The sequence below is a fragment of the Triticum urartu genome, chromosome 2 (assembly GCF_003073215.2).
Source record: "Triticum urartu cultivar G1812 chromosome 2, Tu2.1, whole genome shotgun sequence".
Lineage (NCBI taxonomy): Eukaryota > Viridiplantae > Streptophyta > Magnoliopsida > Poales > Poaceae > Triticum > Triticum urartu.
In genome coordinates this window covers 750,788,070-750,860,158 of record NC_053023.1, presented here as the reverse complement: position 1 = coordinate 750,860,158, position 72,089 = coordinate 750,788,070, and the positions used below count along the sequence as shown (strand labels likewise).

The window sequence follows — 72,089 nt, the reverse complement described above, 5'->3', positions numbered from 1 at the left end:
GGGTACAAAAGTACATATAGATTGTGTTACCACTTATTACCACAAGGTTTGGTTACACTATTTTTATCGGCCGTGGCATATCTATCAGTTACTAAATCATAATCTTGACATAGTGATACATCTGATTATCTGAGCAACACCATTCTTCCTAGGAGTTGTTTTCCATTTGCCGCACAACACTGCAATACCAACAATGAGTATAGACGTGCCAACCCAAACAGCCCTTTGTTTGATGCGCTTACATGCTTCTTTCTCATTTTGAAGTGCCTCGTTCGACTTCTGAAGCTGACCATTTAGCATACAGTTTTCAGCTACAACACCATCCAGTTCCCGTTTCCACTCCCTAGCTTTTCCCTCAGCATTCTTCTCCTCCTCTATCATCCTTGATAGGGCTTCACAGATCTCATTATCCGTATAAAAATTGCCAACATTCATATAAATACATTAGGTCTAGGGTTTGTTTTTGGTACTTTAGTTTAGGTACCAGAGTGCTGGACGGCACTGTTTTTACCTGAGCCTCCAATATAGGTTGGGCCGTCCAGGGCATTTTCTCTACAATATCTTGTTTTCCGGCGTTGCGTGGGTGGTCTCGCTTCCATACCCACGGCTTCTTAGGATTATACGACAACCAAAGGCCTTGGCACGCAGCTCTCGCTTCCTCCCTCCACTGCACATGCAATTAGTCATATTTTAAGTAGAATTAAAATACAAACTATATAGTTACAATTTAATTGGCCACCCGTGGCATTAGATAGCCTGTAAGTTTGGCAATGGAGGTGCTATATAACACTTGTCTTAATTAAATACAAGTTCGAGTTTTGAGGGGGCAAATTTCGTACTTGCCCAAGTTCAAATAAATTGTCATAAATTTGGAATACCATGCGAAACCCCTCTTCAGCATTTGCTCCTCCCGAATATAGACACCAACCATTATCAATCTTACCATAACCATGCAAAATGCAATCAGAAGAAGCACAATGTTAGAATTTTCTATTTCACTTGCAAAATACCATAAACCTGCCGTCACAGTAGATATCACCAATGTATCGCTCGTACTGGTCCTTCTCATAAACATGAATTATGGCACATTTTCCCTTGATGAGATTCACCAGCTCATTCTAGACTCCATCCCATACTCCATTTTCCGCTCAGGTGCATCAATTCCCCTGTTGACTCATAGAATCTTATATACACGCAATCTTCTCACAATCCACAATACGATAAAAATGGTTGATATAAGGGGCCCCAAACATATTGAAAGCAAGAAAAATGTACCGTGGATTATCCACATAAAATGTTTAGTCATCCATTTGGTGGACACAAAATTATATTTTTAATTTAAATGGGGCACTAAATAGGATTGAACTACAACTATTATATATTATCTACATTGAAAGTATAACAAGGATGAACAAGGCATCACTAAAATATACTCCCAAGTTAGTGAAATCTAGGAGCCGTTCGGAAGCTCTCCAGCTCCGCTAGCTCCACGCGAGGAGCTGGGCCGAACGCCTTGGCTCCGCGAAGCTAGCTTCTTGGAGCGGAGCTTCACGTAGTGCAAATCGGTGGAGCGAGCGAAGTCCTAATATATGCAATAGTACTTTTCAAATTCAAAATTGTTTTGAAAATAAAGAACTTAAGATTATGAATTCCAGTATGATATTTTGAATTTCTAGAACAAAACTAAAATTGGATAACATGACAAGTAGTTACAAAAGTATATGTCACACTTTCAAAAATGAATTTTACATGTGTAGACCCCAGACACTAGTGAACATGGACAACACACCGCTACCCACAGGGTGCCCGTATGTGTGCGGCCAACGGCCCACCTAGATCCAGGCGTAGTGGCCAGATATGTCGGTGGGAGGAGAGGGGCCTATAGTGGGTTCCGGCAAGCAGCGACAACAGGCACAACCACAACACCTCACCGCACCCAGAGCACGGCGGAAGGGAGGAGGCGGAGAACGGGAAAACCGGTGAATTGCGCTAGGTTCCCCTTGCCTTGCTCAAGAAGAGTGACGGAACTTATAGTTGGACTTATGACAAAAGCTAAATATCCACTAATTAAGATTGGTATGGGATAGAGCGAGTAGGGCAAATAGCCCAAATGAGATAGTGGATTTTTGGAGCTGGGGTGCATTTGAGGTCCCAAACTTGTAGTTAACTTATGGCAAAAGCTAAATATCCACTTATTATATTAATATTATTATCACGGGATAGAGCGAGTAGGGCAAATAGCCCAAATGAGAAGCATTGACCTCCCAGAATAACAAACCACAAGTAATAACCAAACCACAAGAACAGATTGATCGAATCTAGTCCTGTGTAGCATCATTGCATCGAGGAGTTGACGAAATTAAATGACGTGAGTGGACGAAGCTATAAAAAATACTGGTTTGCCCCATCATGAATGCATGCACGCTGGCTTATTAGGGGGACAGTGAAATTAAAGGGGCAAAATCAAAGCGCGGTTTTGAAGCCTGGTTTCACTTGTTGTCCTCGAAGTGGGCATTCTGGCCCTCTTGCTTTCCCTTTCCTTTCCCTGCCTTTTCTTTCTGCCCTTACTTCTTTTTCTGCACTTCTTTGTTTTTCTGGTCCTCTTGCTTTTCCTTTCCTTTCCCTGCCTTTTCTTTCTGCCCTTCTTTCTTTTTCTGGCCCTCAGTTGGGGCGTCAGCCTTCGGTATCACTTCCTTGTCTTCAGATAGGACATCGGCAGCTGGGGTATTTAGATCGGTCCGGTCCTGAAAAGGGACTGTGTGTATCAAGCACATAAAACTGTGACCCCCAGTGGTTAAGGTGAGAAAGAGATAGAAGTACCTTTGAATGCTCCTCACTATTTCGGGCTGGGCGCAATTTCACTGTTGGTTTCATACGGTCTTCCCACCTACAGATCATTTCCAGTTTCTGGTTTTCAACAACCTGCACACATCAAGCAAACCACGACCTCCGTTACGTCCCACTCATTGTCTCATTATAACTAGCAGATGACGATGCATGAGGACCATGGCTCACCTTGCCAGACTTTGGGGGCTCATAAGCAATGGTAGCAACACACGACAGTACCTTGAATTCTCCCAAGCGAACGGTCTCACCTTCAGAGGCATTTTCACTACGCAGGCGTGCCATACTTGTTATGGCTAATATGAGCTGACTTGCCTCTGCGGAAATACGATCTGCAGGAACGGCCGATACTATAAGATTGCTTATTGGATTTTTTTCCCCATAGACTAAATAGATTACATACCTAAATAGATTTTATTTTATTTTTAAAATGGGCTACCTCCTCCATTACTTTGATATAACAGAAATACATAGTACATATTACAGAGTGAGGATAGGAAAAGAGAAATAGAGAGTTCAAGCACCACAAGGAAACAGATTAATTACGCCCCAATAGACACAAACGTTATCCGATGAAAACCTGGTAGCTAGCACAGAAACTAGTGCTGACTAAAAAGTTTAATAGTGGGCTATGACATTTATCGGCAGCTCGACCGGAAGCTATGAAAAGCTATAGCAGAGCTAGCTAAGCCCCATTCAATTTTTTTATTAAATCTTGAAAGTTTTGAAAAGGAATAAGCATACACTCAGGCATCATATATGATATATATAGCTTAAACATGACATACACATGTTCAAACATAAAAAACAAGCACTAATAAGGCATCCTAATTCAATAACCGAGCTTTGCCTCAATGCATCATATATATCAAAAACATGAAGGAAGAATAGGGAAAATGGATGACTGTGTGAAATTCATTTACATCCCTCCTGTGGTTGTAGCATCAAGGCGGCGCTAAATGGCTCCGAATTTAGCGCTATAATGTGGGATAGTGAGTTATTAGCGTCATTTTAAGGTTAGCGTTCAAAATCCATCTCTTTAGCGAGAGGCCTCTCCAAAATCTATAGCGAGCTATTTAAAACTTTGGTCCTGACAGAATTCATACAACAACCAACACATACAGTTTAGTTTATATTTTCAGATATAAGTATAGTACACAAATACTTTCTAGAAGAGCATGATGTGCACTTGCAGAAGAGTCGGCCCTGTTCTTTCATCTGTAGTATACTAGGGCGGATCTGCTGTGTGATACAACGAGAATGGAATTTTGCTAGTGTTAACTGGTTCAACTTAATATGGCAGTATACAGTAAATCTACTTGGTATATAGAGTATTCCAGATACATATTTGTTCTAACTAGCATGTATGTTCAAATAGTATTGAATCCTTGATACTGGAGGCATACCTTCAACTTGTATAGTTTTACTGTTACCATTAGGAGCTGGCGGATTTGCTCTTTTAGCAACTAATACTGGCTGCTTCTTGATCTCAAATGGATTTGGATTCATACTGCCGGCTTGTAGAGAAGAAAAGGTACGAATTACTACATTTGCAAGTACAGTTATAATCATGCCAATCCGTATTATGCAATTATGTATGAGAATTGAGAAGACATTACGGAGAACTTGAGATCTTACCGCTGGTGTGTAGCTTCGCTGACTGTCTGCCCAGGAAGAAGCCAGAGTTTGTATCTAGGTAGGTATGATCTATATAGGCATCCAAAACTTAATATTAGGAATTAAAAACTGGAAGATTCCTTTGACTTGCCGTAAGTAATGTTACAGCTTCTAACAGACAGATAAAGGGACTGATATGTGGACCCAGGTGAATCTATATGTAGCATATAAGGTTCTAGGGTAACATCTCAGATGAAAGTTTTCATATGACGAATATTTCAAAAAAATTGACTAATTGAACATCTATCAGATATTTAAATTTAAATTAATTGTCTGTGTTGAACGAAAACAGATCACTTCCGATGGATCAGAATCCACCCTTTATTCACAGCAAACTTATTTTTTATTTCGGTAAGAGCAAGCTGAATTTAAACCGGGTTTGTTTTGAGATGTATGTTGACTATTTAAACTACAATTAAAATTTAGAAAATTTGCATGCCTTTATTACCAAATAATAGGATGTTTTCACCTTGTACGTTAACTATCACAAACGTCTATAGATCAATGCTGTTGCTACTTTGTGTTTCTTATATTTTGCAAAAAAAAAGGAACTCGTTTATTCTCTGCCATAAAACTCTTCCTTTTTTTTGCGGGATATAAAACTCTTCCTTTTAACACTTCTATATGTTTTTTCGGGGGAACACTTCTATATGTTGGGTTGACGGCATCTCATCAATCTAGCTGGGTGTGTAATTTTAGTTCTGAAGTAAACGGACCCAGTGGGTAAACAAGTGGACATACAGTAGGCTTATCCTTGCCAAAATGGACAAATAGAGTGTTTTCCAAATTTTTCTGAAGCTCCAACAGTCGGGCTGTTGGTAATGAAAATGTCAAACCTTCCTCCAAATAGGCAGCAACTCACGTGCATACTGACACTACTTGTGTCATACTGGCATTCTAAGATGACGATCACATACCTTTTAGACTAAAAATTATAACGACAGTTTGACAATTCTAGAGCAGAGCAAAGACCAGACCTCATTCGGTGTTTCACTCTTCCCTATTCTTCTGAATTATAGTTGTCATTACAAGGATCATGACGCAAGCAAGCACTTCGACAAAATTTAACATGATGGGTGGTTTCTTCCGGAGAAACAAAAATACATTATTCCTATAAAGGATGGTGGAGTACGCGCCTTTGTCGGCTGCTCGACAGCGATTAGAGCCTCCCAGCCGTCCATTGTCGGGTGGCATGCTGCAGGAGCTTCTTGGTCGTACATTGTCGGTTGGCTTGCGGCTGGAGGCTCTCGGGGATGAGGCGAGCCGTTGCATCTGCCCGAACGGCAGGTGTTCGGCCGACCAGTCTAGAGTGTCCATGACGGGTGGACCGCTCAGCTTGCTCGAGGTCAATGTCATTGGGCAGCGTCGGGCCTACCAGCACCCAGGCGCGAAGCTTTGGTTGGGCCTGCCTAGCAGCGTACTCGCCCCTAGGCGAGTTGGTACAGTCACGGCAGGCACGAGAACCGGGTCCCGGTCACAGCGCCGGATCATGTGTTGGTACCTATTTCATCCAGTTAGAGCCGACTGTTAGCGTCTCTTGGCCAGAGTCGGCACACCGCGTTGTCCGGTGCTACTTGTGATATGCGTTGGGATTTTCCCCGAAGAAGCGGGATGAAGTAACATAGTAGCAGATAGTATTTCCCTCGATGGAGAACCAAGGTTATCAAACCAATAAAAGATTCAAAGAGAAAGGTCGACAATACCTACGCACACACACAAACAAAACACTTGCACCCAACGCTGACAAGAGGGTTGACAATCCCCTTGTACTTGGTAATTGCGAGGATTAATTCTGATAGTTGTAGATATATAAATTGCAAAATAAAATAAAAAAATTGAAGTGAGCTTTTTAGGGCTTTAGTAATAATGGTGAATGGACCCACAGGCCATAGTTTTTACTAGAGGCATCTCTCTGAAGAACATAGCAAATGATTGGTACACAAATTTCGTTCGGCAATTCATAGAAAAGAGAATAATTATTATGTTATTCATGGCATGATGAGTACTATGCATTACGTCCATGACAAGTAGACCGTTAAACTTACTGACACCTCTACTATTACTCCACTTCGAGAGCACTTCTATGCTTAGCTCTCTATGTATTAAGTTGATAACAAACAGAGTAATGCTTGAAGCATGATGACATAATATAGACAAAATAATACCAACTAATATGATCGAACCCCGTCGTTTTATTCTTAGTAGCGACAATACAAATATATGCCTCGCTACCCCTTCTGTCACAAAGTGAGGATACTGCAAGATTGAACCTACCAATATGCACCACTTTCACTAAACATCTAATTATTAACATGGCAAAAGAAAACTCATAGATCGGAAAGCATTACATAGTTATAAAAATCACACAATAACGTTCAGAATATAAATCAATTACTTTCATTGAATAATCTGATCATATACCCACAATTCATCGCCTTCCAACAAACGCATCGCAAAAGAAGATTACTTTATCCGAGGATGACATAGTATCAAAGATCAGAGAGAGAGAGAGACACAGAGAGAGTGAGAGACAGAGAGACAAAAGTCATCTAGCTACTGCTATCGACCCGTAGGTCCTGTGGGGAATTACTCACACATGATCGGAGGTGTAACAAGGTTGATGTAGAGGCCCTCTGTGATCGATTCCCCCTCCAGCAGAGTCACGGAAGAACAGAGACTTGCGGCAGCGAAATAATTGTTTCGTGTCTCGCTTTGGGGGGTTTGATTGTTTTTTTTGAATTTATAGCGCTGGATTTAGGTCACACAGAGCCACAAGGGGCCTATAAGGGGGCACGGTGTGCCTACCCTCCTAGGCGTGTCTGAAAGTGCTAGTGATCGACTAGAGGGGGGTGAATAGGCGATTTTTATGAAATTCTTCTAAACAGGGAAGTTTTGAAGAAAAACGATAGAAGTAAACCTATTACCACGCAGCGGAAGGTAGACTACACTAGGCAAACCTTAGTCAGGTAATCAACGAAGTGAAAGCACAATGACTTAGAGTAGCTAGGCAGTAAGGATCAGGTAGGAAGATATTGTGAAGCCAATCAGAACAAGCAGTCACTCAGTGAACACAAAAGATAATGCAATCATGCAATGACTTCACAAGGACCAACAGTAAGTAAAGGGAAGGGAAGGATGAAACCAGTGACTCGTTGAAGACAATGATTTGTTGGACCAGTTCCAGTTGCTGTGACAACTGTACGTCTGGTTAGGGCGGCTAGGCATTTAAACCTGAGGACACACAGTCCCGGACACCCAGTCCTGAACACGCAGCTCAGAACCCTTAGTCCTCACCGTATTCCCCTTGAACTAAGGTCACGCAGACCTCGCCCAATCACTCTGGTAAGTCTTCAAGGTAGACTCCCAAACCTTCACAGACTTCGTTCACCGGCGATCCACAATGACTCTTGGATGCTCAGAACGCGACGCCTAACCGACTGGAGGATTCACAGTCCTCAAGTGTAATAAGTCTTCAGATCACACAGACATGACGACTTAAGTGATGCCTAACACTCTTTGGCTCTGGATGGTTAGGACTTTATCCTCGCAATGAATTCTCTCTCAAAGGCTTCGAGGTGGGTTGCTCTCAAACGACAACAGCCGTACTTTAACTCTGAGCAGCCAACCGTTTATTGTTGTAGGGGTGGGCTATTTATAGCCACTAGGCAACCCGACCTGATTTGTCCGAAATGACCCTGGGTCACTAAGGAACTGACACGTGTTCCAACGGTCAGATTTCAAACACACACGGCAACTTTACTTGGGCTACAAGCAAAGATGACTTGTCCAACTCTGGACAAGATTCGCTCTCATAGTCTTCACTCGAAGACATAGGATTTTGGTTAAGCATCACTTCAGTCATTCTGACTGGTTCTCTTGGACCCCACTTAACAGTACGGTGGTTCCTATGACTCAACAAAGAAGAAAAAGAACTACGAAAGATCTAAGTCTTCGAGCTCCATAGTCTTCATACGATGTCTTCTCTTGTCATAGTCTTCAATGTGAATATCTTCACATACCACCTTTGACTTCAATGTCTTCATACATTTTTAGGGGTCATCTCTGGTAGGAAAACCGAATCAATGAGGGACTTCTACCTGTGTTATCCTGCATTTCTCACAAACACATTAGTCCCTCAACTAGGTTTGTTGTCAATACTCCAAAACCAACTAGGGGTGGCACTAGATGCACTTACAATCTACCCCTTTTTGGTGATTGATGACAAACTAGTTGAAGTTTTCAACGGGGAATATAATATGTGAAATTGTAAAGGATAAGGAATTATCTTCATAAATTATAAGGGCTCCCCCTGAAGATGTGCATATAAGTAATTTGCTTTTGGAATGCAAATGCACATGGCAGGTTCTACTTGTGGAGATCCTCTTCAACTTATGATGACAATTCATCATGCATGAAAAGTATGTGAAGATAATGACATGCATAATGGAAAATGGACGTCTGCAAAATGATCTAAGTGCAGAATTTATCGTCGCACATGCGGAATTTATCATCGCATCACAAAGTAGCAAATGAGTAGCAGACGACCATCGAGTTTAAGTGTTACAACTCAAAGAACCAAATGTATCAAAACGAGAGTTGTAAACACTAGGCAAAACATAAAGTAACCGCCCATATGGACCCGCTTGAAGACTATCAAACTCATATGCTTCTCCCCCTTTTGTCAGTAAGGACCAAAAAGGTTTGAAGACATAGAGCATCTACTCGTTCCCATGAGGAGTAGGTGAAGTAGCAAGGTCGTCAGTGTTGTTAGGCGGTGCAGCCGAGCTCGGGGAAGTGTCGACGTGTGCTGAAGGAGGGGGCGGTGAAGTAGCATCGTCTTCGTCCTCGATCACTCTGGCATTCACAGTTGCCGCAGAGGAAGAGAACTCATAGTCTTCAAGTGAGGGAGTTCGTCGCAGCACAGCCCTTCGGGGAGGTGTGGAGTCAAACTTGAAACGTTCAGAGAAGCCATCCTCTTGAAGATCATCCTCGGAGCACATAAGCGTCAGCCCTTTCCATGTACGCCGACAAGTTTCAGGGCAACAAAGGCATTCTTGGTGGCAAGGTTGCGAATGCGGTTGACATCCACCAAGAGGCTGTGCATTTGGCGCTTCAGCCAGTCATGATGCCTATCCTGCTTCTGATGAAGAGCAACCAGAAGCTCTCGGTCATTGAGAACACGAGATCGCTTCTTGGGCCGTTGGGCAGTAGTGCTTTCAGTGGCTTCAGTGAGGGCACGATGAGGTGCGCGTGTAGTGCCAGCCAGAGGATAAACACGAGTGACTGCTTCAACTCCTTCAATGTTCTGAGAGAAACTTTGATGCTCCGCATTCTGAAGACTAAGAGGCTCCTTGGCAGGCTCTGGATAGAGGGCTTCAATGGACATATCCACGTCGGGCATAAAGATCCGATGATTGCGAGCAGAGGGCTGACATGAGATAGCTGAGTGGAGGTTGATAAGCCGCATTATCCATGGAGCGTAGAACTTCAAGCCAAAAAGATCAGATCCTGAAGCAGTAAGTTGGCGGATGAAGAAGTCTTGTGCGTTGAAGCATTTGCCGTGAAGAATATAGAAGACCAAAGTCTTCATTGCACCTTCCAGCTTTGCATACGGGGAATGTCCTTTGATGGGCCAGAGAGTTCGCCTTAAAATTTGATAGATGGTCCTTGGCAGATACTCCAGGTCTTCAACAAGGAACTCCTTAGGATATGCAGCGTCTTGTGGCAAAGGCTTCATCATACTGAGCATCTGACTCATGTTCGGTTCAGGCTTCTGAAAGATGCTCTCCATAGCTTCACTGTGAAGTTGACATCCAGGTTCATAGAGATCTCCAGGAGTGGGCAGACCAGTGAGCTCAATGATATCAAAGGCTTTGGCTTCGTGATGAACATTTCCTATCATCCACTCAAGGACCCAAGTCTTCGGATCTCTGTTGTAACCACGTATGTGAAGTGTGGCATAAAATTGAAGCAGCAACTCTTCGTTCCAGTGCTCTTGGTCGGTAACGAAAGGCAACAATCCAACCTCTTTGAAGCAGTCCAGAGCTTCTTCCAAGCAGGGCAGACCAGCTATTGCTTCGGTGTCAAGTCGCATATGTGGGAAGATGTGACCTTGATTGTACAGAATGCAGGAGTAATAGCTTCGCTGCGGATAGCTCCAGAACCGATCAGAAGATATTCGTTCCCTTGAGTAGGGGTTCTTGGAGCTATTGAAGAAGGTGTTGTCTGCTTTGAAGCTGTTGACATTGAAGGATCTAGGTGCTGATGCAGGACCTGGAAACCTGGGCAACCTTGGCATTGGCTTCTGTACCTGAGGCCTATGCTCAATATGATAGTCAAACTGAGGACCAGCAGCAGGCGCGGGAACAGAAGCAGTAGCATCATTGGCTTCGCTGACTTCTGGTTCTTGGGTTGGTGTAGGCTCCACATTTGCTTCAGCCATGACAGCGTCAGTGGCTTCATTGGTGTTGGTGGTGGCAGCCTCAAGATTTTCTACCTCCACTTGATGAGCTGGAGGGTCGGGCACAGACACGTTCTCCTCGAGAACAGCTTCGTCGGTAGTTGGGGGAGTGGGGACACGTTCTTCTTCTTGGGTGTCATCGGCTGATGCAGCCGGAATGTCTTCAGTAGCTTTAGCTTCAGATTCGGAGACTGGAGGCGTTGGTCCTTTGCGAAGCCTGCGTAACGCTGGTGATGCCTTTGGAGATGGAGTTGGCTGGGCCTCAAAGTCATCTTCTTCTTCTTGCCGGGTGGTGTGACTTGTTGTTGTGGGTGATCAGCCCATGATGCATCCTGAGCAATTGGCGTCAAAGGACGACCAATACTGATGAGTTCGCTGTGCGTAAGCACAGGCGATGATACCTGTTGGTGCTCGATCTGAGGAAGAACTGCATCATCTTCAACATGGTCATGGTGACCAATGTCTTCAGCAGCGGTGGGATCAGCTGCTGGAATGTCTTTAGCGTCATGAGCCTCTGTGAAAGCAGGCTCATGGACAGTCAGTTGGCGCTCTTGATGTTCAGCGGTAGGGCGAACCATGGAGATAGGTTCAACAATTAAGGGCTCTGTGGGAGCAGCCCGTTCCTTCTTGGTCTTCCGCTTCTTCTTGGAGGGAGCAGAAGCAGAGGCTTCAGGATGTTTCCTCTTTCTGGCTTCAGCCTCAGCAGTCCTCGTCTTCTTCAGTTCTGAAGCGGTAGACCTGGCGTTTGGCTTCGAGCCAGTCATGCTGGTTGGGAAGACAATGGGATGTGCTTCCTACCTTGGTGCGTCGGGTTCGGCCATAGCGGGCTTCTTCTTCTGCTATGCAGCCATCCTGGGGTCGATGCCAGAACGCCCAAGGGCCTTGCGCTTCTCAGCCTCATTGTAGACTTGCACACACTTGTCAGCCAGGCTCTTCATGCGCTCACGAGAACCTTGAGCTTCTTCACGCTTCTTGAGAAAGGCTTCTTTGAGCTCGTGCAGCATGATCTTGAAGTTCTTGACTTCTTGCATGCTGAGCTTGGCCATACGCTTCTTGAACTGAGCTTTCTCAAAGTCAATCTTATGCTTCAGTTCAACAATGCGCTGGGCTATAGCTAACTCTGAAGCAATGGCGCCATGGAAGGCAACACTGAGGCCAACGGGAAGTTGCAGATCTTCAAAGCTGAGGTTGGGCGTGTCAAACCACTCATCGATGAAGTCATGGATGATTGCCACGTCAAAGAGAGGCAAATTGTTGAAGATTTCTGCTTCTTCTTTGCTCTTGATCAGTTGCTCAAGAGCGTCATCTGCAAGATCTTCATCACTGGACAGATCAATGGCATCGTTGCGCAGAATAGCAGCAGCAGTCAGTTCTTGGCTGGTGTGTGGCAGAGGCATCTTGACTTTCTGGGGCTTGGAGATGCGTGACAGATCTTCAGACTGCACACTGTCTTCAGGAGGTGCAGTAGCCAGTGGCTTCGCCCGTGAGATTTTTGGAGCTGAGGCAGGCTTTGAAGCTTTAGGCTACTTCAGTTTCTTTGGCTTCGGCGCTGCAGGCGCTTCATCTGATTCAGCGTCATCTGCAGGCTCATCCACGGCTGTCCCTTGAACCACGATATGAGTGATGAGACCTTCCAGGTTGTAGAAGGGCCCAACAAGATTGGGTTCAGCTTCGCGGGTCCCATCGGCACGGGGAGCAGAGGGACCAGGGTTGAAGTCTAATCCCAAAGACTTCTTGTTCTGCTTCGCCGAATTCTGGGCAAACTGGAAGTTGCGCTTGAACATATTGTCGTCACGACACCATAGCAGTGACGATGGGTCAGCATCCGCAGGCTGTGGTCCACGGACCATGCAGGGATAGAAGCCTTGTTCAATGGCTTCATCTCTGGACCTGGGTTGAAGATTTTTGTATAGGATGTCTCCCCATGGTCGCTTGATGGCATTCTTTTCAGCATATTCCTTTGTCACAAATCTGTACTTGAACCACTGTTCTGCCCAGTATCGTTGAATCCATTGGATTCGTGTCTTGCACTAATTGTAATCCTCTTCTACATCTTTCTTGTACAGTTCTGAGAGGTCATCGGGCAGATCTCTTGATGTCTCACCTCGACGCTTTCTGCCACCCTTCCTTGCTGATTTCTCTGCAGCCATGAACTTTAAACTGAATAGCTTCAATACGTTCAAATGAATGCAGACTATGAGAACCAAGGGATTCTCCCACGGACATGTACCTGTGACAGCATTAAGGTGCGAGGGAAGGGGAAGAGGTCATATGCATTCTCAGAAGATTTTGAAGATAAATTAGTTTAGAAGACATTGACCTCATCGTGCGAAGACATTCACTCATAGATAAGGAGTTGGTTCCCGATTTGTACGAATCCACAAATCAGTACAAGTGAGGAATCTAATTACTTTGTGAAGCATAAGTGAACATACTAGGCATAATATGAGATGCAGTATGAAGTGGATCCAACTTGTGTGAATAGAAACTGCTTGTGGTAGAAAGTGACGAATCTATAGGATCAAAGAGGCCGTAAAAAGGGAGTTTTATTTACCACACAAGAAACTGCTAGACGGAGTGGAAGAGGAGGCTGAGCAGTTCGATCGTCCGTGCCCTAACTTGGCGACGAAGGACACCTACGGCGACGGCGGAGAAGACGATGTCCGCGGTCGGCATGAAGACGGCGTCGGAGAGGTTGCGGCAGCTAAGCGCTTTGTCGCCAGCGTCGTCGACGGCTAGCGGTGGCGCTAGGGTTCGTGCGAGAGTGGAAGAAAGGATAATGACTGAGGTGAGGCGTGTATTTATAGGGACAGGGACGGCTCAGTGTTATTACACAGGTGCCCCTGGCGATTCACATCTGAGGAACACGTGGCCATCATGCAGCATATCAGAGGTTGATCCACGTTCCCACGCACGCCTGGATTGTCGGGTGGTCGTTCCCACTTCTCCGGGTTTCAGGTGAAGGAATTAGCATTGAAAACGGACTTAATGTTTGTCTCTGTATCTTCCGCTGACAAGGACGCAGAGAAGACATTCGACAGTTTCAATAGAATGCATATGATTTGGAGAGATAGAGTTTGAGATAGAAAGCATAGAGAGGTTAGGGTCCGATCACATTCACTTAGTTCAAAAGATTCAACAAGAAGACATAGCTATAAGTGAATGCTGTAGAGGACAGAACACTAGTGTGTATATATATATATGATCAACATAATGAAGATAATCATGAAGACATGTTGAGATTGAAGTCAAACCAAATGTGAAGACATAGAAACTGTAACGCCATGAGTGAAATACTTCAAACAGAACATTTGGTGGTGGTGTTACCCACCGTATAGGAAGTATTAGACCCGGACACGGCGCACAATTATCGTGGCGCTCCAAAGTCAAATTCCTCATTAATGTATTCACACTTAGAATGTATGTCTTCATTGATTGAAGATATACTTTACTTCGTGTGTTGCACATCTAAGTCATCAATACGCATAAGTGTTAGGATGTGTGCCTGATCACAGGACATTTGAGGATTCCAAGATATTTAGCTCACACTGTAACTTGCAAAATCTCTTCTCATCCAAGGGCTTGGTGAAGATATCTGCCAATTGCTCTTCAGTGTTGACGTGTATGATATCAATATCTTCCTTCACAACATGATCTCTGAGAAAGTGATGACGAATTTCAATGTGCTTTGTCTTCGAGTGCTGAACTGGGTTGTTGGCAATCTTGATGGCGCTTTCGTTGTCGCAGTAGAGTGGTACTTGCTTCAGATGAATGTCATAGTCTTTGAGTGTTTGCTTCATCCACAGAAGCTGAGCGCAGCAAGATCCAGCAGCAATGTATTCAGATTCAGCAGTGAAGAGAGATACACAGTTCTGCTTCTTTGAAGACCAACATACAAGTGATCGTCCCAGAAAATGACATGTGCCTGATGTAGACTTGCGATCCAACTTGTCACCAGCATAATCAGCATCCGAGAATCCAACCAGATCAAACTCTGAGCCCTTTGGATACCATAATCCTAGAGTTGGGGTGTGAGCCAAATATCGAAGAATTCGCTTCACAGCTAAGTGATGCGACTCCTTTGGTGCCGCTTGGAATCAAGCACACATGCAAACACTAAGCATAATATCTGGCCTAGATGCACATAGATAAAGTAAAGAACCAATCATGGAGCGGTATACCTTTTGATCGAACTCTTTACCATTGTCGTCGGGACCCAGATGATGTTTGACTGGCATTGGCGTCGTGAAGCCTTTGGAGTCTTGCATACCGAACTTCTTCAGGCAATCTTTGAGATACTTCTCTTGAGATATAAAGATGTCGTTGCGTTGCTGTCGTATTTGAAGACCGAGGAAGAACTTCAGCTCTCCCATCATGGACATCTGATATTGCTCTTGCATCATATATCCAAACTCTTCACTGTACTTCTGATTGGTGTAGCCGAAGATAATGTCATCCACATATATTTGGCACACAAACAGTTCACCATCATATGTCTTCGTGAAGAGAGTGGGGTCGAGGGAACCAGGTGTGAAGCATTTTCTCTTCAGGAAGTATTTGAGTGTGTCATACCAAGCCCGAGGGGCTTGTTTGAGGCCATACAGTGCCTTGTTGAGCTTGTATACCATGTCAGGATGTTTTAGATCTTCAAAGCCAGGCGGTTGTGCAACATACACTTCTTCTTCAATCTTTCCATTGAGAAAAGCGCTCTTCACATCCATTTGATATAGAAGTATGTTATGATGATTTGCATAGGCCAGCAGTATGCGTATGGCTTCAAGTCGAGCCACAGGAGCAAATGTTTCATCGAAGTCAATCCCTTCAACTTGAGTATATCCTTGAGCAACGAGACGAGCTTTGTTTCTGACAACTTGACCATGCTCATCTTGCTTGTTGCGATATATCCATTTGGTGCCTATTATGTTGTGCTTCCGAGGATCAGGACGCTTAACCATTTCCCATACATTATTCAGCTCAAACTGTTGAAGCTCTTCTTGCATAGCTTGAATCCATTCAGGTTCCATGAAGGCTTCTTCAACTTTCTTGGGTTCTGTTATAGAGACGAATGCGAAGTGCCCAGAGAAATTTTCTAGCTGTGTTGCCCTTGAACGAGTGAGTGGACCGGGTGCATTGATGCTATCAATTATTCTCTCAATCTGCACTTCATTGGCAACACGAGGATGTACAGGGCGAAGATTTTGCTCTTGCTGATCATTGTCATTGTTAGAGGGATTGTCTTCAGGCTGAGCATTGTCTTCAGGTTGATTAGGTGCGGAGATGATAAGTTCCTCTTCAGGTTGAGCTTCAGAAGGTATGATTTCTCCAATTCCCATAAGTTTGATTGATTCACTGGATGGAACTTCATCTAGCACATTTGGCAGGTGCTCTCTTTGTGAGCCGTTAGTCTCATTGAACCGCACATCCACTGTTTCAACCACTTTATAATGAAAGAGATTGAAGACTCTATAGGAGTGCGAATCCTTTCCATATCCAAGCATAAAACCCTCATGTGCTTTTGGTGCAAATTTTGAAGTGTGATGTGGGTCCTTGATCCAGCACCTGGCGCCAAATACTCTGAAGTAACTGACATTTGGCTTCTTGCCAGTAAGGAGCTCATAAGATGTCTTGTTCAGAAGCTTGTGAAGATAAACACGGTTGATTGTATGGCATGCAGTATCAATGGCTTCAGGCCAGAATTTTCTTGGAGTCTTGTATTCATCAAGCATTGTTCGGGCCATCTCAATAAGTGTTCTGTTCTTGCGTTCGACGACGCCATTCTGCTGTGGCCTGTACGGAGCTGAGAATTCATGTGTGATGCCCAAAGTATCAAGATATGTATCAAGGCCAGTGTTCTTGAATTCAGTGCCACTGTCACTTCTGATGTGCTTTATCTTGGCGCCATAGTTGTTCATTGCTCGATTGGCGAAGCGTTTGAAGACATCCTGCACTTCAGTCTTGTAGAGGATTATATGCACCCAAGTATATCTAGAATAATCATCAACAATGACAAAGCCATAGAGACAAGAAGTAGTAGTAAGAGTTGAGTAATGAGTGGGACCGAAAAGATCCATGTGGAGCAGTTTGAAGGGTCGAGTCGTTGTCATGATTGTCTTCGAGGGATGCTTGGCCCTCGTCATCTTTCCTGCTTCACAGGCACCGCATAAGTGATCTTTCTTGAACTTGATGCCCTCGATGCCTATGACATGCTTCTTCTTTGCAAGGGTGTGCAGGTTCCTCATGCCAGCATGCCCTAGCCTCCGATGCCAGAGCCAGCATTCTGAAGCTTTTGCTAGAAGACATACGGCAAGTTGTGGTCCTGTTGAGAAATCTACCACGTACAAATCATCTTTCCGATACCCTTCAAACACTAGAGACTTGTCAGATTCCATTAGAACAAGGCAACGATATTTTCCAAACATCACAATCATGTTTAAACCGCAAAGCATTGAGACATACATTAAGTTGAAGCCAAGGGATTCAACAAGCATGACTTTATCCATGTGTTGATCCTTTGAGATTGCAACTCTACCTAGACCCAATACCTTACTTTTACCAGTGTCAGCAAATGTGATGTGACTTTTGTCGGATGGACGTAAGGTTGAGTCCATAAGAAGGCTTCTCTTGCCAGTCATGTGATTGGTACACCCACTATCAATAATCCATTCTGAAGCTGCTGGTGTCGTACCCTACAGTGCAGTTAGGGTGATAGGCTTCACAAAGAGAATTGTGAAGCAAAAACATTTGACGAACCAGTGGGTTATGAAAGCTTAGATCGAGATTTGGACTGATAGGGCGAGTAGCAAGCGATTCAGGAACAAAGTACATAATAAGACCATTTGGGCATTTGATCTTGCGCCCTACAAGATGTTTAAGGTCCCCAGCAATAGCGTCAGATGATTTTGGTTTTCTGCTGGAGACCTTTCCCTACAAAAGAGAGTTAAGCTTTCTTAGCCACCCACATCTTCAAGGGTGGCTTTGAAGCAATGAGTCAAAGTGTAGCATCTAAGAACTTTGGCTTTGGAGCCCTAGCAAAAAGTCTTGCAGGTGGACAATAGTACTCATAAGAATAAGAAGAATAGTTCTTGGTCTTATGAACATGGCGGTTTGATGAGCCGCGCTCATATTCATAGGCCTGAGTATGGCTTCCCTGCAAAACATTTGCGTTAGTGCGACTCCGGTGAGTCCTCTGTCTGTATGAAGCCTTTGGACCATATGAAGCCTGTGGTCTGGGGTTTGTCTTCTTCACCTGTGGTGTCATGATGACATTCACAGGAAGATTCTCCAAACACCTTTTCGGCACCCAGATCTTCTTCATAGGCGGTCCATTCCTGCAGTTAGTACCAATATACCTGGCAAACACTTCACCATTCTGATTCTTAAACAGTGTGTAGTTTGCATCAAAGGATTCATCAATAACAATGGGATTAGCACAAGTGAAGCCAGATAGGGTGGATGGATCCACTGAAGGTTCCTTTGCAGCAACCCATGTGGTTTTGGGATACTGCTCAGGTTTCCAGTAAGAGCCATCGGCATTCATTTTCCTTTCGAACCCAACACCCTCTTTCCTAGGGTTTTGGTTCAGGATCTACCTTTTGAGGACATCACATAGTGTCTGATGCCCTTTGAGACTTTTGTACATCCCTGTTTCAAGCAGTGTCTTCAACCTAGCATTCTCATCAGCAATGGCAGTGGTATCCTCAGCAGAGGGGTTAGTTACCACATCAACAGGTGAAGATATTGCAACAGTAGCAGCAGTAGAACATTCAGCAACAGAAATAGCGTTATCACGCTCAATGCATTTAAGACATGGTGGTTCAAATCCTTCCTGAGCTGAACTGATCTGTTTGGCGCGAAGTGGCTCGTTTTCCTTTTGAAGATCTTCATGAGCCCCTCTCAATTTCTCAAGGTCTTGCTTCCTTTGAAGATAATCGTAGGACAGCCTTTCATGAGTTGTTGAGAGCGTTTCATGACAACTTTCAAGTTCCTCATACTTAACATGAAAATTTTTTATGTCTTCAATTAAGGACTGAGATCGAGTCATTTCAGCATCTAACAGATCATCGCTTTTGTCTAACAGTTTTTGAATGTGTTCCATAGCTTTCTGTTGTTCAGTTGCAATTTTCGCAAGTGTTTTGTAGCTAGGTTTGGAATCACAATCAGATTCATCGTCACTGCATGTTTGATAGTGAGTAGTGCGTGTGTTTACCTTGGCACCACGTGCCATGAAGCAGTAGGAAGGAGCGGAGTAGTCCTTGTCATTTGCATCGGTGTCGGTGATGAAGTCATTGTCTTCAGTGACAAAAATGGACTTGGCAACGTATGCTGTAGCCAGACTCACAACGCTAGAATCGGACTCCTCCTCAGACTCCACCTCCGCCTCCTCAGAAGCAGACTCCTCCTCAGAATCCACTTCCTTGCCAACAAACGCACGCGCCTTGCCAGATGAGCTCTTCTTGTGTGATGAAAACTTTGAGGAAGACTTGGAAGAAGACTTTGAGTATTTCTTCTTCTTCTTGTCGTCAAAGTCATACTCCTTGCTCTTCTTCTTCTTCTTGTTCGCATTGTCCCACTATGGACACTCAGAGATGTAGTGGCCAGGCTTCTTGCACTTGTGACATGTTCTCTTCTTGTAGTCATGAGCAGAAACTTCATCATTCCTTGAGCTTGATCATGAAGACTTTCTGAACCCTTTCTTCTTGGTGAATTTTTGGAACTTCTTCACAAGCATAGCAAGCTCCTTTCCAATGTCTTCAGGATCATCAGAACTGCTGTCAGATTCTTCTTCGGATGAGAAGACAGCTTTTGCCTTCAAGGCACAAGTTCGCCCATAGCTGGGACCGTAGATGTCTCTTTTCTCACAAAGCTGAAACTCGTGTGTGTTGAGCCTCTCAAGTATGTCAGACGGATCGAGTGTCTTGAAATCAGAGCATTCTTGAATCATCAGGGCTAGGGTGTCAAACGAACTGTCAAGTAATCTCAGGAGTGTCTTGACGACTTCATGCTTGGTGATCTCAGTGGCGCCGAGGGCTTGAAGCTCATTTGTGATGTCAGTGAGTCGATCAAACATGAGCTGGACATTCTCATTGTCATTTCTCTTGAAGCGGTTGAAGAGGTTGAGAAGGACACTGATTCTCTGATCTCTCTGGGTGGAGACGCCTTCATTGACCTTGGAGAGCCAGTCCCAGACTAGCTTGGAAGTCTCCAACGCACTCACACGGCCATATTGTCCTTTGGTCAAATGACCACAGATGATATTCTTGGCAGTAGAGTCCAGTTGAACGAACTTCTTGACACCAGCAGCAGTGACACCTTCTCCAGCCTTGGGAACGCCGTTCTTGACGACATACCATAAGTCGACATCAATGGCTTCAAGATGCATGCGCATCTTATTCTTCCAGTTGGGATATTCAGTTCCATCGAAGACGGGGCACGCAGCGGAGACATTAATTATCCCTACAGTCGACATAGCTAAAACTCTAGGTGGTTAAACCGAATCACACAGAACAAGGGAGTACCTTACTTTGATACCAATTGAAAGTGCTAGTGATCGACTAGAGGGGGGGTGAATAGGTGATTTTTATGAAAGTCTTCTAAACAGGGAAGTTTTGAAGACAAACGATAGAAGTAAACCTATTACCACGCAGCGGAAGGTAGACTACACTAGGCAAACCTTAGTCAGGTAATCAACAAAGTGAAAGCACAGTGACTTATAGTAGCTACGCAGTAAGGATCAGGTAGGAAGATATTGTGAAGCCAATCAGAACAAGCAGTCACTCAGTGAAGACAAAAGATAATGCAATCATGCAATGACTTCACAAGGACCAACAGTAAGTAAAGGGAAGGGAAGGATGAGACCAGCGACTCGTTGAAGACAATGATTTGTTGGACCAGTTCCAGTTGCTGTGACAACTGTACGTCTAGGTATTTAAACCTGAGGACACACAGTCCTGGACACCCAGTCCTGAACACGCAGCTCAGAACCCTTAGTCCTCACCGTATTCCCCTTGAACTAAGGTCACGCCGACCTCGCCCAATCACTCTGGTAAGTCTTCAAGGTAGACTCCCAAACCTTCACAGACTTCGTTCACCGGCGATCCACAATGACTCTTGGATGCTCAGAACGCGACGCCTAACCGGCTGGAGGATTCATAGTCCTCAAGTGTAATAAGTCTTCAGATCACACAGACAGGACGACTTAAGTGATGCCTAACACTCTTTGGCTCTGGATGGTTAGGACTTTATCCTCCCAATGAATTCTCTCTCAAAGGCTTCGAGGTGGCTTGCTCTCAAACGACAACAGCCGTACTTTAACTCTGAGCAGCCAACCGTTTATGGTTGTAGGGGTGGGCTATTTATAGCCACTAGGCAACCCGACCTGATTTGTCCGAAATGACCCTGGGTCACTAAGGAACTGACACGTGTTCCAACGGTCAGATTTCAAACACACACGGCAACTTTACTTGGGCTACAAGCAAAGCTGACTTGTCCAACTCTGGACAAGATTCGCTCTCATAGTCTTCACTCGAAGACATAGGATTTTGGTTAAGCATCACTTCAGTCATTCCGACTGGTTCTCTTGGACCCCACTTAACAGTACGGTGGTTCCTATGACTCAACAAAGAAGAAAAAGAACTACGAAAGATCTAAGTCTTCGAGCTCCATAGTCTTCATGCGATGTCTTCTCTTGTCATAGTCTTCAATGTGAATATCTTCACATACCACCTTTGACTTCAATGTCTTCATACATTTTTAGGGGTCCATCTCTGGTAGGAAAACGCCCCCCCCCCCCCCCCGAAGCTCTCGTGGTCTATTTTGGTCCAGAAAAAATTGTCAAAAAGTTTCGTCTTGTTAATCCCCTTGTGCTCGTTAATTGCAAGCATTAATTCTGATAGTGGTAGATATATAAATTGCAAAAGAATATAAAAGGTAATAAATTGCAGCGAGCTTTTAGGGTTTTAGTAATAATGGTGAATGGACCCGGGGGCCATAGCTTTGACTAGAGGAATATCTCTCAAGAACATAGCAAACGGTGGGTACACTAATTATTGTTGGGCAATTGGTAAAAAATCGAATAATTATGATGTTATTCATGGCAATGATCAGTACATAGGCATTATGTATGTGACAAGTAGACCATTAAACTTACTAACGCCTACTATTATTACTCGACTTCAAGAGCGTTGCCATGCTTGCCTCTCTACGTATTAAGGGCCCGTTCGGAAGTGCTCTGGATTCCCAAACGAGCCAGCTTCTCCAGGAGCCAGCGCTAGCTAGCTTCTCGCGGGAGCCAGCGATAGTTCGGCAGCAAAAAACGCTTCGCCCCGCCCTGTAGCGAGAAAAACGCTTCGCCGCACCCTGTAGCGAGAGGAAAACGCTTCGACTCGAGGCACTTCGAGAGGGCATTCCATGTAATATCCACCAACTCCCGCTTCTCGTTTTCCAGGAGCTGGGCGAGCGTAGCTTCTATTTTTTTGCACTGCAGGCCGAGTGGATTCCAGGAGCGGGCTTCTCAAAGCTACGGTGTTCGGCCAGCTCCTCGCCCGCTTCCGGAGAAGCGCGGAGCCAGAGCACTTCCTAACGGGCCCTAAGTTCATAACAAAACGAGTAATCCTTGAAGCATAATGACATAATGTAAAAAATAAGACCAACTAATATGATACAACCCCATTTGTTTTATCCTTGGTAGCAAGAATACAAATGTGTGCCTCGCTACCCCTTCTATCACGAGATGAGGACACCACAAGATTGAACCTACTACTATGCACCACTTTCACTAAAGATCTAATCATCAACTTGGCCCAAGAAAACTCATAGATCAGAAAGCTTTACATAGCTATAACAATCACACATAATAAAGTTTAGAATATAACTCAATTACTTCAAATGAAGAAACTAATCATAAATTCACAATTCATTGGATCCCAACACACGCATCGCAAAAGAAAATTACATCGAATAGAACTCGAAGGAGAACACTGCATTGAGGATCAAGGAGAGAGAGAGAGAGAGAGAGAGATGGAGCTACTGCAATGGACCCATTTGGTCCTGTGCACACCATCGGAGGTGCAGCAATGTTGATGTAAAGGCCCTCCGTGAGCGATTCACCCTCCAACAGAGTTGGCGGAGCCCTCGGCTTCCTCCTGTAGCGACTGTGAGAAGCCGCCGGAGTTGGCGGAGCTCCAACGAGTAATTCCTTGCGGAGAAGGAAAGAGAGAGGTTTTTTGGATGTGCAGGTGAGGGGGTTCGAGATGAAGATGATAGTGGTACTTATGTGTGCTAAGAGATCCTGAAAAAAATCGAAAAGGTGAACATTTTTTGGAATTGTGAACAATTTTTTAAAACGGAAACATGTTTTGCAACGCTGAAAAAAAATGAACTTGCAAACAATTTTTGAAAGAAGACGCACATTTTTACGAAAACACAAACAATTTTTTAAACATAATATTATTTTGAGAAATAGAAAAAAATTGAAACATGAACAATTGTTTGATTTCTGAATTGTTTTTCAAAATTTGTGAAATTTATTAAAAATGTGGAAAAAATTGAAATTCCGAACATTTTTTCTGAAAATTGTAAACATTTTTATAATAAGAATTAACAAATTTTGAAAAACATGACGTTTTTACTTTCCAACAAATTTTCAAATCTTAAAAATTTATCAATTTATGGAAAATGAATGGCAAGAGAAATAAATGAGAAAAAATAATAATAAATAAACAGAAAAAAAAGAAACGAAAAATAAAATAACAGAAAAGAGGAACCAAAACAGAATAAAATAATTCAGGAACCTTCTAGAAGGTTCCCAAATAGGGTATAAAATAGTGCTGAAAGCCTTACGCTAAGGCTTGCTAATGGGCCGGTCCACTAGGTTTGCTCGCTCGCTAGTTCCTTATTCGTTCGGTCGACAACTTTTTGTAGTGAGCGTCAATTATGAAATTCCGTGTCCATGGCTGTTTCTCTTTGAGCGGGAAAAAGAAGAGCGCTTAGGAAAGGGACATCAACTAGTTAACGAGCGCTTTTTCGGAAGCCTTGTAACAATCAGCGCCACTTGACGCGCACTCTGCTGCTCGCCACATGTCGCGCTCTGGGCGCTTCCTCCGATTTTTTTTATTTTTCCGCACACATTTTGGGCTTTTTAAACGTTTTTTCTAGTTCTTTTACGTTTCGGTTTTCCACCGGTCTTCCTTAACTTTTAGGTCAATTTTTTTCAAAAAAACAAATTTTTGCGGGAAAATAGGCGTTTTTTTCTTTCACGAGAGTCACGATTTTGCTTTTGTAAAAGGCGCGGTTGTGCTTTTCCGAGAGTTACGACCGTGCCTTTCAGAAACGAAAAAAATGCGTTTTCTATTTTTTTTTACTTCCACGAGAGTCACGGTTGTGCTTTCGCGAGAGTCACGGCCGTGCCTTTCGGAAACGAAAACACACGTTTCTGTTTTTTTTTCCTTCTGTGAGAGGCACGGTTTTGCTTGTGCGAGAGGCACAGTTGTGCTTTCGCGAGGGTCACGGCCATGCCTCTCGAAAACGAAAAAACGCATTTTCTATTTTTTTCCTTTCGCGAGAGGCACGGTTTTGCTTCCGCGAGAGGTATGGTTGTGCTTTCGCGAGAGTCGCGGCCGTGCCTTTCGGAAAGGAAAAAAAACACATTTTCTGTTTTTTTCTGCGAGAGGCACGATTTGGCTGCCGCGAGAGGCACGGTTATGCTATCGCGAGAGTCACGGCAGTGCCTCTTGGAAACGGAAAAAACATGTTTTTTGTTTTTTTTCCTTCCGCGAGAGTCACGGGCGTGCCTCTTTCAGAAAGGGAAAAAACCCGTGCTCCCGGTTCGGTTTTTCGTTCGAGTTTTTTGGTGCATTTTTTTCGTCAAAACCTATCAACATGGGATCTAATTTTGAAGATGTCGACTCGCGGAATCCAACAGTAAAAATGGTTCGAGATTTGGACGCACGGTTTAAGAGATAAAACATTTCAAATAAACGGATCTACGGAAAAAAGAAAAACTTCCGGGTTGCAGCGCGCCACTTGTCGAAACCTGAGGAGGTGGGAGTGATCTTTGTAATGAGTACTTCTCAATTAGTGATTTCGTGAGAATGGACCTTAGTGAAAGAATAGGCCCAGCGGAAAAGAGAAAGGAAAAAACGAAAAAGAAACTAGTGGGCTGTGGTGCTTCGCTCATGAGCGCTGGATAGAGAGAGAGAGAAAGAGAGAGAGAGAGAAGATGAGCTAAGCTCAGTAGTCTGGGTTTAGTTAACTATTTCTTTAGTGAGCATGTTTGTTTAAATTAGAAAATAAAAACAAATGTTCACGTTGCAATAATTATTATTTGGAGCCTACAAAAAAGAGTTTCAGAATTTCATGAAGTTATTTTGTTGCACAAAATTGTTTTTAATAATACATTATGGACTTCATAATTTTCCCAACATATTACATAGGGTTTTAAGAATACAAAAATGACCAAAAACAAATATTAAATATTTCCAATGATAGTTTTTAGACGTCATACTATCTCCTCTCGTATTTTATTTAAATGATTTATTGTAAATAATTAAAAAGCTCTAATGCATTTAACTCCAATTTCAAAAGGAAATCTCCAAATGTCTAATATACTCCTTTATGAAGTATTTTTCCACCACTTGAGAAAGTAACTTTATTCTCACTCATAATTTTTAATGTGGTTGCAAAATATTTCAGAAGGGTCAAAAAGAAATGAATGCCCTTTGATTTCCTGAATAAACTCTCCAACCATAGTTTTCTTTATTAGATGAATGATCAACCAACTTTTATGACATGATTTGAAAAGGTTTAACAAGGACTCAAAAAAATTTAATGTACCTTGAAAATCAAAGCAATTCAATCAATATCATCTTAGTATTACTATTCCAAATTTTGAAAAAAATTGGGATGTTACAGTGGGTTTATGCATGCCACAAATATGTGGGTTACTAGTGGCGTTCAAGTGAGATACCAGTAATACCTACTCCCGCCGTATCTAAAAAACATCTTATATTTTGGTACAGATGGAGTACTTAGCAGTGGCGTGATACTAGTGGCATGTCACCAACAGGCCACTAATAAGCTTTTTTTAGACGCACTAATAAGCTTTTTGGCATGTCATTGATAAGGGGTTTCTGTGCTAGTGTGATTGTTGTGCTGTATGTGGTGTTGTACCACCATTAAATCACAGCCATGAACACTGTCTAGACTCTTGAAATGCCATACACCTTTGATTATTCTTGACACACTGATTAAGTCGCTCTGATTGCCCATCTGAGTGTGGGTGATATTGCCCAGCATGATTAAGTTAAATAAAGGTGTTGTTGAATGGACTAGTAAGCCAACATAACTTTTGAAAACTTGAAAGTATTCTGATCACTCGGCTCAGCGGAATATCACAAAACATCGGCTTAAAATGGAAAAAAAATCGTAGAATAAAAGGCCAACAGGTGACCAGCTGCATGTGAGCGTTTGTACGTGGGCGCCAGGAACCAAGCAAACGGTCTTCAAAACTGAGATTCGGATTCGTTCTCATCTTTCTTATTTTTTCTGTTAACAAACATCCAGTTGCTCAGTCCTACAGTTGCTCAAAAAAAGATGTACCAGCTGATGTACTCTAGTTTATGCACTAATGTCGGCGGCATAGTCGCACACGTAGACAAACGTGCACCGGGCTCACACCTCGTTCGGCGCACTCTGCAGTGCATCGGGCTCTGAAAATGGTTGGATCTGCTCTGATCCATGAAACTGAAACGAACCAAGTAGATCCAAGTTGGAGTAGGACAAAAGGGGCCGGTGGCGTCGTGGTCTTCAACGTGGTGTGAGCGAGTAAACTGGCGGGAGGAACTAAACTAATCGTTCGCATCAGATCTTGCGCTAGCAGCGGCCATGTCGGACCTAGACTAATCTTCGCGTCAGATCTTGCGCTACCAGCGGACATGATCGAACCAAACTAATTCAGTGGGCACTCACTCGTTCCGTCAATGGCGGACAGATCGACTCTAGGCTACCAATTGGTTCGCCTAGTTGACACTTATGTTGGATTTGAAGCACTTAGCTTGGATCATCCAGAGAGCAACACACGGACGTACAAGTGCAAGCTAAGCAAGCAAGCTGATAGATTGATTGATTTTGCTTGGACGTACGTGCGCGTATGTGTAGCCGCGTAGACGGTCATTCACGAAACTTGGCGCGCCGGAACGTCTCGTAACCTGGTGATCGAGAAAATTGACGGAGGAATTAGTTTTTTTTTTGATAAAGGGCTTTTCATTGAATTGAAATATCGAGTTAATACAACCGCATCAAAGATCACCCAGCCTCTGCATAGCTAAATACACACAGTCAAAAGTTTGAAGTAATGAAACCGAAATCAAGTGGCAAAACAGTCAGAACAAGAGAAAAATAAAAATGCCTATAGAGAGGCCGATCCTAACCGAAGATCACACCGCCATCCATGGGGGTAAAAAATCTCCCTGACCGAACGCTCCAGCCGAGTAGAAGCCATCATAAAAAGGTCTCTATCCTCCGGCCTCTGCAGGATAAACCACATACGGAGCCATCGCGAACATATATGAATAACCCGCATAGGAGATGAAACGCATTTACGGTTAAAATCAATGTCATTCCTAGTGAGCCACAGTGCCCAACATAAGGCAGCCGCCCCCACAAGAATGTGTTTAGAAAACTGTTTATCTATGCCCCTCAACCAATTGCTGAACATATTCCGTGCACTACGTGAAGGATATAGATTCGAAGCTATTTGGACAATGACCCATACAGATCGAGCAAACTTGCAATCAAAAAATAAGTGCTTAATGGACTCATCATGGTGGCAGAAAACACATTTTTTGCAACCTTGCCAGTTTCACCGTGCCAAATTGTCCCTAGTTAAGATAACTCCTTTATTGAGAAACCATAGGAAAAATTTCACTTTTAGAGGAATCTTCAGCTTTCACAATTTTCTATTGTCAATTGGAACCTCGTTATGAACCAATGCATCATACATAGATTTGGCCAAAAACTTCCCACTCTGATGCAGTATCCATTTAAAGATATCCGGTTCTGCCGACAGTTGGATGGCTCCCAATCGGGTTAGCAAATCATCCCATGCTGCCAAACGAGGTCCACTGAGGGTTCTACGAAAAGAAATATCTGGGTTTTCTTGGCCCAACACCTGCTTAATCGTGACAAACTTATGTCTAACTATCAGATATAAGCTTGGGTATTGCACGTTTGGCCGTGCGTAAAACTTGCATCTTTTCAGGTTTATTTTCTCTAGTATATAAAGGTATACAGAGACTTTCTGCGTCTAACACGTAACCTAGTCGAAGATCCATAGTAGCTCTGCCGCCTCCCACTTAGGGTTCCTCCGGCTCCCGCACGTCGGCACCACCACTAGAAAACAGCTCTGTTTTTATACATTTCTTTTAATTTTGTTAGGGTTTGTGTCCTGCTAAGGTGAGACGGCGGCGGCTTCAAGGAGATGAAATAAGATTGTCCCCACCTAGTCTTCGTTTCGGTGATGTGTTTAGCATCATTGGTGGACATGTGGAGGTGTGTCTCCTGTGGATTTTTCTATAGTGGATCTGTTCTGACCTGGTCGTCGTTCGTCTATGTTCGTGTGTCTTCAGGTTAGATCCTGCTGATCTACACTATTATTCGTCGGTGGCGGTTGTTCTTCTGGTACGCTTTCTCTATAGGGACTTAGCATCACGACTTTCTAACTGTCTAATACAACATGTTTTGCCCGGCTCCGGCGAGGGAGGGGCGATGACAGCGGCGCCCCTTTGTCTCAGTTCAGTGCTTGTAGTCGTCACTAGGAGGTCTACGGATCTGGATGTAATTTTTCTTATTTTTCTTATTGTTGCTGTTCGTTGTACTGCCATGATTGAAAATGAGTAGATCTGAATTTTTCGCAAAAACACACACACATGCGCGCGCGCACACACACACAACCTAGTAGGAGACCAACACGACGCGACCTAGTGTTTGTTTATAATTTCATAAACATTGGTTTCACTACTGGGAAAAGGTTTATAGGTGAAGTCACGTTAGTGACAAACAGTGGTGAGAACCGCCACTGCTATTTTGAATAACCAGTAGTGGCGGGAAAAAATGTCTGCGGTCACTACTATGCACACACTAGTGGCGGGAAAAAACCAGTACGTGACGGGTGACAAACTTGTGCCCGCCATTGCAGTGTCATGCATCAGTGGCCGACGAAAAGTTTGTGCACCAAAGCAATCCTTCACAAACCCGCGCTATTGTTTAAAAAAAATCAAAAGCTCACAGATATTAAGTAAGAAAAATGCTTCAAAAAGTCATATTTACTAACCCTAGAATGGTGGCCAAATTTGAGCATGACAATTTGGATGTGTATATTAAACATATAAAAGTTTGAATGGGAAATGATATAGAAAAAGAGTTCCCTATGGTAGGTCGTGGTTTTCATTCCAAACTCTGATACATTGTCGGAGAGTTCAGTTTGTAGATGAAGTGTATCAAGTTTCTGTCGTAAAACTCTCAACTTTCTATCACACCTTACAGGGGTCCTATGAAAACGCCATACCAAGTTTCCACCCTTTCTGAGCTCATTTGCACGTCAATTGAAACCGAAGAGCTTTTTGTCCTTTTTAATTACAGAAATTTAGTTCATGCTTTATAAATAGAAAAACAACTCAAAATGGTCAAATTTGAACGTGGCACTTGCGATGGTGTGTATTAAACATAGCAAATTTTTGTAGGTGAAAGGATGTAAAAAAAATTGATTTCTGCACGGTAGACAATGGTTTTCGTTTGAAACCATGATTCTTCATCAGAGAGTGTTCAGTTTGTACACAAAGTGCATCAAATTTTTGCCGTAATCTCTCAAATATCTAAGACACCATACATGGTTTCTATGAAGACACCATGCCAAGTTTCCACCCTTTCCAAGTTCGTTTGCACGTTATTTGGAATCAATGATCTTTTAAACATTTATAATTGCCGAGAAATCTGTTAATGCTTTAAAAATAGAGAACCAACCCACAAATAGCTAAGTTTGAGAACGCACTTTGGATGGTGTGCATTACATATAGAACAGGTTTGAATGGGAAATGATGTAAAATATAGAGTTCCGCGTGGTAGGCGGTAGCTTTCATTCGAAGCCCTAATACTCCACTCGAGAGTGTTCATTTTATACGCGAGGGGCATAATTTTTTTGTCGTAACACTCTGAAATTTCAAACATACGCTACAGGGATCCTATGAAGACACCATACCAAGTTTCATCCCTTTCCGAGCTCGTTTGCATGTTATTTGGAACCGAAGAGCTTTTTGCCCTTTTTTAATTGCTGAAAAATTAGTTTATACTTTAAAAATAGCAAACCAACTCAACATGGCCAAATTTCAGCATGGCACTTTGGATGTTGTGTATTAAACATTATCATGGTTTGATGGGAAAATGATGTAAAATAGATTTCCCCGTGGTAAGCGGTGGTTTTTGTTCGAAACTCTCGTACTTCGTCGGAGAGTATCCAATTTGTACACGAATTGTATCAAGTTTTTGCCGTAATGCTCTCGAATTTCTACAACACCCTACAGGTGTCCTATGAAGACACCATGTAAAATTTCATCTCTTCCCGAGCCCGTTTGTATATTATTTGGAACCAAAGAGATTTTCCCCTTTTAATTGATGGGAAATCAGTTAATGCTTTAAAAATAGCAAACCAACTCAAGGCCAACTTTGAGAATGGAACTTTGAATGGTGAGTAATAAACATATAATTTTTGTGAAGGAGAAATGATGTAAAAATAGAGTTCTGCGTGGTAGGCGGTGGTTTTCGTTTCAAACCATGATACTTCACCAGAGAATGTTCGATTTATACACGAAGTGCATCAATTTTTTCGCAACACTCTGAAATATCAAACATACGCTACAGGGATCCTATGAAGACACCATACCAAGTTTCATCCCTTTCCGAGCTCGTTTGCATGTTATTTGGAACCGAAGAGCTTTTTGCCCTTTTTTAATTGCTGAAAAATTAGTTTATACTTTAAAAATAGCAAACCAACTCAACATGGCCAAATTTCAGCATGGCACTTTGGATGTTGTGTATTAAACATTATCATGGTTTGATGGGAAAATGATGTAAAATAGATTTCCCCGTGGTAAGCGGTGGTTTTTGTTCGAAACTCTCGTACTTCGTCGGAGAGTATCCAATTTGTACACGAATTGTATCAAGTTTTTGCCGTAATGCTCTCGAATTTCTACAACACCCTACAGGTGTCCTATGAAGACACCATGTAAAATTTCATCTCTTCCCGAGCCCGTTTGTATATTATTTGGAACCAAAGAGATTTTCCCCTTTTAATTGATGGGAAATCAGTTAATGCTTTAAAAATAGCAAACCAACTCAAGGCCAACTTTGAGAATGGAACTTTGAATGGTGAGTAATAAACATATAATTTTTGTGAAGGAGAAATGATGTAAAAATAGAGTTCTGCGTGGTAGGCGGTGGTTTTCGTTTCAAACCATGATACTTCACCAGAGAATGTTCGATTTATACACGAAGTGCATCAATTTTTTCGCAACACTCTGAAATTTCTAACATACGCTACAGGGATCCTATGAAGACACAATACAAAGTTTCATCCTTTTCCGCGCTCGTTTGCACGCTATTTGGAACACTAGAGCTCTTTGCCCTTTTTAATTGCTGAAAAAATACTTAACACTTCAAAAATAGCAAACCAACTCAAAAAGTGGCCAAACTTGGCATGTCGCTCTAGATCCTGTGTATCAAACATTGTAAAGGTTTGAAGGGAAAATGATGTAAAAATAGAGTTTCCTGTTGTAGGCGGTGGTTTTTGTTCGAAACCATTGTACTTCATCACAGAGTGTTCAGTTTATACACGATGCATAAATTTTTCTCCATAACTCTCTGGAATTTCTAAAACACACTATATGGTTCCTATGAAGACACCATGCTAAGCTTCATCCCTTGCCGAGCTCGTTTGCACGTTACTTGGAACCGAAGAGATTTTTCCCTTTTAATTGCAGGGAAACAGTTAATGCTTTTAAAATAACAAACTAACTCAAAAAGTGGCAACAGTTGGCATGGCACTTTGGGTGGTGTTTAATAAACATAGAAGAAGTTTGAATGAGAAATGATGTAGACTTCTGCGTGGTAGCCGATGGTTTTTGTTCGAGGTTCCTCCTGCTCAGCTCCTCTAGCATGTCGGCCCCTGACTCCATCCGCTTGGACATTTCGATTGCCTTATTCTCGCGTCTCACGCTCGAAAGGGGAAATCGCATGATACTGGTGTCGGCTTGTGCATTCCCCTGGGAGGAACTTGGCATGTTCATCACCAAAAGTCAAAACAGTTGGAATAGTCACCCCCATGGAGACAACTGAACCAACGGTGCTGACGCCAGGGATGCATGCGGCCCCTTATAGAAGGGTACTCGTCGGAACAGCTAAGCAGACGGTTGATGTGATCCGAAGCACCACCGGCAACTCCCTTAGGACTCCGGCTTGATGAATCCCTCCTAAAGAAGTTCATTTTCCTGAGAAAATTTGTGAAATTTTTGGACCACAAAAAGATGTTAAATAAAACTTGACAAGATTGATAGCAACTACTCATATAAGTGTCTAGAAGCTATATCAAGCTTTCGAACTACTTAAAACCAAATAACTTCAACATGAAAGCTCATTTCCAATGGCAGCAATGGTAAAAAAAAATAAGAAAAATTAATATAATCAAATAAAACAAAAACAATTGGATCAATGGAGGAGTCACATACCCAGGAGTAATCCAACAAAACAGTTTTGGAAACGGAGCTACGAGCAATGAGATCAAAAATCTCAGTTTTGGAAGCAAGAACATGAGAACAAGAGCTAACCATGATTTTTTTCAAGAGGAATAAGATGAAGTGGGAAGGTGGCCTAAGTGAGTGGGGTCCTGTGGGACCCACAAGGCATCAAGGCACGCCCGGGGGTAGGCGCGCCCTGTTGCGTTGTGAGCAACAGGTGCACCCCCCTGGGGTGTGTTCAATGCAAAAATTCTTAAATATTTCAGAAAAAATCATGATAAAATTTTATGACATTCTGAGCACTTTTATTTTTGGGTAATTTTTTATTGCATGAATAATTCAGAAAATAGGATGATCGTGGCATATGACTTTATTGAACTATAAATAACAGAGGGTAAACAAGGATTACATAAACTTGTGCTTACTGAATTCATTAACCACATGCCCCTAAAAAATAATCCATTAATAAGGTTGATCAAGTCTTATTAACAAACTATTTTCGAGTAACATGAAACCGAAGAACTTTGGTATAGCACTAAGTTACCTCAACGGGGATATGCATTTCCCCAATAATAAGAGTTTGATATTTCTTTTTAGGATTTGGAAGAGGAAGAGTTATTGCCATAATTCTTCCAATAGAGTTTATACTATTCATTGGACTTTGTTTCTTCGGGCAACATACCGTATGTTCATAACCATTCACATAAAAAGTGACCTTGCTTTTGTTGCAATCAATAACAACCCCTGCAGCATTCAAAAAGATTCCACCAAGGATAATCGACATGTTGTTTTCCACGGGCATATCAAGAATAACAAAGTCTGTTAAGATAGCAACATTCGCAACTACAAGAGGAACATCCTCACAAATTCCAATAGGTATAGAAGTTAATTTGTCAGTCATTTGCAAAGATATTTCAGTAGGTGTCAACTTGCTCAAATCAAGTCTTCTATATAAAGAGAAATGCATAATACTAACACCAAATCCTAAATCACACACAGAAGTTTTGACATAATTACTTTTGATAGAGCATGGTATAGTAGGTATTCCTAGGTCCCCTAACTTGTGAGGTATTTTTCCTTCAAATGAATATTTGCAAGCATGGTAGAAATTTCAGCTTCAGGTATTTTCCTTTTATTAGTAACAATATTTTTCATCTATTTAGCATATGGATGCATTTTCATAATGTCAGTCAAAGGTGTTCTCAAATACAAAGGTCTAAGCATTTCAACAAAACGATTAGAAGCCTCTTCATCTCTATATTTCACAACCTTACTAGGAAATGGCATAGGTTTTTGAACCCATGGTTCTCTTTCTTTATCGTGTTTCCTAGCAACAAAGTCTCTTTTATCATATCTTTTATTTTATGAGGTTGGTTATCAAGCTCTTTATTATTGTCTAGTGGAGCATCATTATGATGATTGATAACCCACAAGTATAGGGGATCACAACAGTTTTTGAGGGTAAAGTATTCAACCCAAATTTATTGATTCAACACAAGGGGAGCCAAAGAATACTCTCAAGTATTAGCAGCTGAGTTGTCAATTCAACCACACCTAGAAACTTAATATCTGCAGCAAAGTATTTAGTAGCAAAGTAATATGATAGTAGTGGTAACGGTAACAAAAGGTAATAGTAGTAAAAGTAATGTTTTTGGTATTTTGTAGCGATGATAGCAATAGCAACGGGAAAGTAAATAAGCGAAGAACAATATATGGAAAGTTCGTAGGCAAAGGATCAGTGATGGAGAATTATGCCAGATGTGGTTCATCATGTAACAGTCATAACCTAGGGTGACACAGAACTAGCTCCAGTTCATTGATATAATGTAGGCATGTATTCCGAACATAGTCATACGTGCTTATGGAAAAGAACTTGCATGACATCTTTTGTCCTACCCTCCCGTGGCAGCGGGGTCCTTACGGAAACTAAGGGATATTAAGGCCTCTTTTTAATAGAGTACCGGAACAAAGCATTAACACATAGTGAATACATGAACTCCTCAAACTACGGTCATCACCGGTAAGTATCCCGATTATTGTCACTTCGGGGTTAACAGATCATAACACATAATAGGTGACTATAGACTTGCAAGATAGGATCAAGAACACTCATATATTGATGAAAACATAATAGGTTCAGATCTAAAATCATGGCACTCGGGCCCTAGTGACAAGCATTAAGCATAGCAAAGTCATAGCAACATCAATCTCAGAACAGAGTGGATACTAGGGATCAAACCCTAACAAAACTAACTCGATTACATGATAGATCCCATCCAACCCATCACCGTCCAGCAAGCCTACGATGGAATTACTCACGCCCAGCGGTGAGCATCATGAAATTGGTGATGGAGGATGGTTGATGATGACGATGGCGACGGATTCCCCTCTCCGGAGCCCCGAACGGACTCCAGATCAGCCCTCCCGAGAGGTTTAGGGCTTGGCGGCGGCTCTGTATCGTAAAACACAATGAACTTCTTCTCTCTGATTTTCTCTCCCCGAAACACAATATATGGAGTTGGAGTTGGAGTCGGAGGGGCACCAGGGGGCCCACGAGGTAGGGGGCGCGCCCTAGGGGGGGCAGGCGCTCCTCCCACCCTTGTGGAGAGGTGGTGGGCCCCCTGGCCTTCATCTTTTGTAGGCATTTTTTATATTTTCCAAAAAGTTGCTCCGTGAAGTTTCAGGTCATTCCGAGAACGTTTGTTTCTGCACATAAATAACACCATGGTAATTCTGCTGAAAACAGCGTCAGTCCGGGTTAGTTCCATTCAAATCATGCAAGTTAGAGTCCAAAACAAGGGCAAAAGTGTTTGGAAAAGTAGATACGTTGGAGACATATCAACTCCCCCAAGCTTAAACCTTTGCTTGTCCTCAAGCAATTCAGTTGACAAACTGAAAGTGATAAAGAAAAACTTCTACAAACTCTGTTTGCTCTTGTTGTTGTAAATATGTAAAGCCAGCATTCAAGTTTTCAGCAAAGATTATAACTAACCACATTCGCAATAACGCTTAGGTCTCAAGTTTACTCATATCAATAGCATAATCAACTAGCGAGCAATAATAATAAATCTCGGATGACAACACTGTCTCAAAACAGTCATAATATGATATAACAAGATGGTATCTCGCTAGCCCTTTCTGAGACTGCAAAACATAAATGCAGAGCACCTATAAAGACCAAGGACTGACTAGACATTGTAATTCATGGTAAAAGAGATCCAGTCAAGTCATACTCAATGTAAACTAATAGTAATGAATGCAAATGACAGCGGTGCTCTCCAACTCGTACTTTTTAATAAGAGGGTGATGACTCAGCATAAAAGTAAATAGATAGGCCCTTCGCAGAGGGAAGCAGGGATTTGTAGAGGTGCCAGAGCTCGGTTTTGAAATAGTGGTGAATAATATTTTGAGCGGTATACTTTCATTGTCAACATAACAATCAAGAGATGGCAATATCTTCCATGCTACACACATTATAGGTGGTTCCCAAACAGAATGGTAAAGTTTATACTCCCCCTTCCACCAACAAGCATCAATCCATGGCTTGCTCGAAACAACGAATGCCTCCAACTAACAAGGGTCCCAGGGGGAGTTTTGTTTGCAATTATTTTGATTTAGTTTGCATAAAGCATGGGACTGAGCATCCCGGTGACCAGCCATTTATCTCGTGAGTGAGGAGTGGAGTCCACTCCTCTTGAGAATAACCCGCCTAACATGAAAGATACGGACAACCCTAGTTGATACATGAGCTATTCGAGCATACAAAACAGGATATTTATTTGAAGGTTTAGAGTTTGGCACATACAAATTTACTTGGGACGGCAGGTAGATACCGTATATGGGTAGGTATAGTGGACTCATGTGGAATAACTTTGGGGTTTAAGGGATTGGATGCACAAGCAGTATTCCCGCTTAGTACAGGTGAAGGCTAGCAAAAGACTGGGAAGCGACCAGCTAGAGAGCGACAACAGTCAAGAACATGCATTAAAATGAATCAACACCGAATGCAAGCATGAGTAGGATATAATCCACCATGAACATAAATATCATGAAGGATATGTTGATTTTGTTTCAACTACATGCGTGAACATGCGCCAAGTCAAGTCACTTAAATCATTCAGAGGAGGATACCACCCTATCATACCACATCACAACCATTTCAATAGCATGTTGGCACGCAAGGTAAACCATTATAACTCATAGCTACTCAAGCATGGAACAAGAAACTATGATCTCTAGTTATCATTGCAAACATGTTTATTCATAATAGACTGAATCAGGAATGGTGAGCTAATCATATTTACAAAAACAAAAGAGGTCGAGTTCATACCAGCTTTTCTCATCTTAGTCAGTCCATCATATATCATCATAATTGCCTTTCACTTGCATGACCGAACGATGTGAATAATAATAATAATAGTGCGCGTGCATTGGACTAAGCTGGAATCTGCAAGCATTCAATGAACAGGAGAAGACAAGGCAATATGGGCTCTTTTGTCAGATCAACAATAATGCATATAAGAGCCACTTCAACAATTTAATTATGGTATTCTCCTATCAGCCCTCAAGGGAAAGAAAATAAATAAAACTATTTACACGGGAGAGCTCCCAACAAGTAAAACAAGAACAAGAAATCTTTTTGGGTTTTCTTTTTAATTACTACTACAAGCATGGAAATTAAACTAACTAAAAGCTACTACTAAATTTTTTGGGGTTTTTTCTTAAGGTTTATTAAACACACAAGAAGAAAGCATAAAAAGGAAAATAACTAGCATGGATGATACAATGAAAAAGTATGAGCACCGACATCTAGCAATGAGTGTGTGGACATAAATGTAATGTCGGTGGGAAATACGTACTCCCCCAAGCTTAGGCTTTTGGCCTAAGTTGGTCTATGGCCACGGCTGGCCTGGCGGATATCCATAATAGTAGTTGGGGTCGTACTGAGAAGAAGAAGAAGACTCTGATTGCCACTGGCTGACAATCATCTCCGGATCCCACTGGTAATTAGACTGTCGTGAGGGATCAATTTGTGGTTCCGGCTCTGGCTCCATAGCTAGTGCAGGGTTCCGGTAGGCATTGTTGAGGAAATCGTTAACTGGTAGCTACTCGGTTCGCTAGCGAGTAGGGGATTAATCGGCTAATCGGCAAGTTAATCAGCCATTTAATCAATTAATCGGACGATTTTTTGGTTTATCGGCTACTCGGTGACCCTACGAGTAGGGATTAATCGGCAAGTTAACTGGTTAATCGGATGAATTCTTGAACAGGGCCGGTAGGCATGAATAGCCTTCAATAGAACAAGGTACCGGCCTGCAGATAAATCAAACAAAGAAGGAGCAGGCATGGTAATAGTCTCAGGATGATGTTTATCAAAGAACAATTTATATCTAAGCTCTCCTTCCCTATTCTTAACAATAAAATCATGTGCCACCATTCTTTTATAATCTAAATAAACACGAGGCAGCACTTTTTCTTCCTTCTCATAATGCCTAATAGGTATGTTAAAATGTGCAGCTAGGCGTGAAGCATAGCTGCCTCCAAAGATGGGGCCCTTGGTACGGTCCAGACTTAACCATTTAGCAATAATGCCGCCCATACTAACAGAGTTATCACCGTATAAACCATGGAGCAAAATAATAATATCAGGGATACTAAGGTTTCCACAGTTTCTGTGACCAATTAAACAACGACTAGCAAATAATGCAAAATAGCATAAAACAGGAAAATGTATGCTAGTGATTCGTGCATCGGAAACCTTCCTTGTTTCCCCTACCGTGATAGTATCAATAAACCCGTCCACATCATCGCAATGTGGTTCCTCTGTCTTGCCCTCGAAAGGGGCCAAAAAAACCCGACAAAAATCATAAAGTGACATCTCCTTATGCTCATCATATAAATGAAACTCCATCGTAGGTGGTGAACTCCTAGAATGGAAATGAAAATTTTGCACAAAGGTATTTGTGAGTAAGAGATATTGATTGCATTGGTCGTGGAGGAAAGCGGTGAGGCCTGCATTCTTAGCCAATTCATGAAAATCTTCATAAATCCCGGCTGCTCTCAAGAAATCATCGGAAGGCCATTCACACGCCCGAACCTCCGTGGTGCGAGGCAGATTATACTTAGGCTTCGGTGCCTTTTCCTTCGAGCTTTGGCTCGATGAGCCCCTCAAAAGTTTCTTCATCATTTTCTGAAAAATTCTGAAATTTTTAGTAACTTCAAAATAAAAGTAAACCAAACTCAATAATATTGATAGCAACTACTCCTGCAAGTGCCTAGGGCCTATATCATGCATCAAAACTACTTTTGACCATATAAATTTGACATGCAAGCTCAAGAACAGGGTCACCTAAGCAGCAAAAATTTGCAATGAATAAAGCACTAGAACAAAAACTAATTGGATCAATGGAGGAGTCACATACCAAGGAACAATCTCCCCAAGCAGTTTTGTGAGAGGTGCTTTGAGCAAGGAGATCGAAAATGGCAGCAAGATGAGCTAGAACTCGTGCTTGAGCTGGATATTCGTGTTTATGGGAGGAAGAAGAACTGTGTGGGTGAAAGGATAAGTGGAGGAGGGCCACTGTGGGCCCACGAGGCAGGGGGCGCGCCCAGGGGGGTAGGGCGCGCCCTCCACCCTCGTGGGCAGGTGGTTGACCCCCCTGTTGTGTTCTCAGTGCCAAATATTCTCAAATATTCCGAAAAAATCATATTTAAATTTCAGGGCATTTGGAGAACTTTTATTTTTGGGGTATTTTTATATTGCACGGATAATTCAGATAACAGGCAGAAAATACTATTTTTATTTTATTTAATATAAATAACAGAAAGTAAAAGTAGGGTACAGAAGGTTGTGCCTTCTAGTTTCATCCATCTCGTGCTCATCAAAAGGAATCCACTAACAAGGTTGATCAAGTCTTGTTAACGAACTCATTCCAAATAACATAGAACCGAAGAAATTTCGAATAACACTATGTTACCTCAACGGGGATATGCACATCCCCAATAATAAGAATATCATATTTCTTCTTGGCAGTAGGAAGAGGAAATTCAAAACCTCCAAATATAATCGATGGAATTTTTCCAATAGAGTTGATACTATGAACTTGAGGTTGTTTCCTCGGAAAGTGTAACGTATGCTCATTACCATTAACATGAAAAGTGACATTGCCTTTAGTGCAATCAATAACAGCCCCTGCAGTATTCAAAAGGGGTCTTCCAAGAATAATAGACATACTATCGTCCTCAGGTATATCAAGAATAAGTCCTTTAAAATAGTAACGTTTGCAACTACAACAGGCACATCCTCACAAATACCGACAGGTATAGAAGTTGATTTATCAGCCATTTGCAAAGATATTTCAGTAGGTGTCAACTTATTCAAATCAAGTCTACGATATAAAGAGAGAGGCATAACACTAACACCGGCAACAAGATCACATAAAGCAGTTTTAACATAGTTTCTTTTAATAGAGCATGGTATAGTTGGTACACCGGGATCTCCAAGTTTCTTTGGTATTCCACCCTTAAAAGTATAATTAGCAAGCATGGTGGAAATTTTAGCTTATGGTATCTTTCTCTTATTTGTAACAATATCTTTCATATAGTTAGCATAAGGATTCATTTTGAGCATATCAGTTAATCGCATACGCAAAAAGATAGGTCTAATCATTTCAGCAAAGCACTCAAAATCCTCATCATCCTTTTTCTTGAATGGTTTGAGAGGAAAAGGCATGGGTTTCTGAACTCATGGTTCTCTTTCTTTACCGTGTTTCCTAGCAACAAAGTCTTTCTTATCATAACGTTGATTCTTTGATTGTGGGTTATCAAGATCAACAGCAGGTTCAATTTCTACATCATCATCATTACTAGGTTGAGCATCATCATGAACATTATCATTAACATTATTACTAGTTTCAGGTTCATTACCAGATTGAGTTTCAGCATCAGAAATAGAAATATCATTTGGATTCTCAGGTGGTTCAATAACAGGTTCACTAGAAGCATGCAAAGTCCTATCATTTTTCTTTTTCTTCCTTTTAGAGGGACTAGGTGCATCTATATTATTTCTCTGAGAATCTTGCTCAATTCTCTTAGGGTGGCCTTCAGGATACAAAGGTTCCTGAGTCATTCTACCAGTTCTAGTAGCCACTCTAACAGCATTATCATTATCCTTACTATTCAATTCATTGAGCAAATCATTTTGAGCTTTAAGTACTTGTTCTACTTGAGTGGTAACCATAGAAGCATGTTTACTAATAAGTTTAAGTTCACCTTTGACATTAGCCATATAATCACCTAAATGTTCAAGCATATTTGAATTGTATTTAAATTGTCTACCAAAATAAGCATTAAAGTCTTATTGCTTAGCCATAGATTTGTCAAACTCATCTAAGCATGCACTAGCAAACTTAGTAAATGGGATTTCAGCTTTATCACATCTATAGAGAGAATTTACCTTTACTACCTGTGTCGGGTTATCAAGACCATGAGTTTCTTCAATAGGTAAAGGATTAAGATCATATGTTTCTTCAATAGGCGGTAAATTAAGACCATGTATTTCTTCAATAGGAGGTAAATTCTTAACATCTTCAGCTTTAATACCTTTTTCTTTCATAGTTTTCTTTGCCTCTTACATATATTCAGGACTGAGAAATAGAATACCCCTTTTCTTCGGAGTTGGTTTAGGAATAGGCTCAGGAATTGGCTCCGGAGGTGTCCAATTATTTTCATTTGTCAACATATTATTCAATAGAATTTCAGCTTCATCCGGTGTTCTTTCCCTGAAAATAGAACCAGCACAACTATCCAGGTAATCTCTGGAGGCATCGGTTAGTCCATTATAAAAGATATCAAGTATTTCATTTTTCTTAAGAGGATGATCAGGCAAAGCATTAAGTAATTGGAGAAGCCTCCCCCAAGCTTGTGGGAGACTCTCTTCTTCAATTTGCACAAAATTATATATATCCCTTAAAGCAGCTTGTTTCTTATGAGCAGGGAAATATTTAGCAGAAAAGTAATAAATCATATCCTGGGGACTACGCACACAACCAGGATCAAGAGAATTAAACCATATCTTAGCATCACCCTTTAAGGAGAACGGAAATATTTTAATGATATAAAAGTAGCGAGTTCTCTCATCATTAGTGAACAGGGTGGCTATATCATTTAATTTAATAAGATGTGCCACAACAGTTTCAGATTCATAGCCATGAAAGATCAGATTCAACCAAAGTAATTATATCAGGATCAACAGAGAATTCATAATCCTTATCGGTAACACAAATAGGTGAAGTAGCAAAAGCAGGGTCAGGTTTCATTCTAGCATTTAGAGATTGCTTGTTCCATTTAGCTAATAACCTCTTAAGTTTGTATCTATCTTTGCAAGCTAAAATAGCTAAAGAAGCTTCTTGATCAAAAACATAACCCTCAGGAATAACAAGTGGTTCTTCATCATCACTTTCATCAGTATTATCAGATTCAATAGTTTCAATCTCTCTAGCCCTAGCAAGTTGTTCATCAAGAAAATCACCAAGTGGCACAGTAGTATCAAGCATAGAAGTAGTTTCATCATAAGTATCAAGTATCATGCATAGCAGAAGTGGCATCATCAATAACATGCGACATATCGAAACGAATAGTAGAAGCAGTTTTAGGTGTCGCAAGCTTACTCAAAACAGAAGGTGAATCAAGTGCAGAGCTAGATGCCAGTTCCTTACCTCCCCTCGTAGTTGAGGGATAGATCTTGGTTCTTGGATCTTTCAAGTTCTTCATAATGATATGCAGATATAAATCCCAAGTGACTCAAAGAATAGAGCTATGCTCCCCGGCAACGGCACCAGAAAATAGTCTTGATAAACCACAAGTATAGGGGATCGCAACAGTTTTCGAGGGTAAATTATTCAACCCAAATTTATTGATTCGACACAAGGGGAGTCAAAGAATACTCTCAAGTATTAGCAGCTGAGTTTTCAATTCAACCACACCTAGAAACTTAATATCTGCAGCAAAGTATTTAGTAGCAAAGTAATATGATAGTAGTGGTAACGGTAACAAAAGGTAACAGTAGTAAAAGTAATGTTTTTGGTATTTTGTAGTGATGATAGCAATAGCAACGGGAAAGTAAATAAGCGAAGAACAATATATGGAAACTCGTAGGCAATGGATCAGTGATGGAGAATTATGCCGGATGCGGTTCATCATGTAACAGTCATAACCTAGGGTGACACAGAACTAGCTCCGGTTCATTGATATAATGTAGGCATGTATTCCGAACATAGTCATACGTGCTTATGGAAAAGAACTTGCATGACATCTTTTGTCCTACCCTCCCATGGCAGCGGGGTCCTTACGGAAACTAAGGGATATTAAGGCCTCTTTTTAATAGAGTACCAGAACAAAGCATTAACACATAGTGAATACATGAACTCCTCAAAATACGGTCATCACCGGTAAGTATCCCGATTATTGTCACTTCGGGGTTAACGGATCATAACACATAATAGGTGACTATAGACTTGCAAGATAGGATCAAGAACACTCATATATTGATGAAAACATAATAGGTTCAGATCTGAAACCATGGCACTCGGGCCCTAGTGACAAGCATTAAGCCTAGCAAAGTCATAGAAACATCAATCTCAGAACATAGTGGACACTAGGTTCCAAACCCTAACAAAACTAACTCGATTACATGATAGATCCCATCCAACCCATCACCGTCCAGCAAGCCTACGATGGAATTACTCACGCACGGCGGTGAGCATCATGAAATTGGTGATGGAGGATAGTTGATGATGACGATGGCCACGGATTCCCCTCTTCGGATCCCCGAACGGACTCCAGATCAGCCCTCCTGAGAGGTTTTAGGGCTTGGCGGCGGCTCCGTATCGTAAAACGCGATGAATTCTTCTCTCTGATTTTTTTCTCTCCGAAACACAATATATGGAGTTGGAGTTGGAGTCGGAGGGGCACCAGGGGGCCCACGAGGTAGGGGCGCGCCTTAGGGAGGCAGGCATGCCCCCCACCCTCGTGGAGAGGTGGTGGGACCCCTGGCCTTCATCTTTTGCAGGTATTTTTTATATTTTCCAATAAGTTGCTCCGTGAAGTTTCAGGTCATTCCCAGAACGTTTGTTTCTGCACATAATAACACCATGGTAATTCTGCTGAAAACAGCGTCAGTCCGGGTTAGTTCCATTCAAATCATGCAAGTTAGAGTCCAAAACAAGGGAAAAAGTGTTTGGAAAAGTAGACATGTTGGAGACGTATCAATGATCATTAGCATCATCATTATCATCATCACTAGGTGTACGCTCATTACCAGATTGTGTCTCAGCATCAGAAATAGACATTAGTTGGATTCTCATAAGGTTTTTCTACAACAGTTTCGCTAGAACCATGCAAAATCCTTATTCTTTTTCTTCTTTCTAGGTGCATTAGGTGCATCATTCTTAATTCTCCGAGAGTCTTTCTCAATTCTTTTAGGATGACCTTCAGGATATAAAGACCACTAGTAACTACTCTAATAGCATGATCATTCATTTTATTGTTCATCTCATTAAGCAAATCATTTTCTGATTTAGAAACTTGTCCTACTGAGTTTGAACCATAGAATCATATTTACATAAGCCTTTAACATCATTAGCAATTCTAAACATTAAATCACTCAGGCGTTCAATCATGATAGCATTACGTTTCAATTGATTACTAGTTTGCATATTGAAGTTTTCTTCCTTAACAATGAAATTATCAAATTCATCCAAACATTGACTAGGAGATTTATTATATGGAATATCACCCTCATCAAAGTTATAAAGAGAATTTGCCTCTACTACCTATGTCGGGATGTCAAGTCCACGTGTTTCTTCAATAGGTGGTAAATCCTTAACATCTTCAGATTTAACACCCTTTCCTTTCGTAGATTTCTTTGCCTCTTGAATATCTTCTCCTCTTCTTTGGAGTTGGACTAGGCAGTGGTTCAGGAAGTGTCCAATCATCAGCATTCCTCAATATATTACCCAGTAATTCCTGAGTCCATTCAACAGTTCATTCCCAGAAAACACGACCGGCACAACTATTTAGCGTAGAAGCATCAGCTAGTCCATTATAAAAGATATCAAGTATTTCATTTTTCCTAAGAGGATGATCTGTCAAAACATTTAATAATTGAAGCAACCTCCCCTAAGCTTGAGGGAGATGCTCTTCCTCAAATTGCACAAACTTACATATTTCCTGTAAGGCGGCTTGTTTCTAATGATCAAGATTTTTTTCCAAAGAAGTAATATATCATATCCTTGGGAGTACGCACACAACCATGAGCAAGAGTATTAAACCATTCTTTAGCATCCCCCTTTAATGAGAAAGGAAATAACTTAAGAATATAGTAGTAGCGAATTTTTCCTCATGAGCAAAAGGGTGGCTATGTCATTTAATTTAGTAAGATGTGGCACAACAGTTTCAGTTTCATAACCATGAAAATGATCGGATTCTACCAAAGTAATAAGTTTAGGATCAATGGAGAATTCATAATCCTTATCAGTAACAAAGATAGGAGAGGTTGCAAACATAGAATCATATTTCATTCTTCCTAACATAGCCTTTTCATTCAGCTTACAATCAAGAAATTCTTCAGTAATCTGCCCATCCATAACATAACCTTGAGGTACCTTAGGCATTTCAAATCTAGTAGGAGAGCTAGGCATAATAGGTGAATCATAATTTTTAGTAGTTTATGTAGTCTCAAGTTCTTTAGCTTTCACAATTTTTTCATCAAGAAATTCACCTAGTGGCACAGTTTCATCAAGCAAAGTATTGGCATCATCACAAGTTTCATTTACAACAGAAGTAGTATCGTCAATTACTTGTGACACATCACAATGAATAGCAGGTGGTGGTGTCGTGAGCCTACTTAAAACATAAGGTGAATCAAGTACGGAGATAGATGGCGGTTCCTTACATCCCCTCATCTTAGATAGTACAATCTTGGTCTTGGCGTCTTTCTGATTCTTCATAGTGATCAACAGATAAATAATTCTGAAGTGAACTCAATAAATAGAGCTATGCTCCCCGGCAACGGTGCCAGGAAAAAGGTCTTGGTAACCCACAAGTATATGGGATCGCGATAGTCTTCCAGGGTAGCATTTCAAAAAAAAAATATTTGACACAAGGGGAGTCAAAGAATGTTTTCTTACTGTTATTTATAATGTTTTTATCCATAATAATGCTTTTTGGAGTAATTCTAATGCATTTTCTCTCATAATATGCAAGGTATACACAAAGAGGGAGAATTCCGGCAGCTGGAAATCTGAACTTGGAAAAGCTACGTCAGGTGATAATCCCCAAGTGGAGGGAATCATCATAGCAATTCCCAAAGGTGGAAGTGATAAGTATGGAGTGTCGAACCCATAAGGAGCTAAAGGTAAGATCAATATTCTCTCAAGTCCTATCTGCCACTGATACGACTATACGTACACCGAATGTTTGCTTCCAACTAGAAACGAGAAATAAAACTACATTGTGGGTATGAAGAGGGTAAGTTTGCATGGTATCTGAGAGATAAAATATAAAAGTAGGTGTTGTTATCATAAAGTTACAATCTATTACTAAATATTGTAAATAGCGAGTGTGGAATAATGGTGGATTGGTGTGTGGAATTGTCTTAGGCAATTGTTAACAAGACCGATAGTCGTCATTGCAATTTCATATGAGGGAGAGGCATAAGCTAACATACTTTCTCTTCTTGGATCATATGCACTTATGATTGGAACTCTAGCAAGCATCCGCAACTACTAAAGATCATTAAGGTAAAACCCAACCATAGCATTAAAGCATCAAGTCCCCTTTATCCCATACGCAACAACCCCCTTACTCAGGTTTATGCTTCTGTCACTCAAGCAACCCACTATAAGAGAATCATGAACGTATTGAAACACCCTATAGCAGGAATCCCTCATGCTTGAGCGACACAGAGGGCACAATAGGACAACACCAAAATAAGAGATACAAATCATACCAATCTAGATCATCCATCAACCCAAAGACGAAGGATATCTACTCAAAACATCATAGGATGGCAACACATCATTGGATCATAATATGTGGCATAAAGCACCATGTTCAAGTAGGGATTATAGCAGGGTGCGGGAGAGTGGACCGCGTAAAAGAGATGAGGATGGTGATGATGATGGTGGTGGTGATGAAGACGATCACCGCGGCGATGATTCCCCTCCCGATGGCACTCCGATGCCACTGAGAGAGAGGAGGAGAGGTTCTCCCCCTTGTGCTTCCTCCTCCATGGCCTCCACCTGGATGGGGAGAGGTTCTCCCTCTGGTCCTTGACATTCATGGTGATGATGGCCCCTCCGGGATACTTCTCCATAGCCTCCGGTGATGATTGCCCCAGTGGCGTTCCGGCGCCACCGGGAGAGAGGGGGAGAGAGCCCTTCTTCTTCTTCTTCTTCTTCTTCTTCTTCCTTGACCTTCTCCCTAGATGGGAGAAGGGTTTCCCCTCTGGTCCTTGGTCTCCATGGCATGGGAGGGGCGAGAGCCCCTCCGAGATTGGATCTGTCTCTCTGTCTCTCTCTATTTCTGTGCTCCCAGATCTGGCCTTTCACCGTTTCTTATATTTCCAGAGATCCCTAACTCTGATTGGATTGAAATTTGAACACGATTTTTATCCGGATATTAGCTTTCTTGTGGCGAAAGAAGGGCACCAACCGCCTTAAGGGGTGTCCACGAGGGTCAGGGGCGCGCCCTGCCTCGTGGCCCCCTCGAACATCATCTCACGTTGATTACACTTCCCAAAATTCACATATATTCCAAAAATATCTCTGTCAGTTTTTATCCCGTTTGGACTCAGTTTTATATGAATTTTCTGCGAAACAAAAAACAGCATCAAACAGGAACTGACACTGGGCACTGGATCAATATGTTAGTCCCAAAAATAGTATAAAAAGTTACCAAAAGTATATGAAAGTTGTATAATATTGGCATGGAACAATCAAAAATTATAGATACGACGGAGACGTATCATCAGGCCACCTATTATGCACAACTCCAAATGAGCTGAAACTTCACGGAGAATTTTTATGGAATATTTGAGGAATATTGGAGCAAAAAACTACTAGAGGGGGCCCACCAGGTGGTCACAACCCACCTGGGCGCGCCAGGCCCCCCAGGCGCACCCTGGTGGGTTGTGGCCTCCTCGGCCCACCTCCGGTGCCCATCTTCTAGTATATAAGTCATTTTGACCTAGAAAAAATAAGGAGAGGACTTTCGGGACGGAGCGCCGTCGCCTCGAGGCGGAACTTGGGCAGGAGCACTTTTGCCCTCCGGCGGAGCAATTCTGCCGGGGGAACTTCCCTCCCGAAGGGGGAAATCATCGTCGTCATCATCACCGACAACTCTCCCATCTTGGAGAGGGCAATCTCCATCAACATCTTCAACAGCACCATCTCCTCTCAAACCCTAGTTCATCTCTTGTGTTCAATCTTGTTACCGGAACTATAGATTGGTGCTTGTGGGTGACTAGTAGTGTTGATTACATCTTGTAGTTGATTACTATATGGTTTATTTGGTGGAAGATTATATGTGCAGATCCAATATGCTATTTAATACCCCTCTGATCTTGATCATGATCATCGTTTGTGAGTAGTTACTTTTGTTCTTGAGGTCACGGGATAAATCATGTTGCAAGTAATCATGTGAACTTGATATGTGTTTGATATTTTGATAGTATGTATGTTGTGATTCCCTTAGTGGTGTCATGTGAACGTCGACTACATGACACTTCACCATATTTGGGCCTAAGGGAATGCATTGTGGAGTAGCAATTAGATGATGGGTTGCGAGAGTGGCAGAAGCTTAAATCCCAGTTTATGCGCTATTCCGTAAGGGATCGATTGGATCCAAAAGTTTAATGCTATGGTTAGAATTTATTCTTAATACTTTTCTCGTAGTTGCGGATGCTTGCGGGAGGGTTAATTATAAGTAGGAGGTTTGTTCAAATAAGAACAGCACCTAAGCACCGGTCCACCCACATATCAAGTTATCAAAGTACCGAACACGAATTAAGCCAACATGATGAAAGTGACTAGATGAAATTCCCGTGTACCCTCAAGAATGCTTTGCTTATCATAAGAGACCTTTTTGGCCTGTCTTTTGCCTCAAAAGGATTGGGCTACCTTGCTGCACTTTTGTTACTACTATCGTTACTTGCTCGTTACAAATTATCTTGCTATGAAACTACTCTGTTGCTTACAATTTCAACACTTGCAGACATTATCTTGCTGAAAACCATTTGTCATTTCCTTCTGCTCCTCGTTGGGTTCGACACTCTTACTTATCGAAAAGAGCTACAACTGATCCCCTATACTTGTGGGTCATCATTTAGCAGTTGAGTTGTCAATTGAACCACACTTGGAAAGCTAAATATCTGCACTAAAGTATTTAGTAGCACAGTAGTATGATAGTTTCATACTAGTGGTAAGAGTAGCATTAGTAGCGATGACAGTAATAGTAGCAGTATTGTAGTGATTGTAACAGTAGCAACAACAATAGTAACTCGGCAAAGATCAATATGAGCAAAGTATAGTCATTGGATCATTGATGGATATTTGTGTTGGATGTCATTCATCACCTAACAATCACAACCTAGAGCGATACACAATAGCTCCAACTCATCAATTCAATGTAGGCATGTATTCTGTATATAGTCATACGTGTTTATAATAACAACTTGCATGATATCTTTTGTCCTACCCTTCTGTGGCAGCGGGGTCCGTAAGGAAATCTAAGGGATATTAAGTCCTCCTTTTAATAGAGAATCATAACAAAGTACAAACACATGGTGAATACATGAGCTCCTCGAAGTATAGTCATCCCCAGAGAGTATCCCAGTTATTGTCACCTCCGGGTCCATGGTTCAGAATAATAACAAGCGCAAACAACTAGAAGATAGGATCAAGAACTCAAATATATTGATGAAAACATAGAGGGTTTAGATCTGAAATCATGGCACTCAATCCCTAGTGACAAGCATTAGGCATAGCAAAGTCATAGCTACATCAATCTTAGAACATAGTGGATATTAGGGATCAAGCCCTAATAAATTGACTCGATTACATGATAAATATCATCCAACTCCATCACCGTCCAGCAAACCTACAAAGGAATTACTCACTCACGGGGGTGAGCATCATGAAATTGTTGATGAAGGATGGTTGATGATGATGACGACGGCGAAGAATCCCCCTCTCGGGAGCCCCAAATGGACTCCAAAACAGCCCTCGTGATGAAGAACAAGAGGTGGTAGCAGCTCCGTATAGTAAAACATGATGAACCTTTTTCTCTCTTTTTTTCTCGGGGAAAAAGAATTTATAGGCTTGGAATTTGGTCAGACGGCCACCTGTGTGACCCATAAGGCATCAGGGTGCGCCCTAGGGGTAGGCGCGCCCTGTTGCCTTGTGAGCAACTGATGGCGCCTACCCAGTGGATCTTCATTCCAATATTATTTATATATTTAATAAAAAAATCTCCGCAAAGTTTCGTCCGACTCCGAGAACTTTTATTTCTGACAAAAAACAACATCATTGTAGTTCTGCTAAAAACAGTCTCGGTCTGGGTTAGTTTCATTCAAATCATGCAAATTAGAGTCCAAACCAATAGCAAAAGTGTTTGGAAAAGTAGATACGATGAAGACGTATCAGTCCACGTCCATGAGCTAGGGTAGGTTCAACATGGTCTTCACTTCTCAGTTCGCCGGTCCTCACAGGCACGACAATGTCAACATCCTGGTGGTGGGGTGTAACTTGCTTAGTCCGCTTAGATAATGGGGCCGACTAAGCGGACGGCACTATCTTACTCATGGTCTTCTTCTGGTGGGTGAAACTGGTCTTGTGCTTGTTGCATTAGCGAAGAGACAACTAAGAAATTACTAGCCTCTTCGCCACCAGAAGGCATCCTCTCTTGAGGAGATCTCTCAGCCAACCAATAAGGGGCACCTTGAGTCCGTCAAATAGTTAGAAATCTTTCCAGCGATGAACAATCGGGTTTCTCTAGTGAGACCTCAATTGACTTGGGGGCTATTGTCGGGGTTATACTCACGGGGTAGGTCCAAGTATGGAAATATCTCGGTTAAGAGCCATAGCCCATCAAGGAGACGGTCTAGAAGAATGTGGGTGAAGGGCAATACTTCCATCCCACAAGCGTTACGGCCCAAGATAGTGAAAGCTAAAGAGGTTCTCATGATCAGGCCAAGTCATAACAGTTGGATCCTACACCCCCAGATGGAGAAGGCCCAACAATCGGTCACCATGAAGGCGGGAGCAGTCGGACATTCTGCGGTCGGTTGCGACCTAGGATAAATGACCCCCACAATGTCTTAATTACTTCTGTTACCTAACGGTGTTATAATCTAGTTAAATAAGGCAATTACTAGCCGTAATGACTATGAGGAGTCGGCCATGAACAACATTAATACCAGCCCGTTATGACACCCCTCCTAGCACACTCTATATAAGCTGGGAGGAGGGCACCGGACTAAGGGTTGAACTCTTTCATAGTGTACCTTACGCCAAGAGTTAAAAGCATCACAGAAGTAGGGAATTACCTCCACTAGAGAGGGTCTGAATATGTACAAATCCATGCGTGTACTCCCGTCCGTACTGATCGATAGATATCATTGCCTCTACATAGAAACCCCTTATAGCATTGTCTAGATTATATCCACGACAGCTTTGGACCTGGTGTGGGGAAAGACCGATTTAAGCGTTCCTATTCAGCTAGACCAGTGGGAGCTTTAAACATGAAACGGGCCATGATTTAGGTGCAAGGCAAGCAATCAAACAGGCCAAAACTACATGGCGCGGCCTGACGCAATGTAGGCTATGGCTACCAAACACGCCAATGTGTATGGCTCCATTTTGTTTCATACCGGCATACAAGTTTTTCTTTCTCTCCCTCAGTGCATGCCGTAGATTGGCTGTTCAATTTTTCAACGTGTGCAATCGTCTACCTAGCAGAGTACAACGGTTGCCATTAAAATACTATTGAGATCCAATCTCTGGCAGCTCTTTTGTTTGTTTGTTTTTTTGTTAATTTTTTATTTTGCACAGAACACTTTCTGAAAAATACCAAAATACTTCCTTTGTTTCTAAATATTTGTCTTTCTAGAGATTTCAACAAGTGACTACATACGAAGCAAAATGAGTGAATCTACACTCTAAATATGCATATATACATCCGTATGTGGTAGTCTATTTGAAATCTCTAAAAAGATAAATATTTAGGAACGAAGGGAGTATATATGTGTAAGGCCAAAAAAGAAAACCAAATCTGTACTGTTTATTCTAAGGATACTTGTGCTACGGATTATTTATCGGAAAAACTAACTGGCAACCAATCGCTGAGAGGGGTGACAAGCGAACCCTTCTTAGTGGTAGTTTTAGTTTGAGATGAGATCAAAAGATAGCCGTTTAAAAATGAAAATTGCTTACAGAAACAGTCATCTCACTCTGAATAAACTGTCATCCACTCAAACTAGAAGTGTCACTGAAATCGTTCGCAAATGCCACTCCCTCCTGACGACCGTTCGCCAGCTAAAGGGTCCTTATTTTATTAACTTTAGGACAGATGTCAGATGTGTCAGAGGGATCTTAGGGTGTTGGATGGTCGCCTTGTCAGTTGGCTCATCTGTTAAGATACAGTGAACATATAAAGGTAGTATATGGCTATACATAGTGAGTTGCTGTGAGGCACGGCGAGTACCTGCTAAATTTGGACCTTCGAGCTTAATGGCGCAAGGTATGAAGTGAATATTTGCCTGTTTCTTACTCTGTTAATTGCGTTGAGAAAATATTCCTTTGTCATTCATTGTACGAAAGATTCAGTGATCCAAATTGCGAAATGTGTGCACCATATGATTGTTCTAGTTCTAGAGTGCTGGAGTGATAGCAGTCCGGCCCTGCTAGAGAGCCATCACGATCCTATTTTGTCACTGAAATTTTTACCTATATTCTGCTAGTTAGTTTGTGTGCTGACTACTACAGTAATTTTTGCGTGCAGATGCAGGAGTCCCAAATGTTGACTCGCACAGCGATTTGGAGGCAGGGAAGAAACAAGCGCCGGCCAAACGATCTGAGATGGCGCGGGCTGTCTCCATCTCCAAGGTCCGTATGCAATTCCGTGGTTTGGACGGCAACAGCTACACGCCGCAGTACGTGCCGATTGGGCCGTACCATCTAAGCTGTTCGTCCCCACGGACTGAAAAAGAGAAGCTGTGCGGTGTCTCCTTCCTGAAGAGCCTCTCGGACGAACACACTCTAGCGCGACTAGTGGAGAAGTTGGAGCCACGAGCGAGGGAGTGTTACGCCGATGGCGTTGGCCAACTCACGCCGGAGCAGTTTTCCGGTATGCTGCTGCGCGACGGGTGCTACCTGCTTCTTCTGTTTGTTCATTATGTGACAGCTGGGGCATGCGGCAATGGCGGCGCTTCGACGGCGGCCGGTGGGGTCTCCGACAGCGCGGTGGTGCGCGACACCGTGTTCCTTGTTGAGAACCAGATACCTCTCTTCGTGCTTGAGAAGATCCACGAGCACATCGCAGGAGGCGCTGGCATGTCCGTCCTCGAAAGCATCGCCGTCTCTGTCCAGGAGCTTCTGCAGGCGCAGCTCTACATCAGCAAGAAGCTGCGGCCGGCGCCGCGGCAGGCGTCCCACTTGCTGCACCTGGTGCATCACTACTTTCAGCCAACCAATCCGCTACCGGAAATGGCAGCGAGCACGGCACGGCGCACCGGCCGGTGGCGCCGGGCGACGGAGTACGGCCGGTACGGCGGCATGCGGTTCAAGCGCCGGGTCTTCGCGAGCGGGGAGGAGTGGACCGTCCTCGACGTGCGCCTTAAGCGAGGCACGCTGTGCATCCCCCACCTGCGAGTCGACAGCAACACGTGGACCGTCCTGCGTAACCTGATGGCGCTGGAGGAGCACGTCCCACGGAGGCCCGTCACGGCGTACTGCCTCTTCATGTCGCAGGTGGCCGGCACGGTGGAGGACGTGAAGCTACTGGTTAACGCAGGGATCGTCGAGCACTTCCTGCCGAGTGACGAGCAGGTCGCTCAAGGCTTCGCGGACCTCTGCAATGGGGTGGTCATGGACGTCGACAACCTTGACCGGAACTACCTCAAGCCCATCTGGCACAAGCTGCAGGAACGCTGCCAGAGCCGCGTGTTTAGATTCATGGGATGGTTCTGCCATGACCGGCACCTCGGTATGGCTATCGCGTTCCTTATGGCTGTCGTCGTCTTGGTTTGTCAAGTGACGCAGACGTTCTATGCAGTTACCGGCCGGAGGTGAACGAGGTCGACAACGTCCCAAATAGTTCTCGGAGCATGACTCGATCATATCCGACATTTAGGGTACGTCGGGGTGGATTTTCTCATGTTTATTTCCTTTTGAGGGGAGAGTGCTTTGTTGTTGTTTTTTTCCTTTTGAGGGGAGTGTGCTTTGTTGTTTTGTCGGTTGAATGAACGCTAGTCTCATAGTTACTTTTTTTCGTTTCCTCTTTTGTTCCCTCCCTTTTAAAAGAGCCCGATGTGTTGGTAACGGCATCTCCAACACTCCCTAAATCAGACACCGTATTTGTCTGCGGACCAATGGGGACCATTCCACGGACACCGATACGGAAACCGGCTATCCAGCTGTAGTCGCATACATTTCAAACAAAACAAACCGGACAATTACACGTAAACCGAATGATTTTCATTTAAACCAGACAAAAACATTTACATTCTCAACATATTTCAACTAAACTATAATGGACTAGGCTAGGCTACTCTAACCTAGTCTATTACCGACCGCGCGGGGCCCCATTCCAGCGACATGTCTTCCCTATGTCCGGCAGCCCTCTCACTGGAACACCTTGAGCCCCCGAGGTATATGCTTCCGCCAGGGGAGAAGAGCCTCCGCCTATGCAGCCCGACAGCATGGTGCCAGGGCCTTCATGGGATCCAAGCGGTGGCGGCCTCCCATGGTCTATTATTTCTCGCTATCAGCAACGCCAGCGGCGGCAGCAACGGACTTCGATTGCTTCTTTCTCCACCTCCAACATGTGGTACCGCCAATGCTCACGCTAGATGGCGCGGGTGGAGCGGTAGTGTCGGTGCTAAACCCGGCATATCTCGAGGTAGGGATCCTAAGCTAGGCATCTTGGCACGACGGCAACATGATGAACAATGGACATGGGGATTTAACCAGGTTCAGCTTTTCTCGAAGAGATAATACCCGACATCCTGCTTCTAATTTTATTGATATGGGGTATAGTACAGAGTACATGTATCTACCACGAGATTGTTGATCTAAGTTGTAATGTAATAATATATTGACTACCCTAAACTTAGATTATAATGTACCGAAGGCCTAGGGTTACAGGAGTCCTCATCTTGTGCGTCAAGTCTTGTGGAATCTTTCTTGTATGCATCATTGGCTACCCGAAGAAGCCCGTTAGTGAACAGCCATGGGGGGTCCTCGACCCAACCCACCTGGTCGGGAGACGACGTGGTGAGTACCTCCTAGTTCAAGACACCATCAATAGCCCCTGAATCGATCGTCAAGTCGAGGACATTGATTATCCTCGGAACATCTTCAGCTTCTGGTCTTCAAGTTGGGGACACTCCTCGGTTCATCTGAACTATTCTTCATTTTCGGTCGTCAGTCTTTTTTTGAAAGCTCAGGACAGTGAGGGCAGCCCCCCACTGACTTTAAATTAACTCAACAAGTACAAAGTACAACTCTGTGGTGTTACATTAGGATGGGTATGTCAAGCCCTCACCACCAGAGAGAGAGAGGGAATAAGAGTGTACAAAGTGTAAGTATAAAGGAGTGTGACTGTTTTTGTAGACTAGATGTAGGTAACAAAACTATCCACAAAGGGCACCCCAGCCTCCTTGATTCTGTACCTCATCATATGAAAATCATTTTTGAATCTGAGGAGCCAGCCATCCATTGTAGGCGTCACCCCTCTGAAGTGCTTGTTGTTACGTTCCTTCCAAATGCTCCAGGCCGAAATGATAAAGATCTCCATAAACATGGGCTTCGTCCACCTGTTTTTTTCCACATGCACAAGTTGAAGCCTGTTTCCACCTTGCATCCAGTCGATCCCCAGCTTCATCCAACATCTTCTACTGAAGGCACAGTCGAAGAAAAGGTGCTCCACAGTTTCTTCCGGTGGGTCATCACAAAGGAGGCAAGTGTATACATCATCTCGTAGCTTCATACCTCTCCTCTTCAGCATGTTCCTAGTATTCAGCCTGTCCGCAAGAAGGAGCCACGCAAAAACCCTCCACTAATTAGTGCATTTTGATCTCCAGATCCACTTGAATGCATCGTCCGCCACCACCCCCCGAAAGCAATAATCGTAGTACTTTTTTGGAGCGAAGTCCGCGGCCCCCAGATGCATTTCCAGATGTCGGGGGCCTCGGTCAGCTCGGTTCCGGCCATGCTGCCTTGAAGGTCATGCAACTCTTCCCTGGCCTGTGCCAAGATCGGCACCTGGAAGTTGTGCCCAAGCGTAGGTGCCGTCAGCAGCGCTTGCACCAAGACATCTTCGTTTGAAGCGAAGGAGAACAGTCTGGGGTGGCTATCACTAAGGATGTGGCTGTGCCACAGGTCCTTCCAAAACAATACTGTGCTCCCATCTCGCACCTCCACCGATGTGACCCCTCTGTATGTTGGAGTAAGTTGCAAGATGTCGCGCCACCAAAACGACCCGCAGTGATCAGTTGCATGGGGCACCGAACCCTCATAATACGTGGACCAAATCAGGTGAACCCATGGCACATCACAACGGTTGTAAAATTTGTGCAGTTGTTTCAGCAGCAGGCCTTGGTTTTGAATTTGCAGATCAATTATCCCCAGCCCACCTTTCTCTTTGGGGCGACAGACTAGGTTCCAGGCCGCCAAGGACACAGCTTTGTGGCCATCATCAGTTTCCTTCTCCCAAAGACAGTATCGCCTGAGCTTGTCAAGGTGTTCCAGGATCCTCGGAGGTAGTCTGATGGAGCACATAGCATAAATCGCTAGGGACGGGACCACTGAGTTGACTAAGGTGAGTTTTGATCCAAGATCCAAGAGCGAGGCCGCGCTGGATAATCTGCGCTCAACTGAAGCCACTAGCGGCATTAGGTCAGACACAGTAGGTTTAGCCGTGCCCATCGGCATGCCAAGGTACGTGAACGGCATCTTGCCAACCTTGCATCCAAAAATCTCTGCCAGTCGTTCTGTTGCATCCACCTCCGTGTTAACCGTCATCAGAGTCGATTTATGAAAGTTGATATGCAATCCAATGGACGATGCATAGTCCTGCAGAATGTGCTTAATCGTCTCCGCTTGTGCTTGATCAACTGGCATTACTAGGATCGTATCATCCGCGTACTGGATCACCGGGTAGTCATTCTCCACGGCGGGCATGGGCAGCTCGAGCTCGCCTCTCTGATATGCGTCATTGATGGCTGCTTGAAGAAGGTCAGCTGCCAAGACGGAGATGAGAGGGGACAGCGGGTCGCCTTGGCGCACCCCTCTCTTACAGAAGAATTGCCTACCGGGGGTTCCGTTTAGGAGAACCGAAGATTTTGCGGTCGAAAATAAGCAGTGGATCCACCCTTGCCAACGATCGTCGAAGCCCATGCACTTCATAATCTGCAGCATTGGGGCGTGCTCGATCGTGTCAACGGTCGTCAGTCTTGAAAGTTGGTTCAACGGTTCAACAAATTTTTCCCATTTTCAATCTTTGAGAATCGTCGAGGTGTATCCGAAGAGTTCACACGTAGGGCATCTAAAGATTTACGTCAGGTATCCGGGGAGTCCTTTTAAGTTTCCGGTCTTTATCAATGCCTTGTTATTTTTACGCTACACATCAGGTTCGATGTTTTTCCCATGCGGTGGTGTCCTCTTGCAGTCGGGCTTCAACGTCGGACTGCGTCCGAAGTCTCTTTTTGCATCCGAGCTCCAACGCTAGTCTGCATGCAAGGTGTCATAGATTACCTCGCTCTTGAAATTTTTTGAAGGAGTTTAACCAAGCTTAATGCCGGAAATGTCCTCTTTGGAACCAGCCACTCGCATCTGTCTTTCTGCCAGACAGCTTCCGAGGTGGTGCACCACCTCGGCTTTGGGCTGTTTTTTGTGGAATTGTTTTTTGATTGGTGCAATTTATTCTCTGCTAAGATGCATCACCAGTAGCCCTCAAGGTGTGTGCCGGCCTAAAATACGAGATGCACCTGAAGGATATCATAAAACCACTTATCCCTGTAGCACCTGAGACTCAGATCGATTCACAAAATCGGCCTGAGGATCAAATCCTAACTTGGCAGCATACTTAGGAACGGAAACACGGTGCACAATAGTTCCTCGGGCTTAGGTTGGATGCAGCCGACCAACCGGAGTATCGTAATCTCCTCGGAAACCATTTTGCACTTTGACTTCCCAACATTGAATCATCAGTGCAGTAGCAGCGCCCGGGACTTGGGTTCGGCCGCATGACCGACCCTAGGATCGTATCTCCTTGGGAACTTGTTAGGTTGGTGTTTGCGTGTCGACATCACCAAGATGCAGCTCGGCAGGGAAGATGCCGAACTGCGGGTCGAAAAAGATTTCCCGAATAGAACCATCATGCATGAGACCTCGGTCAAGACCATATCTTGCCTCCTGAGATAAACATACAATAGGTTAAAGGTGCCATAAGCTTGGAAAACCAAAAAAAAATTATGTAAAAACTTTACGTCCGAATTAAGTCAAGTTTTTTTGTGCCAATCCGAAATTGGTCTTAGAAAATATTGTGCTTCCGTCGTGCTTTAACATAATACGTCTGATCTCCAGACTTCAAGAGGATCAGCCTTCAGCTTCAACCTCCTTTTCCTGAAGGTGAAGTGTTTCTCAGGCCATTTTAGCGAACTAAACTCGAGTGGCTTTAGAGAGAAACCAAGCTATCCGGCTATCTGACCACACACTTGAGTCGGAAAACGGAGTACTAGAAAAAGACTTTGCAACAACTAAGAAAAAAATATTTATTATAAAACGACACATATAAATTTAAGAGCCCAAGTTCACTTGGGTAAAGGAAGAGGAAACACTTTGTATATATAGTCTGGTAAGGCTCCAGTATCAGACCATTCCTTTGTCGTCAATGTTACCGAAATCCGACGCTCCAGATTTGTCCTTCTTTTGTAATTAATATGGAAATAAAAAAACAATTAGCAGGGAGCTCACCCCAACAACGTCCGCGCGTAATCCTCTCTTATTTCCCAGATTCCAAGCGGCTGCATCGTCTGGAGCTCTTCACCCATCCCGAGCGCACCAGAGCTCGCTCGCTACGCCAGATCCCCTTCCCCCGGACTCCGCCCCCTGTTCCTCCTTCTCAAGCTTCGTCTAGTAGCACAACAAGTTCACTAGCCAGGTCCGACCACCACCTCCTCCTCTCCTCGTCGTCGAGCCGTCCGGCCATCCAATCGTTCACTCCAGGTTTTTTACGTAGCCGTTCCAGCATCTTAATTAATTGCATGGTTGCAGCAAAAAAATGCCTGCCAGTCGTGGCACCATGCAGCTCCGCTTATAACAGATGTGGCAAATTTCCTCCCTGGTAGTAGCAAAATCTGATGATGGTTGCAGCAAAAAAAAAAGGTCGCCACCATGGCATCATTGCTTACGAGTGCAGATCCGGTGGTTGTCAGTTCCATCTTTTTTGCCTACTGGTTCTAGCATTTCCAGCCAACAGTTTCAGCTTCCCGCGACACTGGTTCGACCTTCCCCCGGCAACGTTTGCAGCTCCTGACCAAAATTGGTTCCATCATCTCCCCCTGCCGGTTCCAGCAAACCCCTGACTGGATGTAGCTTTTTGAGTCCGCGAGTGTAGCATGGGGCACCGCCGTTTGCAGCTCTCCCGGTGCCGCGGTTGCAGCTCCCCGGGCCACCATGGTTGTAGCACGGGGCACCTCGGTTCCCTGTGTCTGGCCTGCCGCCGGTTGGAACAAAACAGTTGTTTATAGAAAGTTTGAGATGGAATGCATTACAGACGGCTGAGTAGATGCCGTTGTATAACAAGCAAACGTACAATATTACAAAGATAATTGGCTACCCACTCATGCCACGAACCGTTGGAAAGTGCAATCGCACGTCCTGGAATCGTGGCTCGGCTAACTACTCAAACACCCCTCAACAAAAATAAAAGGCTAACTACTCAAACAAATGCAACGGCTGCCTTAACGTGAGAGAAGCAGCACTACTATTTCTTGTATTTGTAGCTTAGGACAGCAAAGACCGCTTGCAGCAATCCACAGGCAAAGAGGATGGCGGTGATAACGAATGCTACGGTGTACAACCCGTTACGGCAGTGCTGTTCGCGGCACGTTCCCATGAATCTGTTGACCCATTTGTTGCAGCGCATGTCCAGGTCGCGCCATATGGGCTTGAGGTAGTTTTGGTCGAGGTTGTCCACTTCCAATTCCACCCCTGTTAAGAGGTTTGCCAAGTCTTGGGCGGCCTGCTTCTCACTTGACAGGAATTGTTGGACGATCCCGGCACGAACTAAGAGCTTGACATCCTCCACCGTACCCGCCACCTGCGACAGGAAGACGCAGTAGGCCGTCACGGGCCGCCGTGTCATCTGCTCCTCCAGAGCCATCAGGTTGCGTAGGATCGTCCACGTATTGCTGTTAACCTGCAGGCGAGGGATCCACAGCGTACCTCCTTGATAGCTCACGTCCAGGATGGTGGACTCCTTGCCTTCCACCAAGTCATTTGGCTTGAAACGAACGTTGCCGTGGCAGCGGTACTCCGTCGCCCGTCGCCACCGGCCTGTGCGCCGTGCCGTGTTCTCTGCCGTTTCCGGAGGCGGATTGGTTGGCTGAAAGTAGTGATGCACCAGGTGCAGCAAGTGGGACGACTGCTGCGGCGCCGGCCGAGGCTTCTTGCTGATGTAGAGTTGTGCCTGCAGAAGCTCCTGGACAGCAACGGATATGTTTTGGAGGACGGAACTATCGGTGTCTCCTGTGACGAGCTGGTGGATCTTGTCAAGCACCAAGAGAGGTATTTGATTCTCAACAAGGAACACGGTGTCGCGCACCACGGCGCCGTCGGAGACTCCACCGGCTGCCGTCTCGGGATACTGAGGTCCCTCTGTCTTGTAGCTTAAGAACAAAAGGAGCAGATAGCAGCCATCGTGCAGCAGCATGTGTGAGAATGAGAAGTGCTCCCAACACAAAATGGGGTCGGGCAGATGGGCATAGCACCTCCTTGCTTCACCCTCTAGACTTTTCAGCTCCCGCATTACCTCATCCACTTGACCGTGAAACAGATGGACGACGGCTTTCTCCTTCACTTCCGTCCATTGGGAAACACCTTTACGATGGTTGTAAAGGCCGATCAGCACGCTGTGCGGCGTGAATGCGTCTTCGTCGACACGACGGAGTTGCGCACGGACCCTGGAGATCGCTGCGCGTGTGGTCGTCATGCACCTGGGCGGCACGGGATTCGTCACAGCTCCTGCCTCCACGTCGGTCGCGGCTTTGCATGACATTAGGATGTCCTTGTCCTGTATCGGCACGCATGCATGCATGCCACAATAATCAGAATATAGTGTGCTGCCTGCTAGGTTGCTACATGAATCCGTGATCATCCTTTTTTCGATGATTAAGTAACCCTAGAAGCTTTGTAAATCAAAGCCCACATTGCTTTTCTGATCAACTGAAAGAATTTTAGTGATAGTGACCCACGTGTGAGTGTGTGAAACTTAATTATCCTTCATTCATATCAAGTTTTAGTATTTGAATCTTGTTGAAAATTTATAACTTGTCAAAATGTATTCAAGAGTGGTCTTTTTTCCAAAGTCCTCATCTTAAGGAACACAAATATGCAAACATAACATAAAATAGACTTTCAGTTCAAAAGATAAAATAGATTCAAAATGACAACTTTCTAAATCACCGCCCAAATGTGTGGCCCACGAAGTGTGTGCATGAGCCACTGATACCCCTGCGAATTTCTTCCTTAGACGACTCAAAAAACAATAAAAGCCCATCGAGCATGCACAAGATTCCGTTGAAACGCTTGACGCATCGTTAGGCATGCATGAACACGAGGATTGTGACCATGAATCATGTCCATGCTGCTAGAATAGACAGGAAGTAGATCCTGGCGTCTGCCATAGACGCCCCCATGGAGATGGCCTAACGCCTTAGCCGTGTCTAATACATAATTTTAATAAATGAGTTTTCCACATTACGAGGCTTCATAATCTAGAAGTTTCTTGGAGATTTAAAAATGGTGGCATGTTCTCTCTTTTTTGGCCAAGGCGAATAAAAATGTGTCATATTCAGAATTTAGCAAAAGGCTTTTCACATTAAAATTTTCTACTGATAGATAGATCAGGTGGTGGCCTAGCTTCCTCTTCATTTTAATAGTCATCATTCATGACACTCAGTTGCTTATGTTCATACATCTACTGATATTGCAATTATCATATGACGGTGGAGCGCAAGTTAACTAGGTAGCACCCTGGATGTGGATGATGGGATAGGTAGTCTAGATTCCTAGGCTGGGGTAACGTAAAAGTTACTCTAGATTTTAGTTCTCTTTAACTTGAAAGTCCTTGAGTCTTACCGGTTAGCACCACAAGTTGGTGGGCTAAATGGCTCGGGTTTGAACCTCACCACCTCCGATTTAATCTGAGTATATCTCATTTAATTTGAGTGTAACTCCTCCTATATATGCTCAACTCATGTTTTTTTAGTTAGCATTTTGAATTTGTGATAATTATTCCTACAAAATAGAAATATCATCAAGTAATCACCACTAGAACTGCAAGAAAAACATGTGTCCTTTCCAGCAGAAACTTGCACCCTTTCAAACAAATAGCAAATCCAGTATGGTATGTTTATATTTTTGTGTGTTATAACACAATGAAGAAGCTGAATTGGGAATACGATTCAGTTTAAGATTAAAAAAGAATATGAGTAAAAGTCACCAAAAAGTGAAGTTTGCAAGTAAGCAAGTACTAAAATCATAAGAAATAGTTCTAAAAAAATCATAAGAAATATAGATTTTCGTAATAGCGCAAAACATAGGCAAATTCATGTCTTACCTTGAACCATTGCAACATTGGTAGACCAAACTTCAAAGCTAAACCACCCTCGGTTCTTCCGGTAGCTCTATCTCTCCTCGGTGTTGTTGCTATATTTTTGTTCATTGCAACGGTAGCTCAGCTCTATCTCTCTACCTATATATAAGCAAATCCCATTACACAAGTCCCACCGATCTATCTAGCTTTGATGCTGGCACAGAAGCGCAAAGGATTCATTTGTCCTTTCCTCTGGTGCAGTCAAAAGTACAAAACAACCGTCAACGCTGCAGGCTTATACTTTAGGTTCTGGGAAGTTGCCGCTGCTCTCTTGATTTGCATTTGAGAAGTACTTTGATTTGTTTCCTAGTTACGTGCGTGGTTTTGTTTTCTTGCAAGAGTCACGTGCATGACAGCGTGAGTTGTTAACCGAACCTCATAGGAAATTAAGATTAGCTCATTTTTGGGGGGCAAAGGTTCACTAAGATCTACTTAGCCAAACTAGGAATATAAATGATCATATGAAATAATAAATTAAATGCATCAAGTAACTGGTGCTCCCTAACAGGCCGATGACATGCCACTGCATTGCCCAAGCCAGTATGTCATTGTTGAACGCAGACGGGAAGTCATTAAGGTCACGGTCATGTCGGACTATCACCCTGGACAAAAAAGCCACATATCCAAGAGCCAAACCTCCATCATTTCTCGCATGCCTTACACCAACACTAACACTAGAGACGCGATCTGAACCCGATAGGCATGTGGCTTAATTAATTAGTGTGTATTCAGTGGGCCACGCATGTGTTCATCAAACACTACATCGTTTAACTAAATATCTCTTAGTTCAAGATGCTAAGGACAAAGGGCTCACATGACAACTAAACTGATAGGCGCGAATATACAGGGAAAAGACAAGCTCACTCTCTCACGCATGAACATAAGGGCACCTCCAATCTCAACCCGTAAATTTTCTTCCGCATCCATCCACAAATAGGGAGGTACTAGTCCGTGGACCCAGATGCGGGAAGACGCCATCCAACCATAGCCGCATGCATTTTGGCAACAGTTCGAACTAATCGGGCGATATTCGTTCAAACATGGCCGGATTTCATATAAACACGGTCGAATTTTATATAAACATGACGGATTTTATTACATTTACATCAACTAAGCGGAGCTCGTCCGGTTGGGCATAATTACCTAATCTAAATGGTCACTGGCGGCCGTTCCCCGTGTCCGGCCATGAATCCCGAGAACTGAAGCTTCGCCTTCTCTAGCTCCGCCTTCGCGCTCTCCAGCTCTGCCTCCGTAACTTCCGCCTCCGGAACCACGGGAAGCAAAGCTATCCGCCTTCACGTCGCCGCCAAGCGGATAATCGGCCAACAATGTTCAGCCAACCAAGCTTGGCCTCGACGAGAGGGGAGGAGCGGTGGCCTTTCCGGGACCCGAGCGGCGGCGACCTACTATGCACTGCTCTTCCTCGCTGCCGGCGGCGCCCGCGGATGTGCCGGCTTCGGCGATGTCCTCCTCCTCCTCGTCGGTCTCGCCGAACACCGCCTTGTCACCCTCCTTGTACGTGGCCGCCGCCACCACCTCCACCACCCACTAGCGGTACCGCCTGCGAGCAAGGCGGGCAGAGCGATAGGAGTCGAGAAGCACCGCCTGCTCCGCTACATCTGCATCCAGAGTGATCTCCCTACCGGCGTTGAGCTGCTACTCTGCCTACAGGTGCTCCTGGAGGAGGTGATGATTGTAGGCAATGGCGGCCTGTGCCTCCCACACTACTAGGAAAAGGCCTACTAATGGCGCACCGATTTTGCCTACTAATGGCGCACTACCGGTGCGCCATTAGTATCACGCCACTAGAATTTTTTACTAATGGCGCACCACTGGTGCGCCATTAGTATCTGGTATGCTAATGGCGCACCAGGAAGTGCGTCATTAGTATGTAACACCATGCGCCATTAGTATGCCTCCCGGGGGGCCATGTGTTACCATCTGCTTTGTCATACTAATGGCGCACTCTGTCTTGATGCGCCATTAGTATCCTTTGGCATACTAATGGCGCACCTTTTGGTGATGCGTCATTAGTATGAATATTTGTTTTTTTTTACTTTTCTGATTTTTGCACAGGTTACAAAATATATTATTTGACAGAATATAGACAGTAGCACACAGCAACAGCAGATTCATCGAATACAATAGAAGATTAGTCTCCGAATACAATTCATCATATTAGTCTCCGAATTCAAAAGACCGAACAAAGATAAAACATTACAAGTCTCGAGACCGCGAGTATCGAGTTTGTCTTCACATTACAAGTCGATATCAATCATCTAAACTACCATCACATAGAAGAGAGCTGTGGTCATCACGATGAGCATCATCGCAATCAAACTGGTCTTCATCCGGTTCCTCCAACGCTCCCTCCTCTCTCCCGCTAGATAGCGGGCGTATCTAGATTCGGCCTCCGCCCTAGTGGTGTACCCTTTGTAACTGTTACCGCTGAAACGGTGAACCTATCTCTGACACTCCTCCCAGTCATCGTAGACTCCGGGAACCTTACCCTTGTACACGACATACGACGGCATCTCTATGCACAAGCCAAACAACAGACAATACATACATAAGCAATATATAAGTATGCAACAAAAGGATCGGAAGAGAAAAGCAAGACATTAATAGCACGATTCATGGTCCTACTAATAAATAGCATCGATTACATCTAAGTTGAACGACTGTCCAAACCAAAGAGACATACAATTCATTAAAGTTTAATTACAACATGAGCCAATCAATGTTTCAGAACTACACATCACTACTTTCGATTCGACTCATGGACAGCAGCGTGGATGAAGCCGCCGTCTGTCGTGATGGTCATGAAATCGCGGGCGTTGTCAGCCTGCATTTGTAGCATTCCGTCTATCTCAATGTTGGACGGTTGATATCTGAGGAAGAACTGCCCCGAGGTATGAAGGACATCTTGATGGATGATGTCCGCAAACTCCGACTGGATGCGAAAGAATTCTTGTCTGATGTCCGCGTCCTGGATTGCCGACAAGCTCGCGGCCCAATCTTTGAGATTATTTGGTAGCAGAAGGTGATGATGGTCCCTTACGATCGCCCGCATGTGATGGAGGGCGTAGTAGGCATCCTTCTGACCGCCAGGCGGCTGCTTGACGCAGCAGAACGTCGTATTGTGGGCGAACACGTGCTTGCCGTACTTACGAACTGCCCTGATGAAGGTGCCTCCAGATTTGGTGTAGCAAGGGAGAACATCATCGAGAACTTTCTTGATATTTGTGTAGTCTATCTTGGAGTTACGGTTCGGGTCGAAATACGTGGCCATGGAATATTTCAGGCTTAAGAGGATGAGTGTGCAATGTGTGTCACTGCACAGAACACGGAATGTTAGAAAAAAAAGAACGATCGAAATCTAAGAAATCATATGTTACGGGGCGGTTAAGGGATGACTTACTCGGGAAAGTAAGGCACAAGGAAGTTATCCTTATCTGGGTTTGCCAGAATGACGTCTTCGAGGTGTGAACTCGCGACTTGGCGGTCCCCAGCGCTGCTCAAGAGCTTGGCACGCATGTAGAAGGGGTCGACGATCACGATGTCCGGGGTCTTGTCTCTAATGATCCGCATCTCCATACTCAGCGAAAACAGCCGAACGAAGGTGTAGTGCAGCGGATGAAGGTTGAACATAGCAAAGATGTCATCAAATCGCAGGACGATCGTACCCCCGATGGCGCCATCCACAAATCCCTTGCCCTCTGGCACCTTGGCCACGAAAACCGGGTATGCCACATCATTCTCTCTGAGACGCCGCTTCTCCAAAGAAAGAACACTGTCGTGCAGACTCCGCATAGCACCGGTTGCAGCATTGAGCATATTTGTTGGTAGCATCGCCCTACCCGCCACATGCACCCTCCTGGAGATATCCTTAGGTGAAGGTGGCCCGTCCTGAGCACGGATCGTACTCGGTGCCGGCTGGCTCGCACCGGCGGCCTTTTTAGTCGGCCGTTTCCGGCCCTTCTTCTTGATCTGCTGTAATGGGACCGAGTTCTGCTCACAGACCGCCTTCTTGAGCGTGTTGGGGCTGATAATATTTGGCACATCCACTATCTGAGGCTCGGTGAAGGCGGCAGCTGGAGGCGTCTCCTGAGAACTGAACGCCAGACGACGCCTGTTGCGATTGGGTTTCTCCGCCGTACCAGCTAGATCGCGGTCGTCTTGTTTGGGTTCTTGAGGAGGAGGCCCGCAGAACTCGCCACCGTACCCATGTTCGGCAAAGTACTTATCAACGTTGGTAAATGTACCATCGTCGTTGTCGTCGTTGTCTGGATCCTGTGCCATATGCATGTCCGGATCCTGTGCCATAGGGATGTCCGGCATGTCCGGTAGCGTTGAGGCGTTCTTGCCATGGCTTGGCGCCGGCACGACTGGCGGTCTTGTCTGTGGGGTGGTGTCCCCCGCCCCCAAACGAATCTGGCTCTTCGGCTAAAGCAGGGGCCAGCTTACGCAGGCGCTGAGGGTCATCTCATCTTCTTCGTCGGCCCCAGCGGGTCGAATCGGAGGTAACAGCTCGTCGCAGCCTGGCAGCACCCGAACCACTTCAACCCTATACATTGTGGGTGGCATCGGATTACCGTGGAACACGGGGTTGCCCGGTTGAACGATTCTGCCCTTGGCGACATCGACCAACTCGCCGCCCACGAAGTGCAGGAGAGTGCAAGGAACATTGGCGGCGCCCTGCGAAAACATGTAGGGCGTCAGGGATGCCCAGTCAAAGGCAAGGAGATGAAGTACTCGAACGAGAGGCTTAGTTACCATGATGCCGTCGAGCTCGGCTAATGTCGAGGCACCGCCAACGGCGGGCGTGCAACTGACGAAGGGGCCGCTTGCTGGCGAGGTGCCGGCCAGCGTACACCCGGGTGCATTAAGCTCCAATGCCGGCGTCGGAGACACCAATACCGCCGCCGCCGGAGACACCAATGGCGCCGCCGCCGTAGACACCAATACCGCCGCCGCCGAAGACACCAATGGCGCCGCCTGCGCATTGTATGAGTTGTTGGCCGTGAAGCTGGGAATCGGGGGCGGCCACCCGCAATCCACGTCGTTATCCCATGAATCAAGGTAGGCATAATGCCGGTAAGCGTCGATCCCAGTTGTTGTTGCACTTGCTCTTGGACCATCTCCGGAATCCGCGCCACTTGCGCCTTGAGTGCTTCAACCTCGCGCGACTGGCTTTCCGAGCTGGTCTTTTTCTCCTTTCGCCCACCAGCGCCATAGTATGACGACCATTTTGTGGACAAGCCTTTGCCGGCCACACGACCAGCTGACGTCGGCTTATTGAGCTTATCCCTGTTTTTCATTACGTTCAATGCCCTATTCAAAGGGGTGTCGAAAGGGGAGCTCTGAGACGACCCCGCGCTACTGCTTTCTTTGTCCTGCGGAAGGAACGTGAACCATTTAGAAATATTGGGGATTAATTAGAATGCAGCCATATGGAGCTAATTACGTGGGGGTGTATTCCTTACCATAACAAGCTCAAGCTCCTTGGTCTTCGGATCCGTGGTAAGCTCCTTTGTTACCGGGTCCTCCTTGTACCGGGCCCTGAGAAAGTTCCTGGTCCGCTTGTCACTATATTTCTCGAAGCGGGGCGGTAGGCCTTGCTCGGCATGCTCCGCGTCCTCCTTATCCCATACAGGCTCCGCCACTCTGTAACCGCCGGGACCGAGTTGGTGGACCCCTATGTTCAACTGCCGCATTTCTTTCCCCCACTGACTTGATTCGGAGGTTGCGGGGCTCTCGCACTTGATCTTGAACTCCTTGTAGTCATCTTCGCTCATCAAAGGATATTTCGTCTTGATCTTCTCATAACTATCACATTTGTCAATCATTGCCTTCACCGTGCTTTTCCAAGCAGACAGGGCCGTGCTCATCGTCGTGAGGGCGGCACCGTTCACTTTATTCCCCAAGAGGCGTGTGTTTGCGAACTCAGCGGGGAACTTGTATCGTTCGTGCAGCTTCGTGAAGAGGAGGCTGCGCAAATTCCCTCGGTCCTTATGCCTTAGGTTCTCGGTGTTGATCGAGGCGGTGCTCCGGAGAATGCACCCGAGCTGAATCGAATACCCCTTGACTACGTGTTTGGGCGCCGTCGGATGCCCGTGAGAGTTCACTTCAGTAAATTCCTCCCTGATGGTGCCGAGCACGTTCGGGCGCCGGTCCTTCCGTTGCCTCTTCGGTTGGCTGCCATCTGTGCGTGCGCCGCCATCATCAGTGGTGGCATCCGCGGCGCCATCATCAGTGGTGTCATCCCCGACGCCACTAGGGGTTGTGTAGTTAGCATTGGTGTCTTCCGCGGCATCCTCATAGCGGTGAGGTTCTTCCTCCAACTCCTGGGATAGCTCCCAGAATTGGTTGCCGCCTGAACCGCCGGCCTCATCGTTGTGGGCCATGTTTCGCTCTAAATAGGAAAAAAGTTTGGTCAAAAAGTTGGTTATTGTCAAGGAACAAGATCATGTCTCATCATTTAGGGTTTGTCGACACCGAGGCATCCTAAAAGCTAAGCTTTTATCATGTAGGGTTTGTCGACGCCGAGGCACCCTAAAAGCCTAAGCGTACATCATTTAGGTTCTCATCGACACCGAGGCACCCTAAAAGCCAAGGTTTCATCATTTAGGGTTTGTCGACGCCGAGGCACCCTAAATGCTAAGTTTTCATCATTTAGGGTTTATCGATGCCGAGGCACCCTAGGTTGAGCCTAATCACTTGGCACTAATCAGTTGGCTCTATTGCCACCTATGTTGGGTTTATCATCTAGGGTTTATCGATGCTGAGGAGAATTTCTAAGTTGGGCCTAATCACTTGGCTCTATTGTCACCTATGGTTTAATGCAGCAAGAGTAAAGGGGCAGTTGATCCTACTTAATTAAGTACTAAGATACCCCGGCCCATGCATTAGTAGCAAGTACCTCATATGTCCGATTTTTAGCAAAGTCATGCTAAAATTCACGGAAAATTTCAGCATGACCTTTGCTGAAAATAGGACATACGGAGTACCCGAATTTGCTGGAACGGAAGTTAATCGACATTCCGGCAAACTCAAGGGCCTCTCGGGGTACCTGCAAAATCATCACGACACGAAGGGCCTCTCAAGGGCCTCAAGCAGCAGCGGCGTCTCCCAGGACCCCATTTTTTGCTAAATTTCTTTGAGCAACAATCGGAGCAGAAAATTCAGCATATTTCTATAAAAAAATTGGTATATATCAGGTTTTGGCTGCATTTGCAAATGCATTCCATGTACTGCAACCCTCGAGAATTCCTATCATGAGGTTTGTCCATCACTTTTGGCTCACTTATTAATCTACTCATCCTATGTCAATATCCACATGCTATGTCATCTGATGTTCCTGAATCATTGTAGTTTAGGCACCATACAAGATTGTTAGTTCAATGTGCTTTATATCCTAGTTATACTACTGCAGGAAAGGAGGATCATCATACACATATATATGTATAGCAATTGACAGGAGCTGCATCATTTTTAGTAACAACAATACATATATAGCAATTGGAAGCAAACAGATGTACACATAAGATAGAAATGTAGTGCTGAAAGTTTAATGCTTACAAAAGACTTGCTGAAATAGTGAAAAATATGGAGTCACCAAGCTAGCTAAGAAACTCCCAAAGTCCACTAGCAAATCCAAGATCTAATCCTGTTACACACATCATAACAATTTAAGATAATTAGGATAAGGATAGTAGGAAATGAAAAAAAAGAGCTCAAAAAACAATCACAACAGAAAAATAATAAAAACCTAGTCCTAGAAGAAAATAAATCCTAAAAGAAAAGAAATCCTAAAATCTGGAGCAAGTCCTAGCAGTAGTAGTCCAACTAGATGGCCACCACTACTACTCCTATCTCTGTTTAGCATCATCCACACGATAGTCCTAACTCTGTGAATTTCAAAAATAAAATAGAAGTCATGTATATAGTTCAAAGTTTGAAACATAAGGCAAGATAGTCCCAATCTTTGAGACTTCTCTTATGGTATATATATATATACTGATTAATTACTGAATTTAAGCATGTTGTATCACCCGCAGACTATTACGTGGTCGCGATGACGGAGCTGGGAGTGCATGGCAAGCAAAGAGGAGAAGGTGATGTGAGATAAATAATAATCATGAGCAAATTGCAGGGCATATGAGTTGGCCATTGGAATTTTGTTTGACACAGCTGAACAGCAAAGAAGGTGCCGTAGAAGCAGCTGCTACTGCTAGCTCCACTACATACATACTAGCCACTCTAAAACTACATCAAAATCAATGGGAGATGTATTCATAAGCAAGTTAAGCCCTGGAAGGGCGCAAATGTATAGACAAGAACAAGGCATAACACATCAAAATCTTCATAAACAAGTCATATATCATAGGAGATCTATTAAGCCCTGGAACGGCGGAGACAGGGGCATGGAAAAATGCACCTTAGTGGAGAAGAACCGGGAGGGCCAAGGGGAGCGGGACGTAGAGATCTTAGGAGCAGATACCTCCACAGACGGTGAGGCCGCGGTGGCCGGAGGTGGAAGAAGGCGCAGACGCCGTAGACGGTGGAGGCGTCGGTGTCGTAGAGGCGCCGGAGCCCTAGCCCTGCGAGACAGAGAAGGGGCTGTCAGCTGCGCACGCGGGGGCAAGGGGAGGAGGAGGAGGGGCCAGGGGAGGAGGAGGGTCGGGGGGCGTACGTGAAGGAAATATGCCCTAGAGGCAATAATAAAGTTATTATTTATTTCCTTATATCATGATAAATGTTTATTATTCATGCTAGAATTGTATTAACCGGAAACATAATACATGTGTGAATACATAGACAAACAGAGTGTCACTAGTATGCCTCTACTTGACTAGCTCGTTAATCAAAGATGGTTATGTTTCCTAACCATGAACAATGAGTTGTTATTTGATCAACGGGATCACATCATTAAGTGAATGATCTGATTGACATGACCCATTTCATTAGCTTAGCACCCGATCGTTTAGTATGTTGCTATTGCTTTCTTCATGACTTATACATGTTCCTATAACTATGAGATTATGCAACTCCCGTTTGCCGGAGGAACACTTTGAGTGCTATCAAATGTCACAACGTAACTGGGTGATTATAAAGGAGCATTACAGGTGTCTCCAAAGGTAGATGTTGGGTTGGCGTATTTCGAGATTAGG

At 43.9% G+C, this 72,089-nt stretch overlaps 3 protein-coding genes across 3 annotated transcripts; 1 reads left to right on the top strand and 2 right to left on the bottom strand.

The window, feature by feature from the left end:
• Positions 1–2,284: 2,284 nt before the first annotated feature.
• Positions 2,285–5,838, bottom strand: LOC125538573. The gene is made up of 7 exons (XM_048701839.1): positions 5,740–5,838; positions 5,392–5,446; positions 4,483–4,551; positions 4,251–4,388; positions 3,016–3,176; positions 2,821–2,922; positions 2,285–2,744 (listed from the first exon to the last, which is right to left on the bottom strand). Exons 1-7 carry the CDS (start codon positions 5,836–5,838, stop codon positions 2,565–2,567), a joined length of 804 nt encoding a protein of 267 aa, XP_048557796.1. The 3' UTR covers positions 2,285–2,564.
• A 46,651-nt stretch (positions 5,839–52,489) lies between these two features.
• LOC125534647 (UPF0481 protein At3g47200-like) lies at positions 52,490–54,311 on the top strand. The gene is made up of 2 exons (XM_048697815.1): positions 52,490–52,557; positions 52,819–54,311. Exons 1-2 carry the CDS (start codon positions 52,548–52,550, stop codon positions 54,105–54,107), a joined length of 1,299 nt encoding a protein of 432 aa, XP_048553772.1. The 5' UTR covers positions 52,490–52,547; the 3' UTR covers positions 54,108–54,311.
• Positions 54,312–59,452: 5,141 nt separating this feature from the next.
• LOC125534646 lies at positions 59,453–63,100 on the bottom strand. Its single transcript, XM_048697814.1, has 2 exons — positions 62,881–63,100; positions 59,453–61,332 (listed from the first exon to the last, which is right to left on the bottom strand). The coding sequence occupies exons 1-2, from the start codon at positions 62,983–62,985 to the stop codon at positions 60,025–60,027; spliced, it is 1,413 nt and encodes a 470-aa protein (XP_048553771.1). The 5' UTR covers positions 62,986–63,100; the 3' UTR covers positions 59,453–60,024.
• Positions 63,101–72,089: the final 8,989 nt, after the last annotated feature.

What these genes read in the sequence shown, in the direction of transcription:
- LOC125538573 (XM_048701839.1), bottom strand. Translation starts at nt 5,838, where the DNA reads ATGGACACTCTAGACTGGTCGGCCGAACACCTGCCGTTCGGGCAGATG. An exon ending in TAAAACTATACAAGTTGAAG is followed by an intron (nt 3,177 to 4,250) that starts GTATGCCTCCAG and finishes CCGTTCCTGCAG; the next exon opens with ATCGTATTTCCGCAGAGGCA. An exon ending in ATAGTGAGGAGCATTCAAAG is followed by an intron (nt 2,745 to 2,820) that starts GTACTTCTATCT and finishes GTCCCTTTTCAG; the next exon opens with GACCGGACCGATCTAAATAC.
- LOC125534646 (XM_048697814.1), bottom strand. Translation starts at nt 62,985, where the DNA reads ATGAACAAAAATATAGCAACAACACCGAGGAGAGATAGAGCTACCGGA. An exon ending in CAATGTTGCAATGGTTCAAG is followed by an intron (nt 61,333 to 62,880) that starts GTAAGACATGAA and finishes GTGCCGATACAG; the next exon opens with GACAAGGACATCCTAATGTC.